Below are 72089 nucleotides of genomic sequence, written 5' to 3'. Positions count from 1 at the left end.
TTTGGATGCGCTGTGAGCGGCAGCTCGTGGGCTAACGAAATGGGCGTCTTGGGGGCTGGTTTTGCAGCTGCAAGGAGAAGAATTTCCCACTAGCAGGTGGCAGCCAAGGGGCCGGGCCGAGAGCACTTTTTCCCTGCCATTGCCGCTGAGGGGCTCTTTCTTGTTCACAGACAGATTGGCGTGGGACTGTGCATTGACCTGCTGCCCTCATCCCGTTAGTACAGCTTCCTTTTTGCTCCGGTGAAGCGATACCTCCTCCCGCAAAAGATCCGTGCCAACCGATCTGCGGTGGGATGGAGCTTGGAGGGGCGGCTCTTCTGCGATTTAAGGGCGTGTGCCTGTTGCTGTTGGAGGCAGTGGAAGTTTTGCTGTTGTCTTCAATAGGACAGGATCAAGCTCTTAACTGTCAGGACCCTGGATGTCTGTACTGGATCTAGCTGCACTGTCAACTCTCAGTAAATTTACTCTTATTAAAAACCCTACAAGGAAAAAACATAGCAAGATATGTTGGGGAAGATGTTTACTTTACTCTAGTTAATTCCCAGGCATTACGGGAAATTCTGTTCTTGGACCTGGTGACAGGTGTTCAACTCACCACTGCAGCAACCCCTGCTGGCCATCCTGGGAATTAGTTCCGGGTTGCCAGTGTGCCCTTCTCAGGTGGTGTCTCACCCATCCTCACTCCTGTCTCTGCATCTAGGAACTGCATCGCTCCCTGGGCCCTGTAATCCTTTTCTGGACACAGGCCTCCAGCTGTGCCCCACTCAGTTCTTTCCTCCCTTCCAGGGGGCCACCAGTCCTCAGTCCAGCCACTTGCCTTACTGGCAGACTGCACTCCAGGTTTTAGCTGCTCCTCTCAGTAGCAAACTTCACTTCATACAGTGGCTATGCCCCTCACTGGCAAATGGAGACAAAAGGAGGAAGAGAGAAGATTTATTATGGCCTCTATTAGGAATTTATATCTTGTAAGGGGTGGGGTGGGAGGGGGATGGTAGACCTGATGGTTTAACTAGTTTGTTCCCTTTCTAAGTTTTGTGAGATTTAATGGAGTCAGAATTGTTTTCAAAACAGTTGTATCATTATTATTTTCACCTCTTGATGCTTGTTTTATTTGTCAATAGAAAAAGTTTGACTACCAGAGAAAATTTTGTTCTTAGAAATTTTCTTTTGTGGGGTGGGTGTATGGGCAGCCTAACCCTTCAATAAAAGACTCACAAATTCCCATGCCTGGTGATGTTAACAGTCAGTGCCCTAAGAAAGTTGTGTGGATTTTTTGCTGATGGATTTGTGCGGAGTGTAAGGGGATATGAGACAAGTATGCACACTCCAAATGTGAAAATGACACCAAGGGTTCAACACTGTAGTCCTGTGTATGTAAAACTCTTGCTAAAGGCTGGGATTGTTTTGCCTCCATCAGAACTTGGCCCCAACTGGGCAAGAGTTTACATGCATATTTCCATGCAAAATTCAAAATCCATATCTTTTAAAAAAAATACTCTATCGTGGCACCATGGAAAAGATTTTGCTCCCCTTGCAGCCCTGTCTAATCTACATGCAACATTTTGAACAAAACACACAGGCCTGCATTGGCATGTCACAGTCACATCTGCAAATTCTTCTGAATACGCTCCTACACTCGAAAGACAGTAAGTATTACTGATGCACCTCCAACTGAGTTAGGAGCAGACTGATGCAATGTAGAGTTTTCCACTTGTAAGTTACAGATTCAAATCTGTTTCAAAGTCAGGCACGACTGAAAGTTGCTTTTCATAAGCACCAAAATCATCTTAGAAAGAATTATAATTGCATATTGCAGTTTTATAATTTTACCCAAAATCATCTATATTGTTTTCAAGATGGGCTGGGGGAAAGCATAATTATTTACAGGAGTTATAAACAGCCTAGTAATCAGAATTAACTTGAAATTAATTTTTCTTAACATTTAGGCTTTGCTTACAATGGCTAGGACAGCCATATCAGCACGACTCTAGCAAGTAATGTTTAAGTAGAGTTCACTAATGTGATTTCCCTGGCCAGATTTATCCAGCACTGAAATGGGAGATGTTTTGTGCCTGAGCTGTTGCTTTGTAAGAAAAAGCATTGTGCCTTGTTCTGAATATCAATTAAGGAAGGAAAATAAGGAAAATCTCTCCAGAGGTCTTGAGATATAAATATGGTATCCTCCAAATACTGGCATCACAGAAAGGTGTCATAGTACCAGTAATCCGTTCTTTGTGTATTTAGAGATTAAAGTTGTGCAATCTTATGCTTTGAAAGGTAATCATAGGTCAGAATCCATATCACAATGATGCTTCACGTAGCAATAAAATGCAATAGACTGAACTGTAAACTGCTTTTAGTAATGACGACTCAAATGCAATGAATAACACTGATTATGCACCTCATAGTGAAATGTACGTATCAGTTAAGTGATGAACTTATTTGGATGGAGGAGGAAATACCATTTCACACAATGCTCAATTAACTTGTGGTACTTTTTGCCACAAAATATGTGGCCAAGAGTTAAATATGATATTTATGTGGACAAGAACATCCAGAATTACAGTAGCACATTAAAAACTAGAACAAGGAGTTTTGAAAGGGATACACCCTACCCCGTATTTCCAGGCATGAGCCACCTACTCATTAATAGGGTTTAGAAAGAAACTTTCTCTCTGGACAGACTTCCATAACTGCAGTTTTTCTTGCATCTTCCTCTAATGAAACTAGTGTTGGCCACTGTTAGAGACAGGATACTGGGCTAGATGAACCACAAGTCTGATTCAGTATGGCAAATCCTCTTTCCCATTTTGTTGGAGAAAGCAGGGGGATTTTCACGCCCACTTTAAATTCATTTTTGATATTTGTAACGTATTACATACAGCAGCTATTCCTTAATGAGATTTCAAAAGGTAAGGTTTGTGTCAGTGAGTAGTTCTGAAAATGCTGATGTTCTTCTGAGCTCCTACTTGACTGTTCTACCATGGATAAATACTGAAGTAGTCATTAGGCCAGAGAGAGGGAGAAAGGGAACCCATCTGGGAAGTGCAAGACTGAGGGACCTGTCCAATTACACTTTCATTATTTAGCTGGTGTGCCACTGTTTCAAAACAGGAGACCAAGGAAACCCTACAGCACAATGTCCCACAGCATAGTGATTAGAGAGCTCTGAGACCTCTGTTCAAATCCTCTCCCCACCCTCTGGAAAAGGGAATTGAACCTGAGTTTCCCACATCTCAGGCAAACTGTACTTGTACTTGTCGCATTTCATATTGTCAAAGGAATATAATCAATAGTGATATTAACAAATACTATGTAATAGTTCCAATATGGGTCTTTGAGGTCTACAAAACAAGTGTTTAGGCTTCCAATTGTGTATCACCAAAATGTTTCTTCAAAGGTGAACTCATTTAGTAAGATACTTATAATAGGGGCAGAACTAGTTAATATATTTGCATAGTTTCATGCAAAGATCTCAAAAAAAATTAAAAATATTAAGGAAGTTTCTTAACAGCCTGTACTTATGGTTGTATGCTGTGTTGTAGACATGTCCATCCCAGGATGTTAGCGAGACAAGGTGGGTGAGGTAATATCTTTTATCGGACCAACTTCTGTTTGTGAGAGAGACAAACTTTTGCTCTTACACAGAACTTGGTCCGATAAAAGATATTACCTCACCCACCTTGTCTCTGTACTTATCCTCATTTTACAGATGGGAGACCAAAGCACATAGAGGCTTTGGACCTGTCCAGAGCCACAAGTCAATGGCAAAACTGGAAATAGAACTATTGTGATTAAGCTGTAGTTCTTCACTCCCAATCCTATGCTCAAGATGCTAGACTATGTTTACTACCCATGGTTCTCTATAAAACAAGTACACATTAATTAATCAGTAGTATGTAAAGTTCTTTAAATGATGCCAGTTTCAAGTGGATTTTTTTGGTATTGCAATAATTCCATGTTTCTTTCTTTCATTCTTGTAGTCTGAGAAGGATCATCATCATGAGCTCCATGGAAGAAGTGGAAACTGAAGAGACAGTAACTTGTCTCCATATAACTTTGTACCATCCTTGCCAAGAAGAAAAGCAGGTGTTTCGCAGCTTAAAATTCCACAAGCGAGAACGGTGCAGGGTAGATGACATGGCAAAGTTTGGCCGAGATTCTAACATCTGCCATTATAATTTAATGGATACCCGTGTTTCCCGGGTTCAGTTTACCCTGCAGTTTTTCAGACAACTCAACAGCTCAGAACTTGGTTTTGAGATAAAGAACATGAGCAAAAAGACCAAGCTAATTGTGGACAATGTGGAACTGGACTATCTAAACAAAATTGACCTGCCATGGAAATGCATCATTCGCTTTGGAGACTACCAACTCTTAATGCAAAGACAAGATGGGGAATCACTGGATTATTTTGAGACTTGCTTTGAGTTGGCCCAAGCTTCACTTTTGCAAGAGAGACACCTGCCTTTACTGCAGCCCATACCCGAGTGTGGCATTTCTCCTTCTTTGGTCTATTCCCAGGGAGTAAGACCAGTAGAAATGGATGAAAATGATTTGTGATAGAAGGGAGAAGGTTGCTTTCAACAGTGTGCAATACCTAATTCAGTATAACTTCAGGGGACCAAATCTTATCTCCTCAGTACACTGCATTTATGTTGCTTTCCATAGTTTTCACTGCTGTGTTATGTATTCTTCCTCTTGCACACTGTTTAAACATATCAGAACTTACTCATTTACAAATGTCATTAGACCTGCATCATCTTTATTTAGTGTCCATCCTGTCTCCTCCCCTCCACTGTCTTATCACCTTCTATGTTTGTCTGTGGTAACCCCCAATCAGAGTTAGTGGATCTTTGCATGGGCCTAAAGGATCATGGTAGCAGATCCAACTGTAGGACTGGGGCCATACAGGATAAGCTCTTTCAGACAGGGTCTACCTGCCCTATAGTGCTGCTATTTGGCCAGCTGTCCTGTCAATGCTCCCTGCCTCACTTTCCCCAAGTGGGATATCGGTAAGTTAAGAGGCGTTATTTAGGGAATAGCATCCCTCTGAGGGGTCTAGTTTATTGACCAGAGCCTAAATGAGCATGCATCCAAAACTTCACTCCAGTGTCTTAGCTGGGAGACAGTCAATCTTAATTTATCCATCCCACCTGAGTTCACCAGTCCACTCCAGCAGCTCTCTCTGTCTAGGCTTCTTGCCACTATCTGGTAAGAATTCTTTCCCCAGACTCAGATCTGTCACCCGTAGCTCTTCTCTGTAGCTGCATGTAGTTTCTGACAGATACAGGGAATGGCCAGGCTAAGAGTGCACCTTCTAGGCTCCTGTCTCTGGTAAGGTCTCCTCAGGGGGCTTCCTGTCTCCAGGAACCCCTTCCTGGACTTGTTGCTCTGGTGAACTTCCTGGCTCTAGAAACCATCTCAGCTGATGACTGGTGACCCTTTGGCAGGGTCATTAGCTAATCAGTTGTCAGCTAGGTGCATACGGATTTCATTACCTCCAGGTGGCTTTGAGTTGGCTTGTTCTCCCTTTCAGGAGCTTGTCCTGGGTAGGCTGGTCTCTGACTCTCCTGAAAGGGCCAGCCCCGGTAACACAGGGTGAGTCGATGTCTGTCTGTCTCTCTCTCTCATACATATGTATGTATATATTTAATTATCTCTGTCAAACATGGTGCAAAATCCTGGCTTTATAAATAAACCACAAGTGGCCAGGATTAATATACAAATTTGTTATATTGCATTATTAACTTTGATACTGAAGTGCAATCTGTATTCAGACTGAGATCCATTTTCAACCCTAACATTAAAACTTTTTTTATTTATATTTTGTGAAAATGGAGCTATTTAATTGGTAAATTGTTTGAGGTTAAATATTTCTTCTAATCCTAAAGTGAGCAGAATGTGCTATAATAAAAATGCTGTTATCTTCAAAGATGTGAGTGTAAATAAAACAATGTGAATGTCCAGTTGAGATTTTATTAAAAATGTTTGCTCGCCTTATTTTGTCCTCATGTGTGGTTTATAGCTTGTAAGCACAGCTATATGAGGGCATATTATTCTGAGATCTCAAGCTTTATTGCCAATTGTTCAGCATCAAAAGAACTGATTTACACTTGGTGATGAGCATTGTTTCAAGATCATGCTATCAGAGAAATAGAGTACCTGCAATAATTCCATCTGGAGACCTACAACAACATTAGCCACATAGATATGCATTTTTAAATTTTAATTCACGCAGAGTGTGTAATCCCCTGTGCAACAGCTGCTTATCCCACAAACTTCAGGGCTCTGGCTCTACTTACTTCAATTCAGTTCTGGCCCTGAGGGCTGCCTCAAGTTGCTCCCCTGCTGTCACAAACTCTGGGTCTCCTTAGGAGCACAGAACTGCCAAAGCACAGGTCTCCCCCAGCCACATCCCAGTCCCCTCCCTCTGTATCCTCAGCATATCCTCTGTGCCTGGAGATCCTCTGGAGGGCATACAGAAGTTCCCTGCATTGGGTGGCTTTCATGCCTATCCTGTTCGCCTTCTACACCAGCTTAGCTGGCACAATGGGACTGCAGGATAATGTTGAATAGGGCCCAGATAGTTGAGCACTGAATAAAATGAGGAGTGGGTTTATCTAAGAGTGCATGCTCTCACTTCAGATGGAAATTTCAGGTAAAAGAATGTTTGGGGAAACAGCAAAGGAAATGCTTAAACAATTACAAATTGGCACTATAGATCATTGTGGCAAAGAGTTTCTAGCTGTGATTTCTAAGCAGGTACATGTTGATTTCAAACCTCTTTTGCCTACACAATGCAACCACAGAGCATGCAATGTCTATGCTAGAAATTGAGCCATGTTTGAAACTTGGGGCCAAACTCTATACTTCCATCTCATTTGGACCTCAGTATCTAACATGGCTCCTCCAGGATTTCCCATCAAATATGGTTGTCTGCTAAGGTGGAGAGGGTCAGACGGCTCCATTTTTGTTAGAACTGAGCCTCGACCACCATCTTGATTCCATTTTTATTCAATTATGGATAACGTTGAAATACATTCCTAAATTTTAAAGGGGATTAAATGAACCAGCTAAAAGGATTTAGGTAGAGAGGATGCTGGAAATCATAGTTAGCATTGCTATGTTACAAGAAAAGCTCAGAGATGCTTTTAAGATTACACTGGATTGGGTGGGTAGGGAGTATCACTCAACACTAAGCTGAAGATAAAGAGACACCTAACAGCTTTGTTTCAGTTTTTTTAAAAGTCTCTGTGTGACACACAAGGGCATTGTAATTTAGTAGAGGGACTTATTAAGTCATAAACATTTGGTTTTGAAAATTGTATATACCTTGATATAACACCAGCTGATATAACATGAATTTGGATATAACAAGGTAAAGCAGTGCTCTGATTGGGGGTTACCACAGACAAACATAGAAGGTGATAAGACAGTGGAGGGGAGGAGACAGGATGGACACTAAATAAAGATGATGCAGGTCTAATGACATTTGTAAATGAGTAAGTTCTGATATGTTTAAACAGTGTGCAAGAGGAAGAATACATAACACAGCAGTGGCAACTATGGAAAGCAACATAAATGCAGTGTACTGAGGAGATAAGATTTGGTCCCCTGAAGTTATACTGAATTAGGTATTACACACTGTTGAAAGCAACCTTCTCCCTTCTATCACAAATCATTTTCATCCATTTCTACTGGTCTTACTCCCTGGGAATAGACCAAAGAAGGAGAAATGCCACACTCGGGTATGGGCTGCAGTAAAGGCAGGTGTCTCTCTTGCAAAAGTGAAGCTTGGGCCAACTCAAAGCAAGTCTCAAAATAATCCAGTGATTCCCCATCTTGTCTTTGCATTAAGAGTTGGTAGTCTCCAAAGCGAATGATGCATTTCCATGGCAGGTCAATTTTGTTTAGATAGTCCAGTTCCACATTGTCCACAATTAGCTTGGTCTTTTTGCTCATGTTCTTTATCTCAAAACCAAGTTCTGAGCTGTTGAGTTGTCTGAAAAACTGCAGGGTAAACTGAACCCGGGAAACATGGGTATCCATTAAATTATAATGGCAGATGTTAGAATCTCGGCCAAACTTTGCCATGTCATCTACCCTGCACCGTTCTCGCTTGTGGAATTTTAAGCTGCGAAACACCTGCTTTTCTTCTTGGCAAGGATGGTACAAAGTTATATGGAGACAAGTTACTGTCTCTTCAGTTTCCACTTCTTCCATGGAGCTCATGATGATGATCCTTCTCAGACTACAAGAATGAAAGAAAGAAACATGGAATTATTGCAATACCAAAAAAATCCACTTGAAACTGGCATCATTTAAAGAACTTTACATACTACTGATTAATTAATGTGTACTTGTTTTATAGAGAACCATGGGTAGTAAACATAGTCTAGCATCTTGAGCATAGGATTGGGAGTGAAGAACTACAGCTTAATCACAATAGTTCTATTTCCAGTTTTGCCATTGACTTGTGGCTCTGGACAGGTCCAAAGCCTCTATGTGCTTTGGTCTCCCATCTGTAAAATGAGGATAAGTACAGAGACAAGGTGGGTGAGGTAATATCTTTTATCGGACCAAGTTCTGTGTAAGAGCAAAAGTTTGTCTCTCTCACAAACAGAAGTTGGTCCGATAAAAGATATTACCTCACCCACCTTGTCTCGCTAACATCCTGGGATGGACATGTCTACAACACAGCATACAACCATAAGTACAGGCTGTTAAGAAACTTCCTTAATATTTTTAATTTTTTTTGAGATCTTTGCATGAAACTATGCAAATATATTAACTAGTTCTGCCCCTATTATAAGTATCTTACTAAATGAGTTCACCTTTGAAGAAACATTTTGGTGATACACAATTGGAAGCCTAAACACTTGTTTTGTAGACCTCAAAGACCCATATTGGAACTATTACATAGTATTTGTTAATATCACTATTGATTATATTCCTTTGACAATATGAAATGCGACAAGTACAAGTACAGTTTGCCTGAGATGTGGGAAACTCAGGTTCAATTCCCTTTTCCAGAGGGTGGGGAGAGGATTTGAACAGAGGTCTCAGAGCTCTCTAATCACTATGCTGTGGGACATTGTGCTGTAGGGTTTCCTTGGTCTCCTGTTTTGAAACAGTGGCACACCAGCTAAATAATGAAAGTGTAATTGGACAGGTCCCTCAGTCTTGCACTTCCCAGATGGGTTCCCTTTCTCCCTCTCTCTGGCCTAATGACTACTTCAGTATTTATCCATGGTAGAACAGTCAAGTAGGAGCTCAGAAGAACATCAGCATTTTCAGAACTACTCACTGACACAAACCTTACCTTTTGAAATCTCATTAAGGAATAGCTGCTGTATGTAATACGTTACAAATATCAAAAATGAATTTAAAGTGGGCGTGAAAATCCCCCTGCTTTCTCCAACAAAAATGGGAAAGAGGATTTGCCATACTGAATCAGACTTGTGGTTCATCTAGCCCAGTATCCTGTCTCTAACAGTGGCCAACACTAGTTTCATTAGAGGAAGATGCAAGAAAAACTGCAGTTATGGAAGTCTGTCCAGAGAGAAAGTTTCTTTCTAAACCCTATTAATGAGTAGGTGGCTCATGCCTGGAAATACGGGGTAGGGTATATCCCTTTCAAAACTCCTTGTTCTAGTTTTTAATGTGCTACTGTAATTCTGGATGTTCTTGTCCACATAAATATCATATTTAACTCTTGGCCACATATTTTGTGGCAAAAAGTACCACAAGTTAATTGAGCATTGTGTGAAATGGTATTTCCTCCTCCATCCAAATAAGTTCATCACTTAACTGATACGTACATTTCACTATGAGGTGCATAATCAGTGTTATTCATTGCATTTGAGTCGTCATTACTAAAAGCAGTTTACAGTTCAGTCTATTGCATTTTATTGCTACGTGAAGCATCATTGTGATATGGATTCTGACCTATGATTACCTTTCAAAGCATAAGATTGCACAACTTTAATCTCTAAATACACAAAGAACGGATTACTGGTACTATGACACCTTTCTGTGATGCCAGTATTTGGAGGATACCATATTTATATCTCAAGACCTCTGGAGAGATTTTCCTTATTTTCCTTCCTTAATTGATATTCAGAACAAGGCACAATGCTTTTTCTTACAAAGCAACAGCTCAGGCACAAAACATCTCCCATTTCAGTGCTGGATAAATCTGGCCAGGGAAATCACATTAGTGAACTCTACTTAAACATTACTTGCTAGAGTCGTGCTGATATGGCTGTCCTAGCCATTGTAAGCAAAGCCTAAATGTTAAGAAAAATTAATTTCAAGTTAATTCTGATTACTAGGCTGTTTATAACTCCTGTAAATAATTATGCTTTCCCCCAGCCCATCTTGAAAACAATATAGATGATTTTGGGTAAAATTATAAAACTGCAATATGCAATTATAATTCTTTCTAAGATGATTTTGGTGCTTATGAAAAGCAACTTTCAGTCGTGCCTGACTTTGAAACAGATTTGAATCTGTAACTTACAAGTGGAAAACTCTACATTGCATCAGTCTGCTCCTAACTCAGTTGGAGGTGCATCAGTAATACTTACTGTCTTTCGAGTGTAGGAGCGTATTCAGAAGAATTTGCAGATGTGACTGTGACATGCCAATGCAGGCCTGTGTGTTTGTTCAAAATGTTGCATGTAGATTAGACAGGGCTGCAAGGGGAGCAAAATCTTTTCCATGGTGCCACGATAGAGTATTTTTTAAAAAGATATGGATTTTGAATTTTGCATGGAAATATGCATGTAAACTCTTGCCCAGTTGGGGCCAAGTTCTGATGGAGGCAAAACAATCCCAGCCTTTAGCAAGAGTTTTACATACACAGGACTACAGTGTTGAACCCTTGGTGTCATTTTCACATTTGGAGTGTGCATACTTGTCTCATATCCCCTTACACTCCGCACAAATCCATCAGCAAAAAATCCACACAACTTTCTTAGGGCACTGACTGTTAACATCACCAGGCATGGGAATTTGTGAGTCTTTTATTGAAGGGTTATGCTGCCCATACACCCACCCCACAAAAGAAAATTTCTAAGAACAAAATTTTCTCTGGTAGTCAAACTTTTTCTATTGACAAATAAAACAAGCATCAAGAGGTGAAAATAATAATGATACAACTGTTTTGAAAACAATTCTGACTCCATTAAATCTCACAAAACTTAGAAAGGGAACAAACTAGTTAAACCATCAGGTCTACCATCCCCCTCCCACCCCACCCCTTACAAGATATAAATTCCTAATAGAGGCCATAATAAATCTTCTCTCTTCCTCCTTTTGTCTCCATTTGCCAGTGAGGGGCATAGCCACTGTATGAAGTGAAGTTTGCTACTGAGAGGAGCAGCTAAAACCTGGAGTGCAGTCTGCCAGTAAGGCAAGTGGCTGGACTGAGGACTGGTGGCCCCCTGGAAGGGAGGAAAGAACTGAGTGGGGCACAGCTGGAGGCCTGTGTCCAGAAAAGGATTACAGGGCCCAGGGAGCGATGCAGTTCCTAGATGCAGAGACAGGAGTGAGGATGGGTGAGACACCACCTGAGAAGGGCACACTGGCAACCCGGAACTAATTCCCAGGATGGCCAGCAGGGGTTGCTGCAGTGGTGAGTTGAACACCTGTCACCAGGTCCAAGAACAGAATTTCCCGTAATGCCTGGGAATTAACTAGAGTAAAGTAAACATCTTCCCCAACATATCTTGCTATGTTTTTTCCTTTGTAGGGTTTTTTAATAAGAGTAAATTTACTGAGAGTTGACAGTGCAGCTAGATCCAGTACAGACATCCAGGGTCCTGACAGTTAAGAGCTTGATCCTGTCCTATTGAAGACAACAGCAAAACTTCCACTGCCTCCAACAGCAACAGGCACACGCCCTTAAATCGCAGAAGAGCCGCCCCTCCAAGCTCCATCCCACCGCAGATCGGTTGGCACGGATCTTTTGCGGGAGGAGGTATCGCTTCACCGGAGCAAAAAGGAAGCTGTACTAACGGGATGAGGGCAGCAGGTCAATGCACAGTCCCACGCCAATCTGTCTGTGAACAAGAAAGTGCCCCTCAGCGGCAATGGCAGGGAAAAAGTGCTCTCGGCCCGGCCCCTTGGCTGCCACCTGCTAGTGGGAAATTCTTCTCCTTGCAGCTGCAAAACCAGCCCCCAAGACGCCCATTTCGTTAGCCCACGAGCTGCCGCTCACAGCGCATCCAAATGTAAACGCGCCTCCGCCTGGCTTTGCCGCTTGCGCGTCTGGCTTGCACAGCGCAGCGGGGTCCTGAAGGCGCAGAGCTGCGCTACGCCATGTGCTGCCAGTGGGAAGTCCCCTGCCGCGCCGTGTCACCAGCTGCCCTCCGCCCCGCTCCAAGGAGCGGCGGCAACTCCCGCTGCCTTCCACGGGCGCAGGTCATTGCACGCCCCCTTTGCACCCCCAAACCAGCCCATCCCCACTGATTCTCCCCGCCCCCAGACACACACACACTCTGCTTGTGGCGCAGCCCCCGCCGCTGTCTGTCCCCCTATTCCCACCGCTCCCAGCCACCCTGCTCAAACTGCCCCCGGGAAAGAGCTAGCGGCAATAGGCATCCGCCAGCTCGGGGCGCTCACCTCTGCCGGGGGACCCAAAGCGCAGCGCGGTGTCGGGGGAGCTAAACAAGAGCCCGCGCCCGCAGCTTGCTCGGCGCAAGCACTCGAGTCTTTTAGTGCAGAGCTGCCACAGGACAGGTTTCCCCCGCACTCTCCTCCCATTGCTTGTCGGGGGGGGGGGGGGGGAAGCAGCTGCACCATGGGACTTGTAGTTCGCAGCGCCAGGGCTTCCCGCTTCACTTGTAGCAGCCACCAACACAGCTCCCCCAGACTGACGGCTTCTCTTCGGCGAGTATAATGTAAGTGCCCAGCCCAGCGGTCAGCAATTCGGATAATTAAAGGGAGGGAAGGCAGCAACTTTAAAACAGGCTATGGTCTGACCCTCTGATCGCTGTGAATAACTCCTGTTGATGGCCGGCTCTGAAAGGCATTACACCAATGTATTTCCCTGTTATTGTGTCGCTGTGTTTTCTTTGCGCCTTTAGCATTTGTGTGTGGCTGATTCTGCCGTTTGTTTTGTCCACTCGTACAGTCGGTCAGTTTTCTTTGCTGGGGTTGTGGCGTTTCACACAGCAACGGACTGAGAAACATTTTAATAAAAACGAAAATGAGTGGAAAAGCTCCCAGAAACTGCCAGGGAGGAGTCAGGGCAGGTATAGTGCCTGAGACTACATTCCCACAATGGCAATGACCACATAATCATAGTAATTAAAATTGATCCATCTTGTAGAAAATTGTAAAGTTATATTTCTAATAGCAAAACAGACTGAGTCAAATGATCAGTTAATTGCTTTTGAACACCCTTTTGCATGTAAGCCGCTGAAAGACACTTCACTAGTTCTCAAGTGTATTTTTCCCCAGTTATTAACCACCCTTCACCACTAGACTTTATTTGGAAACAAACAAAATATCTGCTTATAATGTGGTATGCAGAATAAATGTCATTGTTAATAAGCTATCCATTTACATTTTAAAATCGGAAGTAAATTGAAAACTGGGCAGGTTACTTCAAATGAACTACCCAACTAAATTAACCAAAGACCTGTACATTTAGCAATGCAATGTGAGACAGGACACTGCTCCACAGGACTGTTCACTGAGGAGGAGGAGAAGGAGGAATCTTTGTTAATGAAACTTTATGGTTAAGATCATAAACCCATTGTGACACTGCACCCCTTATTCTTCATAGTGATATTACTATGATATGACTGTAGTATAATGATGCATTTTATGCAAGATGGGTAATGTAAGATGTCACTGGAAAAGTTATGGTCTGCTGAATATGATTATCCTATATGTATGCTTGTATCATATTTGTATCTGACTGTAGCGAGGCAGTGCGGCTCCCCTCCTCCCCAGAGAGGGTCGAGCCCCGTCAGATGGCAAAAGGGGCAGGGCCACTGAGCAGTAGTCCCGCCCCTCAGAGGGTCAGGAGGCACCCCGAAAGTATAAAAGCAGGCCTTCAGCCCTCAGTGGGAGCCCTGCTGCCATCGGGAGTGGACCTGCTAGAGAGTGCTCCTGACTGGGGAGCTGTGGAGGCCCAGGGCTGTTGCCCTGACTGGCCAGAACTCCCCCGCTGTGCTGAGGAGCTGCCAGAGCTGCCCCACGCCTGCTACGATGAGGAGCTGCCGGAGCTGCCCCGTCCCTGCTACTACCCCGAGGAACCCCCGGACCAGGCCTGGCCGGACTTTCCTGAGGTACTACCGGATCTATCGCCCAGCCCTGGCTGGGAGGAGCCCATGCTACTAAGCTTCCCAGGGACTGATGGCCCCGATCAGGTAGGACCAGAGGGGGAAATAGGAAGTAGCCCGGGGGCAGCTGACCCCAGTCAGACTGCAAGTATGCTGGAACCCATGTCAGTGTGTTTCGGTCAGGATTCCTCACTGACCGTTAACGGCGTTAACCGCTGATAGGGCCCCGGGCTGGAACACAGTGGAGTGGGAGGGCCTGCGTTCCCCCTGCCACCCCTTCAAGGGTGGCAGACTCCCCCTTCCCTGGCCTGAGGAGGCCATCCACGGTGGTTGTCGCTCAGCCCCTGAGTCACAAGGGTCTGAGCTAGGGTACCTGTGGGTTTGGTGCCCCGCCCAAACCAAGAGCTGGGCCCCCTTTGACTGTGCCCGTGTTCGGTCCTACCTACAGGGTCCGAGCTGCCCGAACTGTTGACCGCTCAACCTCGAGGGCAGAGGCCCTCCGGCGACGCATAGTGAGGCAGTGCGGCTCCCCTCCTCCCCAGGGAGGGTCCAGCCCCGGCCGCGCACCGTCACACTGACGTTATGAATATTGGCTATGCATCTGTATTTCAAATGTAGTTATACCTGGGTGATGCCCACTAGGCATGATGCTTTCAGTCTAGATAGTGGGTGAAGAAGGGCCTGTTCAGGGTAATAATCCATTAGGGAAAACAGTAGGCCTCAGGAGAAGCTTATCCATCACCTGGTGAGCCATCCTGTGAACGCTGCAGTCTGTAAGTAATGGCTGCCATGGACTCAGCAAGGTATGCAAAGGTATGTAACCAGGCCATATGATCCATCTTGGGATGTCAGTGTTTTTCCATAAGCTGAGTTTCGCATACGGAGGGAACCCTTTTCCCTCCGTATGCTAAAGCTATCTAAGGCAGAGAATGACATCATCTGTTGGTCTTCACTCCCAACACAAGAAGATTCCTGGAAACACCTATGGAACAAAGACTGAACTGAGGGAAGTGCTGGACCCAGGCTAAAGGGATTTCTAGCCTGTGTATGAAAGACCTGGGGATTCCAAGCTGTAAAGCAAGTGTAGCTTGTCCCTCAAGAATCTGTTTTCTGCTTGTACCATCTCTCAGGGTGAGAGACTGGATATGAATTAGCAGTTTATCTAGTATGATCAGCTTAGTTTGCGTTTTTGTTTACTTACTAAGTAATCTGCTTTGATCTGTTTGCTACCACTTATAATCACTTAAAATCTATATTTTGTAGTTAATACATTTATTTTATGTTTTAATCTAAACGAGTGTGTTTGCAGTGAAGTGCTCAGGAATCCTAGCTCAGAGGGGCTGTTGAATTTCCTCCGCACATTGAGGGGAAGACAAACTGGATAATAAATTCATACTGGTTGGGATTTAGACCAGGGCAGGACAGTACAGCTCTGGGGACTTAGGCTGGGAAACCGGTTATTTTGGCTGTAGCCTCTCTACTGTTGGTTCATGCAGTAGCTGGTCAGAGCCTGCAGGTAACTACGGTTGGGTGTGTCCCTGCTTGTGAATGCTGGTGGAAGTATAAGCCCGGGAGCAGGTCTGCAGCTTGTCACAGCAGCACAGTGTGAGAGGGAGCCCAGGCTGGTGGGTCAGAGGGCTCAGTGGCGCCCCAGTTCCAGGTGGCACCCAGGGGGAACCCATCACACCCATAAAAGTCAGTAAAAACCAAAATTATATTTCCACAACAATCATTGCATATCCTCTTTCATAAGTAAAGCCTTTTGTATTACTCATTATGGTGGTAGCTTTGATTTTATAGTAAATACCACATGTTCAGCATGACTGAATAATATTTATTGCAACAAATATCCGAATTCCTTGACATCTGTAGGTTCAGAATCGCAGTCTACTGTTGCATTAAACACTGTTCTGACTTTAAGGCCCTGTGGGGGTGGAAGTTAAAAAAATGAGAGCATCTGTAAACACACATGTGCATATGTCTGAGTGTAGGGCGCATGATGAAGGCAGAATTAGGCTCTCTGTACAGTTTTCAATCTTCCCACGTTCATTTTGTAGTATCTAGTCTTCAATCAGTATCACTTAGTAAAGCACACAAGCTACTTTGGACTACATCCATTTCAAGTTTAAAACAAAACTAATGTTGATCTCCAGTCACAAAGGAATTACTGAACAAGTCTTTAAAAATGTGGAAATCACATCTTCAAATCCTGGGATAATTCAAAAACAGACAAACAAAATTGTACTAAACTTTACAGTGAGTGGGGGAAACAACCCACTTTGGGACTGGAAGTGAGTGTGCAGAAATTAATTTCAAATGGCAATTTTTCTAAAGCATTTTCATTTACAGGTGCTTAGTGTCTCTTCATTCATAATACTAGCAAGCAGTTTTGCTGGAACCCTGGTAACCACTAGATTTGAGCTTAGAACCTGAAATATGTATAGAGTCTTATCCAGTTTTCTTTATATGTATTTGTAGGATTGTCTCAAACTTCTCCCTCAAGGACTGGATTTGTCCATAATTCGTGAGGTTAGAAGGATTTCTACATTCAATTTGTTGTTTTACCATAACTGACAACTACTTTGGTTGTCTGCTTAGGGCACTGAATTTTTTAGTTGTACCACTTTCTTTAATAGCTTGTCTCAAAGACAGACAAAATTGGACTATGCAAGCAATACTCCCAGCTGATTGTGTAAAACAGGGGTCGGCAACCTTTCAGAAGTGATGTGCCGAGTCTTCATTTATTCACTCTAATTTAAGATTTTGGTGCCAGTAACATATTTTAACATTTTTAGAAGGTCTCTTTCTATAAGTCTATAGTATATAACTAAACTATTGTTATGTAAAGTAAATAAGGTTTGAAAAATGTTTAAGAAGCTTCATTTAAAATTAAATTAAATTAAAATGCAGAGCTCTCCGGACCGGTGGCCAGGACCCAGGCAGTGTGAGTGCCACAGAAAATCAGCTCGCGTGCCGCCTTCGGCACACATGCTATAGGTTGCCTACCCTTTGTGTAAAACATAAAGTAGATGTATTTATACCAGTACATATTAGAATCATATGAATTAATGTGATAAGTAAAATTTGTAAATGTTACCCTAATATGATCTAACACAGAAAAGGGAAACTCTCTTCAGTTCTTAGCTTACAAATAGATATTTGTGTCCTTAATTATGTGCAACTTTCAGCAATCACACCATGCTCAGACCTTCACGTGAGGTTTTCTCCAATGTGCTTTCACTTCACTGAGGTTCCAGACAAGATCTAGAACATATTGCTGTCCTTTAGAGTTCAATCTATGAGCCAAAGACTAAGCCCAGTCTTCTTGTGCTCAGGTCACCTCCAACTGCGCTCCTAACAGTGTATCCTAGTCACTGGCCCACATGCCCAGTATTGAATCCCTGCTGTCAAAAGTATTCAGAACTGGCCCGTTCTTTGACACTCCAGTGTCACCTCTGCAATGATTTGGACACAGAGAAATGCTCCATCGTAAAGTTATTACATCAAGGAAAACATATTTGTTTTGTAATTCTTCTATACAGAAAGACCCGCCACCCTTCAGAGTGTTTATATTGTAACGATTCTGCTTGTTAGGGAAACATTTAGGTTTGTTTGGCTGGTTGGGTTGTTTGGTTTTATACTTACAGCTTAATTAAGTTATTTGCCAACAGAGAATAAAAATAATTTTTCTTATGTTTTAAGAAGCAAATGCTGAGTCTGATCAAAGTTCACTGACTATTAGAGAAGAAAAATCCTTTCTTGGCTGGCAATCCATGTTCAGTCGAAAATAATATGTTTATTTCGAGTCCTGATGCAAACTTACTTGCATAATAAAAGTTCAGTTATAGCATCTTTCATCCAATGGTTTCCAAGCTTATTACAAAAATGAGTAGGTATTAATTACAGATACTTCTCTGTACCTTGGTTACTGTAAGTTACTTTCACAAGATCACACAGTGAGTGAGTTGCAGAGTAGGGAATAAATTCCAGCCTTAACTACTAGACAACCCTGCATCTCTCATACTATGTATGTGACAATATGATATCTGTGTGCCAAATCTTGTAATCTATACCTTTGTAATATTCCTGTTGAAATCAATGGATGTTATGCCTGAGTAAACTTTGCAGGATTTGACTCCATCTGAATAAATACTACAATATTATAAAACATATACTTAGATTAATATAAATAAACAAATTCCATACCATGGATGTTAAATATATTACTTCCTGTGGTGTACAGAAGTGTTTCATTGCTTTAGGTACATTTGGCTAGGTATGCAGCTTGTGCTCATTTAAAACAATTCTTGTGATGTAACTATTTGCTGTATGCAGTTTTTTGCTTGTATTTTTTTTAAAGCCTTACTTCAGAGAGAATTTTAGATCTTAGTGCTGTTGCTTTAATGTGATAATCCTGAAAAGGATATACTGGAAACAAAGTGAAAAGAAATCATCTCTCAGTCATACATATCCCAGAATGCCTTTTTAGTGCAGCAGTCTTATATGGGTGTGTTCTTCTTTCAAAAAGTATCTTGTTACAGACTGACGCTGAGGCTGCTGTGGTTGGAAAAACCCCACAGTTGTGCAACTTTTATGTGTGCTGTTATCGTCTATGCTGTTTTTTCATGTCTCTTGCCTGCCTCTCATTTCCTGAAACAGAACTAACTTACAAGAACTCTGATGTTTGGTAATAATAAGGAATGATCATCTTCTGGAATCACATTACGTGCTATCATTAAGATACTGGTATCTATAGTCAGGTGAGTATCAGTCCGGTAACCTGTTTTATCTTCCCATCATTCATCTGTTTATTATTTGATAAGCACTTGGGTGTAGGAGGATTTTTCTAGGAAAGGGTAGTTAATGTGAGGTTAAAGAATCTTTATTGACCAGGTAGTGGCTTTTAAAGTGTCTAAGGAATGGGTTCCACACACAATAGCAACTGGGTCTAATTCTCCTCTCCTCCACACCAATTTTACACTGGTGGAACTCTATTGCCTCCAGTGAAGTTACTCCTGATTTACACTGTAAGTGAGAGGAGAGTCAGGCCCAGAGTTCATGCTTTTAGGATAGTGTCAATAATATAACGAAGAGTCCTGTGACACCTTATAGACTAACGGATGTATTGGAGTATAAGTTTTCATGGGTGAATACCCACTTCGTCAGATGTGAATATTCAGTGCGTCTGAGGAAGTGGGCATTCACTCACGAAAGCTCATGCTCCAATACGTCTGTTAGTCTAGAAGGTGCCACAGGACTCTTTTTTTGTCGCTTTTTATAGATCCAGGCTAACACGGCTACCCCTCTGATACTTGCAATAATACAGTTGTTTGGATTGTTAGAGTGCATTTCTTTCGCATATTAACTTTGCTGTTGGATCGCTGTAGCTTCCGACTTTCCTTAGCTGAAAAGTGGGACTGCAAATAAATGCTGAATGGCAAAATTTTGGATAGCTAGACACTGTAGCCCAGTGGGTACTGGACTGGGAGTCAGATGATCTGACCAGCATGGCGACTGACCAGCTGTGTGACCTTGGACAAGTATTGAATAAAATGAGGAGTGGGTTTATCTAAGAGTGCATGCTCTCACTTCAGATGGAAATTTCAGGTAAAAGAATGTTTGGGGAAACAGCAAAGGAAATGCTTAAACAATTACAAATTGGCACTATAGATCATTGTGGCAAAGAGTTTCTAGCTGTGATTTCTAAGCAGGTACATGTTGATTTCAAACCTCTTTTGCCTACACAATGCAACCACAGAGCATGCAATGTCTATGCTAGAAATTGAGCCATGTTTGAAACTTGGGGCCAAACTCTATACTTCCATCTCATTTGGACCTCAGTATCTAACATGGCTCCTCCAGGATTTCCCATCAAATATGGTTGTCTGCTAAGGTGGAGAGGGTCAGACGGCTCCATTTTTGTTAGAACTGAGCCTCGACCACCATCTTGATTCCATTTTTATTCAATTATGGATAACGTTGAAATACATTCCTAAATTTTAAAGGGGATTAAATGAACCAGCTAAAAGGATTTAGGTAGAGAGGATGCTGGAAATCATAGTTAGCATTGCTATGTTACAAGAAAAGCTCAGAGATGCTTTTAAGATTACACTGGATTGGGTGGGTAGGGAGTATCACTCAACACTAAGCTGAAGATAAAGAGACACCTAACAGCTTTGTTTCAGTTTTTTTAAAAGTCTCTGTGTGACACACAAGGGCATTGTAATTTAGTAGAGGGACTTATTAAGTCATAAACATTTGGTTTTGAAAATTGTATATACCTTGATATAACACCAGCTGATATAACATGAATTTGGATATAACAAGGTAAAGCAGTGCTCTGGGGGGGAGCGGGGCTGCGCACTCTGGTGGATCAAAGCAAGTTCAATATAACACGGTAAGATTTGTTGGCTCCCAAGGACGGTGTATCAAGGTAGAGGTGTATAATCTATCTGGATATAAATTTGCCTTTACAGCTATTATACAGATACTGTCTACAGTACTAGAGGAAATTTACTCTTCATATCAGGAGAAGAGTGGGATGTACCTTTAGATGCACATTAAGGGGCAGAATTTTAAAACCTGAACCCTGATTTAAAAAAATGGGTGCCAACAGTTTGGCTCCTAAAACCATCTACAGCCATCTAAATAAGTCACCTGATTTTCATCTGTACTGTGCACCTAGCAACTTCCATAAATACGGATTTCTGAGCCTAACTGCACGATCTCACCTTTGAAAATTATGGCACAAGTCTTGCTTTATTTGTCTTTATCTTGTAGGAACAACTGCTATCAGTTTAAACATTAAGTATTTTATATATGGGAACAGTCATGCAATACAGACATCCAAATGCACTTGCAAATAACTACACAGGTATTTGTACTTGGGTGCAAAAAGGGAGAGTAGTGAAGCTCCTGTTCAAAATCAGGCCCTTAGTAAATCATGTGTATTTTATGACTAGATCTATGTTTATTTGCTGGCTTGCTGCCTGAAAGTGTTGTTTTGTACTTACTTACATAAAGTAATTGTATTCCTATTAGTTTTTTCTACACATTTAATTTACAATATTGACACTTGTTTGGTGCTATCTTAGACCTAACTTCAAAACAGGTTGCCAAAATTTGCATTGTACAATGACATTACTTTCTTCACTATTTACTGGTCCCGTCACATAGAAAGCTACAACTCCGTTGCATTGTTCCTGACCATTTATTACATTTCCAAGTTAATATTCTCAACAAAATGGCAGTTCTATTCTGGTCTCTACCATTCAAACAGATTATATAAGGAGAAAAGAGTGGCCCCTCCTCCACAAAAAAACCTGCTGGTTCAATAAAAATTATCCTTTCCAATCCACACAGCAGACCGACAGCACAGAGCTTCATTGGATATTCTACACTCATTCTGCAATGGAAGTCCCATTGATTTCTGTGGAATAGAGGCAAAATATTCAATAATGATCCAGCTCTATGGACTAGTACAGGGGTGGGCAAACTTTTTGGCCTGCGGGCCACATCAGGGTTCTGAAACTGTATGGAGTGCTGGGTTGGGAAGGCTGTGCCTCCCCAAACAGCTTAGACCCTGCCCCCATCCGCCTCCTCCCACTTCCCACCCCCTAACTGCCCCCCTCAGAATCCCTGACCCATCCAACCCCCCCTGCTCCCTGTCCCCTGACTGCCCCGACCCCTATCCACACCCTCGCCTTCTGACAGGCCCCCTGGGACTCCCACGCCAGTCCAAGCGCCCCCTGCTTCCTGTCCCGACTGCTCCCAGGGCCCCCTGCCTCTTATCCAACTCCTCCACCATGTCACTCAGAGCACCAGGACTGGCAGCCATGCCACCTGGCCGGAGCCAGCCACGCCACCAAGCAGTCTAGAGCACCGGGACAGGCTGGCAGCTCTCGCAGCAGCATTGCCCAGCAGGAGCTCGCAGCCCTGCCACCCAGATCGCTGGCAGCACAGAGAGCTGAGGCTGCAGGGGACAGTGGGGGAAGGGCCGGGGGCTGGCCTCCATGGCCAGGAGCTTAAGGGCCATGCAGAACAGTCCTGCGGGCCAGATGTGGACTACGGGCCATAGTTTGCCCACCTCTGGACTAGTAGGAGAATTCAGCCTTGGAAATAGGCAAAACAGTTTAGGAGAAACAGAATTCCCAAATCCGAATAATTTGTAAGGTTTTGGTTAGTTCAGACCCAACAGACACGCATCCCTTCATGGCTACATTTGGTCAGTGCTATCTGTGTCTTGACTCAAAATGGAAATATGTCCTAAATACCAATTGACTTTTTCACTAGAAAAATGTTCCATTTAAAGATCACTTTGTGGCCAGTGAAGACTCCTTTCAAAGAGGATGCCAATACATCTCTAAAACTACAAGTGCTGTGTAAATATTGAAGCACAAACATTCCAAAGTTATATTTACTTATGACAATTCAATTTAAACGCTTCCATGCCAAGGAATGCACAGTGAAACCCCAGGTGCTGTGCAAAGATTGCTTAAAGCCATCTTTTTGCTCCTTTGATCATATGCCAGTTCTGTACCAGTCCAGTGCTCTGGCATAAATTAGAGAACAGCCTGAGGTTTACACTAATTTACACTGGTTGCCATTGTAGCTCTGCTACTGTAGAATCTTTCTGTACCAGGGTGATCCATTTGTGGTTGGATACCCTGCACCACTGCTGAAGAGCAGGGATAAAATGTCTTACAGCTTGATCCTAGGTCAATAGAAAGACTCCCATAGACTGCCTTTGGATCAGGCCTTTAATGAAAATATAGGAAAATAATAAACAGGGGTCCGAACCCTTCTCTTACATCCACTGGTGTAGGTCTGCAGTGGACTTCATCAGTCTCATTCTAGCCTCATGTAAGCATCAGTGTGAGCAGAATTTGGTTCAGTAGTTATCTAACTGTAAAATCTAAAGGGACATTCAAATTAAAAAACATTAGAGATCACAAAAGTCATCATTCTTTCTTATCTACTTTTAACTGTGTGGGTGCCCCTTTGAGCTACTCTGTTGAAAGCTAGCATACTTGGTCATAATGGGACTGCAGATCACAGGGGAAAATGACATTTTCTATTTCTATTATGGATCACCAAAGAATCTAAGAATTATATGCACTTCTGTGAGGCAAACCTGATGGACGTGAAGCCCCCAGTGTAGAGAAACTGCAGTAATCGAAGATCATCAGTTCTATCTAACAGATTTTAGCCAAGAAAGTTTCAAACAGGAGGAAGTGCAGCTCAGGCAACCAACACTGACAGTTACATCTGCAGACTACTAGTTGACAGCTGTCAGCTAATACACACAAAATCTGTGGCATACCCTAACTAGAGCCAGGCACTTTTCATGAACAATCCTCAATGCTCATAGACTTCATTGTGAGCTATGTGGAAAAAGCCAAAGATATGATGTGAACAGATTTTGAGAGATATAGAAGAGTGAAAGAGAGGGAGTTCTATCAGGGAAAATGTCTTTCCTTCTTTGTCTTAGGTTCTGGTGTCCTTTCCTCAGTGCACAATATTCGCATGCTGTTTCTGTGAATTTTCAAAGTCTGCCCACATTAAAGGTAAGGAAACCACTTCAGATAATATAAATATTCAGTGGAGAAGATTCATTTATGTGGTCTGGGAAATGTTTGAGCTAGTTTGAATTACTGTGCAAGATCTGAGAAAAGACATGATTTTTATTTTAAGTCTAGGTTTATGACATTTGTTTTACATAACGTATCCAGTTCAATAAAAGTTTTCTGTGGTGCATGAGAAAGATTGTAAATCACCCTAGCACATTTTGCATGAAACTTACTGCAAGAAGAGACTGCATGAACAAATTTGATGAAAAATGTCTGCAAGAAAACAAATGGCTTCACTTTGATAGTTTAGCCATAGCCCGGAGATACTGGTATTAAATCATGAAATATCATAAACAAACTTGTCTATTCATTAGCAGAATACAAAATGGTATGTGTAACATGGAACCATTTTGAAAGTGAGCAGGTTTTAGACCATGACTTAGCTTCAACAATACGGCACATACTTAGAAAATAGCTGATTTTTGCACTGCCAAATGAATAAGAAAAAGGTTATTTACCTGTAATTCTTCACCAAGGTTCATAGCAGTATCCACATTCTTGGGTGCACACAGTGTATGTAAGTGCAGAAATTCTCATAATGAAATCCAGGATCATCTCTGGCATGTTCCTTTGCCTGCTAGATGCCCTAGTGATCTTTAATATCATTACTAGTTTTCTAATAGCTAAAGATGTAAAAGGTAAGTCGATATCCTCCATCTCTATAGGTAAGATGGGTGCCCAGCAGAGTGTGGATGTTTAGCAAGTACTCTGTCTTAGGGTATGTCTACACTGCAGCTGGGAGCGAGCCTCTCAGCCTAGGTAGAAAAACTCATGCTAGCTCGACTTGAGCTAATGCTCTAACTACAACAGAGTAGATGTTGTTGCTTGGGCTGCATCTCAGGCTCTCATGCCCACTAAGCTCCCTGCATCTGCGAAAGCTACTGTCAGCTTGGGTACCCCAAGCTACCCCACAACTTCCACACTGCTATTTTTAGTGTGCTAGCTTGAGCTGAGCTAGCATGAATCTATCTCACTGAACTGAGAGGCTCACTCCCAGCTGAAGTGGAGACATGCCCATAAGGTTAGATCCAGAGACTCTGAGTCTTTCCTTTGACTTCATTTGTTCTTGGATCAGGATATTAAAGAACAAGAATTAGCTGAAAGTAATTTTCTTATTGGGTGTCATGGCAAAACCCTGTAGAGACCAAGGCTCTGATTCTTCTTGGACACTGGTTTTACACTAGCGTAACTCTATTGACTTCAATAGAGTTACACCTGAGTTTCACCAATTTAAGTAAGGAAAACCAGAGCCATGGTCAAAACACCTGCACAAATGTCTCTAGATCACTCAAAAAATGGTTTGTTCTTAACTTGAGTTAGCTAAGTCAAATTCACTAGAATCTTAACTCAAAGAAGGATCGTCAAGCAGTTAGACCACTAGCCTGAGGCACTGAATAATTGTGTTCAGTTCCCTGTTCTACAACAGGTCTACAGCGTGACCTTAGGCAAGTCACTTCGTCTCTCTGTGCCCCTCTGTTCCACAGAGTTTAAGGCCAGAAGAGACCACTAGATCTAGTCTGTCCTCCTGTATGGCACAGGCCACCAACACCACTCAGCACCCACACACTAATCCAACATCTGAAATGAGACCAAAGTACCACAACCCACAGGAGACTAGCCTTATGTGCCATAGGCAAAGAAAAAAAGGTTTCATATCTTTTCATAACTGTTGTTCTTTGAGATGTGTTGCATACATCCATTCCACTGTAGGCGTGAGCATGCCTCATGCACAGTTGTCAGAGAACTTTTTTTCTTCAGTGGTACCCATCGCGGCACCTTGAGCGCTGGCACACTGCCATGCACCATTGTGTGCCAGTGCAAGAAGGCGGAGCCACTCCCAAACCCTCTCAGTTCCTTCTTACCAGATAGACTCTGATGGAGAGGGGAAAGAGCGAAGGTCATGGAATGGACACATGCAACATCTCTCAAACAACAGTTACAGAAAGGTAGGTAACTGTGATTGCATGTGTCCAATCCACTGAGGGTGACTCACAAGCAGAGTAACATGGAAGCGGGCTCTGAATCTGATTTTTATGGCATCACAGAGTGCTCTAATAAACTCTATTCTTTGCACAGGTTTTAGAATTGATTTATCTAGATTGACAAAAGCCCTAGTGCACTGAAGATGAAGTGAATGACAGCCATGCTGGATAGCACTTGAAACTGAGACTGGCCTCTCACCAGCTAGTTGTCCTGACTTCACTGTTGCCCTGGAATCTTTCAGGCTATGCAGCCTATCATCTGTCTTTTCCAAAAAGAAGAATGGGACCCTCAAATGGCAAGTCCTGACGGGTCTGCTGTACTTCAGGAGGAAGATGCAGCCATGAATACCTCCCTCGGAGACACAGCAGACGCCATGGCTCAAACTTCTGAGTCGCCGCATCCAAGCTGCCCTGAAGAGCTGTCCTTGCCACCAGCTTGCCTTCCTCTACCATGAGAGCAAACTCCTGTCTGGAGTCCTCTAGTAGCCTGTCTTTAAATGTTTTCCCAGAGGATGAAGACGTAGCAATTTAGGAGAGCTTGCTGGGTAGCAATTCTTAGCTGTAGGTCACCGGTCAAATTTGCAGCCAAACAAGTTGAACCTCTTTGGTTCTTTACTCTTTGGCATCAATGTTTAATGTCCCTGCCTCTTTTGCTCATTAGCTGCTGCCAACACCAAAGAGCCTGGAGGTGGGTGAAGCCCTTAGAAGGGACATAGTATCGTGCTTCTGCCCATTTAACTGTAGGCAGGAGGGAAGAAGGAGTCTACCATAGTGTTTAAAGTTGGCTCCAGAATTGATTTGTTAATTGGAAATGCCACTCTGGAGGGACCAGCAGATGCTAAAATGTCCACTAGCTTGTGGGATTTCTTGCCAGGTCTCTTCTGCTTGAATGTCTAAAACCAAGGCCACCCTTTCAGCCAGTTCTTGGTGAATCTTGTAATCCTCTGGTGATGGAGAATCACTCACCATCTCTACAGCATTATCTGGTGATGAGGAAGATGCACTAGGACACTGAAGCAATGACTGGTCTGCCTCTTGCTCTGGAAAAGCTCTCTGGACAACTTCCAGTTGCTTAGTCCTGATCAACGAAGAACATTGTGTGCAGTGCCAATGATCTCAGTATGCCCTCGAGGAGGTCAACTCAGGCATTTGAGGTATCCTAGAGGGGGGAGGGACACCCCACACTGACCAGAAAAGCCACTGGTGTGGTGATGGGCCCATTGCCCTTTCCAGTGTGCCCACTGCTGTGACACCCATGGACAGCACAGCTCTGATGGAGGGTAAGCTTCCCATCTGGTATAGGTCACAAAGACCACATTTTAAAATCCCTGTAGATAATAGAGTCCTGCGATAGCGGTGGAGCAGAACCCAAGTGAATGGAGATAGGTAAGGCAAACCCAGAGATAGTAGTACCTGGGATATTCATGGTGGCTTGCACCTGGAACATACTGGCCTCCTATGTACTGCAAGCTGCATTGGTACTGCATGCTCTTGCGGATCTGCAATAGGGACCACAGTTGTCAGCACCGGTTGTGACCCTTCCTGCATCACCAGGGACACCAGTATCAAGAGGTTAAGCAATTCTCTGGCATCAGAGTACACGCCTGGTGGTGTCGGTCCCAGAATTGAGTCTTGGGTATAGGAACTTCAGGGATCAGCCTCAACAGACCTACCACAGGTTCTGGAGTTGATGACCCCTCCCCCTTTGTAACAAGAGAGCACTCTGGAAAATGCTTCCCCTCAGAGATCTTGCTTTTAGCAGGCCTGGATACTGAAGATCTTGCTGGATGATGTACCGTGTCCTTGGTAAAGTTGCATCTCTTCTTTGGTATCAGAGATACAGAAATTGGAGCCAAAGACAATCTTGGGAAATGTACCCTGTACCTATGATGCCACACTCGGAGTAAACTCTGAACCTGACAGCTCCGATGGAAGTTGATGTGCCACTTCCATAAAGAAACACTGAAGTCTCGCTGCTCTATCCATTTTAGAGCAAGGCTTAAACCCTCTACAAATGTGACATGTCTCTGATGTGGAACTCCCACAAACATTTTGGGCAGCTGGAGTGTGAATCACTGATTGGCATCAATCTGGCACACAACTGACAGGATTTGAACCCCAGAGAGAAAGGCATGGCTCTGGTCCCAGTCCAAAGAATCAAATATGGCCCAAATGGGACTTAAAACCTAACACTAATTATACACTGTATCTAACAATTAAATGAGAAGCAGACTATACACAAAGAGTGAGGGAAATAAACTTGTGATAGCAAGACTGAAAAGCGCTCCAACAACTGTCACTGGTGGTAAGAAGAACTAACAGGGGCGTGGGGAGGGCAAGAATGGGTCCACCCTCTAAAACCAGCACACAATTATGCATGACAACAGAAAATGCTTGAGCTGCCAACAGATACTGCTGAGGGGAAAAAGTTCTCCAACAAGCGTGCATGAGGCATACACGCCCCTACAGTGGAACGGACATGTGCAATCACTCAAAGAATAGGAGGGATCAGGGTGCATCAGTGCCTGAGGCCCCAACAAGAGCAGGGAAATGATCAAGTGGAATATACCCAGATAATCCTGACAAATTAATTTGCACCCATATGTTACAGAGGAAGGCAAAAAACCTCTGTGGTCATTGGCAATCTGAATCAGAAGAAAATTCCTTCCTGATCCCACATACAATCATCAGTTAGCTCTTGAGCAAGAACCAGTCAGCCAAGCACCTGAGAGAGAACGCTCAATGTCACTTCAGAGCCCTGGCCCACCTCCACAATGTTCCTCTAGCCATCCCACCTCCAGCCATGACCATCTCCTGATGCTTCAGATTAAAAACAAAACAAAACAAAATGGTAAAATACTCCCAGAATACACTGGGGGGCGGGGAGGAATTCCTTCCTGACGCCTGCCAGTGGCTGGCTGAAACCCTGAAGCAAGAGCTTTCAGAACAGGGCATAAACTAGGTATCAGCCCCAGGGGTATTGTGCTCTGCCCCCTACCATCACAAACAACTCAGTCAGACAACAGCACTCAAAAATTTGTTCAGCTTCTGCTTAAAACTAATTGTTTATCCCCACAATTCCTATTGGGAGGCTGTTCCGGAACTTTGCTCCTCCCTCGGAAGATGTTGTGCTCCCTGTCAGTACCCAACCCAGGCAGATAATGATCCAACAAGTGGATCAAATTCGGTGAGGAATCCGGGTCACGTGCCACCCGAGGAACGTTGCACATACGCTAAGACTCATCCCTCTGATGGTTAGAAACAGTTTTCTAATTTCCAGCCTGAATTTGTTCATGGCCAGTTAATGTCCCTTTGTTCTTGTGCCAACACTGTCTGAGTTTAAATTGCTCTTCACTCTTCCCAGTATTTACTCTCTCCCCCACCTCAAGTTTTTCTAAAGAGCAATTGTCTCTCTCGTCAGCCTTCTTTTTGATAGACTAAACAAGCTAAGCCAGGGTTGGCAACTTTTCAGAAGTGCTGTGCCGAGTCTTCATTTATTCACTCTAATTTAAGGTTTGGTGTGCCAGTAATACTTTCTATAAGTATAATATATGACTAAACTATTGTTGTACGTAAAGTAAATAAGGTTTTTAAAATGTTTAAGAAACTTCATTTAGAATTAAATTAAAATGCAGAGCCCCCCGGACTGGTGGCCAGGACCTGGGCAGTGTAAGTGCCACTGAAAATCAGCTCGCGTGCCACCTTCAGCATGCATGCCATAGGTTGGCTACTCCTGAGCTAAGCTCTTCCTGTCTGCTCTCATAAGATAGGCCCTCCATTCTGCTGGTCATCCTAGTAGTTCTTCTCTGCACCAATTCCAGTTTAAATTCATGGGGCCCATCTGTAAAGAGAGCATCGCTACCTTCATTTACCTCATAAGGGTCTTGTGAAGCTAAATACTTTAAAGATTGTGACAGGGCCCATAAAAGTACCTTAACTATGGTTAAGAACTTATTTATAGCAAAAACAGTGCTTAAAGCAAGAAAAGATATTGAGGCTAAGGGACCAAGAAAGCATACAGTTAACAAGTTCAATCTTTTCTTTGCTCCCAAGGGTCTTTGCAATCGTCTGTCCTGGAGGAGTATGTGTGGCAGTTTTAAAGATACTCTTCTATTGTTTTAGAAATATACTAAGTTTTTTTTTCCACAGAGCAAAATAGTGAACGTAAAACAGTAACAATGGACATTACAAAAGCTTTGTTAGAGATCTGAAAGACTAATGGAACCTCCCTCTCCTTGTCCCTAAAGACTGCCATAAACCCCTTGAAAGAAAGCTTTACCCTAAATTTTTGGCTTAGTTATGCACAAACATAGGGGGCCCAGAAGACAGTTTCTTCAGTCTTGTCGTGGTTTGGCTACACTGGTGATTGCAACATTAATGCCACCAATACTAAACACTTTTGAGTGCTTAGCAGCCTTTTAAAAATCACTTCATCAAACAACTTTGCTCACATGAAGTTTAGTTGACAGTGCTGAATATGTTCTGCCCACATGACAAGTGGTTTAATGGTATCTGTGGGATTTTATTAAAGCACATAGCACAAACCTTCTGAATGGAAACTGGTTTACTCGTGGAATTGCTTGCATCATTCTGTGCAGCAACTTGACCATAAAGTGACAACTGATCCTCTGCCCTTATGAGGCTGCCTGAGTGGTTCTACAGTAAAAAGCTACCACCTTTGAACAACCAGCTAAAAATTATCTTCAAAAGATGGTAGTGATCATTTGCAATCACCTCTCCACTAATAACTTTATTGAAAACAAAACTCCTCCAACTAAAACACTAATCTCCAACATAAATTCTCTCAGGCAGTCACCCACGTCAGTGAACCCGATATCCTATGGAGGAAAAACATAAGGACAATGTAATATTTGCATCATGAGATCAGGATTATCCACACATTTTGGCTACTTAGTTAAATTGGAAAAGATGGGGATCAATATGAAAATTGAAAGGTGGATAAGGAATTGGTTAAAGGGGAGACTACAATGGGTCGTACTGAAAGAAACTGTCAGGAGGTTACTATTGGAATTCTTCAGGGATAGGTTTTGGGACCAATCTTTTTATTACTGATCTTGGCACAAAAAGTGGGAATGTGCTAATAAAGTTTGCGGATGACACAAAGCTGGGAGGTATTGCTAACACAGAGAAGGACCAGGATATCATACATACTGGGATCTGGATGACCTTGTAAACTGGAGTAATAGTAATAGGATGAAATTTAATAGTGAAAAGTGCAAGGTCATGCATTTAGGGATTAATAACAAGAATTTTAGTTATAAATTGGGGACACATCAGTTGGAAGTAACAGAGAAGAAGGACCTCGGAGTATTGGTTGATCACAGGATGACTATGAGCCTCCAATGTGATATGGCCATTGAAAAAGCTAATGCAGTTTTAGGATGCATCAGGTGAGGTATTTCCAGTAAAGATAAGGAGGTGTTAGTACCATTATACAAGGCACAGGTGAGACCTCATCTGGAATACTGTGTGCAGTTCTGGTCTCCCATGTTTAAGAAGGATGAATTCAAACTGGAACAGGTTCAGAGAAGGGCTACTAGGATGATCCGAGGAATGGAAAACCTGTCTTATGAAAGGAGACTCAAAGAGCTTGGCTTGTTTAGTCTAACTAAAAGAGGGCTGAGGGGAGATATGATTGCTCTCCATAAATATATCAGAGGAAAGATACCAGGGAGTGAGAGGACTTATTTAAACTCAGTACCAATGTGGACACAAGAACAAATGGATATAAACTGGCTATCCAGAAGTTTAGACTTGAAATTAGAAGGTTTCTAACCATCAGAGGAATGAATTTCTGGAACAGCCTTCCAAGGGGAGTAGTGGGGGCAAAAGACATATCTGGCTTTAAGACTAAGCTTGATAATTTTATGGAGGGAATGGTATGATGGGATAGCCTAATTTTGGCAATTAATTTGGCAACTGATCTTTGATTATCAGCAGGTAAGTTTGCCCAGTGGTCTATGATGGGATGTTAGATGGGGTGTGATCTGAGTTACTACAGAGAATTCTTTCCTGGGTGCTGGCTGGTGACTCTTGCCCACAGGCTCAGGGTTTAACTGATCGCCATGCTTGGGGTCAGGAAGGAATTTTCCTCCAGGGCAGATTGGCAGAAGCCCTGGAGGTTTTTCACCTTCCTATGCAGCATGGGGAATGGGTCACTTGCTAGAGAATTCTCTGCAACTTGAGGTCTTCAAACCACAATTTGAGGACTTCAATAACTCAGATATAGGTTAGGGGTTTGTTACAGGAGTGGATGAGTGAGATTCTGTGGCCTGCATTGTGCAGGAGGTCAGACTAGATCAGGGGTTGGCCACCTTTCAGAAGTGGTGTGCTGAGTCTTCATTTATTCACTCTAAGGTTTCACGTGCCGGTAATACATTTTAATGTTTTTTAGAAGGTCTCTCTCTACAAGTCTATATATAATGTAACAAACTAGTGTTGTATAGTAAAATAAACAAGGTTTTCAAAATGTTTAAGAAGCTTCATTTAAAATTAAATTAAAATATTGATCTTACGCCACCGGCCCGCTCAGCCCGCTGCTGGTCTGGGGTTCTGTTCACCTAGGCCAGCAGTGGGCTGAGTGGGGCCTGCGGCCGGGACCCCAGCTAGGAAGGGTCTGGCAGCCAGAACCCCAGACAGGCAGCAGGCTGTGTGGGGCCAGCAGCAGGGACCCCAGACCGGCTGTGGGCTGAGCAGCTCAGCCCACTGCTGCTCAGGGGTTCCACCTTCCGGCTCCTTCCAGCCGGGATCCCAGCTGCCGGACCTGCTCAGCCCAGTGCCGGTCTGGGGTCCCAGCCCTGCCCACATACAGTGGGTACCTACCTTCTCCCTGGTTCTGGCCCATTCTCTTCCTCTCTCTGCATAGAGCTGAGGGTGGGAGTGCACTGAGCACAGGGCTGGGGGTGAAGGGTCTGGCCAGCAGCTAAAATGAGGGAGGGGGCTCAGGGTTGAGGCAGGAGGTTTGGGTGTGGGGGCACTTACCTGGGCAGCTCCCATTTGGTGTGAGGGGTGTAGGTGGGAATATGACTCAAACTTGATGTGAGGGGTGGGGGTGGGGCTGCGAGGGGTGCATGGGATGTGGGGGGGCTGGGGATGTGGAGGGTGCAAGAGTCAGGGCTGGGGGCATGTGAGGGGGTGCAGGTGTCAGGATAGGGGGGCTGGGTATGTGAGGGGGTGCAGGTGTCAGGATAGGGGGGCTGGGTATGTGTGGGGGTGCCAGAGTCAGGGTTGGGGTCATGGGGGTGTGTGAAGGAGTCAGAGGGCTGGGTGGTACAGGGCTCAGGGCAGGAGCCTGGGGAGGGCCGGGGGGGGCATGGGAGGGCAGGACTCAGGGCAGAGGACTGGGTGACTGCCCCCCCAAACCCCCAGGCCCCCCACTGCTCCGTGTCATGACTACCCCCTCCTGGGACCCCATCCCCTATCTAAGCCTCCCTGCCCCTTGTCCCCACTGCCCCCCTAGGACCCTACCCCCTTCCTGTCCCCTGACTGCCCCAACCCTTATCCACACCCCCGCACCCAGACAGAACCCCCCGGACTCCCCTGCCTATCTAACCGCTCCCTGGCCCTTGACAGGATTCCCAGAACTCTGGACCCATACAACCCCCACCCTGCTCCCTGCCTGCCCCAACCCCTCTCCACACCCCTGCCTCCTGACAGCCCCCCCAGAACTCCCGACTCATCCAACCCCCCTAGCTCCTTGTCTCTGACCACCCCCTCCAGAAACTCCCCACCTCAACTGCTCCCCCAGTACCCTCCTTGCTCCGTCCCCTGACTGCCCTGACCCCTATCCACCCCCCAAACAGATCCCGGGACTCCCATGCCCCATCCAACTCCCCCCTGCTCCCTGACTTCCCTCTCCAGAGACCCCCCGCCCCTAACCACCCCCCAAGGATCCCCACCCCCGCAATCCAACCTACTCTACTCCTTGTCCCTTGACTGCCCATCCCCAGCTGCCTTACCACGAGGCTCCCCGCTCATCTGGAGCCCTGCAGCCACCATGCACGCAGCTCAGCCCTGCCCTGCCCCTCAGAACGCTGTGCGCGTGGCAGCAGGGCTCTGGATGAGTGGGGAGCGTCTTTCCTTCCCTACGGAGCCAAACGCTGCCCAGCAGGAGCACGCAGCCCCAGTCCCCAGGGCTCTGGGGTAAGGCGGGGAAGGGGCCTACGGCTTGCTGCACTCAGCCGGCACTCCGGCCCGGGACCGTGGACCCCGCGGCTTGCCGCATCGGCAGGATTTTTAATGGCACGCTGAGTCCCAGCAGGAAGCAGCGTGCCATTAAAAATTGGCTCGCGTGCCATAGGTTGCCGACCCCTGGACTAGATGATCATAATGGTCCCTTCTGACCTTAAAAGTCTATGAGTCTACTTCTATTCCCCTGTAACAGCAGAGATGACAGCTTTTGGCAGAACTTAGTAGACCAAACAAATGGGAAGGGGTCAATTATGAGACCTGTACTAAGAGTGTCTAGAACAAAGGAACACTGAAATCTAAGACTCTGCATGTTCCCTCTTATTGCTCTACTACTGCATCTTGTTAAACTTTCCTTTCAGAAATAGCTCTCTCACTATGAGGGACAGTATTGCCCAATAGGTACATAAGGAAACTGCAAGTCAAGGTGATTGTGTATCATCGTCGCTCTACCGCTGTGCAATTTTGGATGACAGACTAAAATCCCTCTGCTTTCCTAATCTGTTGTGGCTAATTTACCTACAATGCTTCCTGCAGGAAGAAGGGTGAATCTTGGACACATATACTAGTTCAAATTTGACTCCAAGTTCAAGACTTCTATTAGAAATGTTCCCATTACAATAAAAATCCTTGGACACTTTTAAAAAACAAACAATTAATTGCAACCTTAAGTTTATAATATTTACTGTACAACTGAAAGACTAGTCAACAGTGCAAGTTGACTTGAAATAAAGAAAAAAGTGAAAAGCTATCTTAATTTTCCAAATTGAGTGTAAACCTCTTCCCCCATTTTCTACCCAAAGCCGTATATAAAGGTCACTCTGGTAACTTAAACAAAAAGTGAACTTCTCAAAAAAAGCAGAAATACGTCAACATTTGATCAGCTTCTCTCTTAAAACAGAGACAAAAAGAGGAAGATGGTAACTGAGCACGACGAAGTAAAGCTATTTCCATCCTTCAAAAATCATAATTTTAATTATACTCGTGTACATTTATACAGTTTCAAGGGTGTGAGCATATATACTGCAGAACTGTTTCAATGGCTGTTTAAAAGCAGTTTCTCTCATTCAGCCATTTTTCTTAAATTATTTTAAGAATTTAAGAAAAATACTGACTCCATTGTCATTTTTAAGTCAAAATGATTGCGACTCTTAACTGTGAAAATGGAATGCTAGTAATAACCATGTGTGTCACTATAATAAAATAATTTGCAGTCCAAGTTATATCTTTCCCCTTCTTGCTCAACAATCAAGATCCTGTGTCATCAACAGTAGTTCACTTGTGACCGTGGTTTGCAGAACGTGTTTTTTTAAACAGAAAAAAGTGACAAAGGTTGTGTGGGTTAGTTTTCAAGTAAAAAAAAGTTTATTTACAGATTGAGGAAGTTGCCTTTCCTTAGAATATGAATATGTCAAGAAAAAAAATTACACAGTAGTTGCTTACACCAAAACAAAAATATACATTTGATGTGTACAAATTTTAAAAAAACATTACAGGCATTGCAAATGTAGATATTACGTTAAAATATTTCCAACATAGTTATAACTTAAATTAAGAAATGGAATGTTAAATACATTAAAAGATTTAGCGGTTTCCTAAAGTGTCACTGTATGTGCATATTTAGTCAAAGTGTCTGGTGTTTTAATTTTAGATAAAAGTCATGAGGAAGATCAAACTACCATGACCCTACCACATTATAGGGACTCATATCTAAATGGGTTACACACTTTAGATAATATATAGTTATTTCTGATGATGTAGCTTTTTGTAACTTGGAGGAAGTGCATTGCCTTTATTCTAAAAATAAAGAGCCACACATGAAAATCCTTATTCAGAAAGATGCTAGAGAGGAACACACAATTTACATGAGGAGAGTAAAGCTTTACTGCAAGCTTGGGAAAAAACACATTTATTACAGTTGTGTTTTACACAGTCTCTCCAGTTAGTTTTTGTTTTACATAATTCATAATCAAAACGTAAGGGAAGAATATGCATCAGATTCCACAAGGTCAGCAGTAATTGCTGCTTAAGTTTCAGCCCATATCAGTGATGGTAACTATCCAGTTACAGAGCACAGGAAAGCTTGAAAAGTTCAATGTACTGTTTTGTGTTAATATAGCCACAGGAACTCTGTTTTAGGATCTCTTTCTTCCAAACCTAGAAGAGAAGTAATTTTTTTCCATATACTGCAAGTCTGTTCAAATAATGCTGCCTTTAAGAATGATTCATACAAGGTGAAGAAATTATAAGTATTCCACAAGTTAAGTCTCTCTAAACACTTTTGTACTAGCAGCATTTGATGAGTCGTAAGTGAAAAAAACTGAACCTTTAGTCCTCTAAATTTTCCTTTAACTTTCAAAATTTCCTGCTGAAGTACAGAAAAGCAGCTATAAAAAAAATCTTTAGGTAGCATACTTTCACTAAACATAATACATCATGTTACATGACAAATCTGGTCTAATTTTGTTTCTATGCCATTGGTATCATCATGCTTGGTACAAGAAAATTCAAATTTAAAAAAAAAGGTAAGAAATACGGTGAGGTAATAAACCAATTGCAAATAGACAATTTCACATGTGATAAACTATTGACTTGGCCTCTGTATGTTAAAGAACAAATCAAACAGATAATGGAAAAAGGCAATTTATAAAAGTAATCTCTCACTGCTTTCACATTCTCAGACTTTAAGGTCAGAAAGGACCATCGTGATAATCTAGTCTGAGCTCCTGCACATTGCAGGCCACAGATCCTTACCCACCACTTAATACATTCAAGTATTAAGATAACTTATGTAGGATATTTATTTTCAAGATAAATATTAGGCCAATGACATGTAAAACAAATCAGGAGAAATACCTATATCTTAACTAGCCACTTCGTTTCAGTGTATGTCAAGCTGTGAATCTTAAATTAGTGCAGATAATTTTATACGAATCCCAAATTTCCAGAAATATACAAGATAGAATCACCCCAGTATTTTCATAAACATTTATAAGGTAGATGATAAAATTGCACTTAATTCTGAAGTAACTCAGATAACAAATCATTCTCATTCCTTGCTAATGAGTATTACAATATGGTTTCCTTCCTTTTCTTACACAAGCCTCACATTTCTGTACACTCTATTTAACTTTAAACATTTTGCCATTAATAACAGCCACACAATTTCACTACCTGTCTTGTTGATCAGCATCGAGTTTATTTATGTCTGACACAGACAGTTCTATTACAGGATTCACAAATCCAGCATACTCTGAATTGCCATTATCATCCATCTCAGCACTAACAAAATCATTCTCCCACTCCAAACCATTTGAATCATCAGAAGCTGAGGTTGGATTACTTCCTGTCTTCTTGCTGCTAAATTTTAGCGCTGCTTGGAGTATATCTTCTTCTGTTTTAGAGCGCTCTCTTATTGGAATCATTCTGTTTATGCCTGCAATTTAAGATTAAAAAAAAAGTTGTGGCTTTTTAAAAGTTTTTTTTTTGGGGGGGGGGGGAAGCCAAGAACAGGGGGGATGGGACAGACACCACGAGAAGAGGAGAATGTGTCATCACATTTTTGCTAAAATATTCAATGCTAACAAGAACACATTTAGAGCCAGATTCTGATACTTTTGCTCTTACTGACTAGTACCTCAGTCTGCAAGCAGTCTTGTTCATGTCAATGCAAGTAAGGGCATCAATACCTTTTTCAGCCGTTAATTGGCCACAAGGAAACTGATTACCTGTTTGATAACAAAACTAGTTTCTATTTTTTTTTTTTTTTTTTATTAAAGAAGGCAAGAAGCATGGCTAAATAGGATCAGGTCTGTTGATAGTCTCTCTCACTAACCCATCTGCTGCCCTTTCTACTTGATAGGAATGTATGTATTCTGAACACATACAGACATATTAAAACCTTCTGGTTCCATGAAATTTCTATGAAAGCTACTAACTCCTGTTAAATCATATGATCTGTAGTAATGTATCTGCTTGTAGCTTCCTGACACAGTGATATCAGAAATCTTCACTGAGTGAAACGGATTCTGAAGTTCAAAAATTGTGTTTCCCTAGACACTGATACCATTTTGCTTTATACAAAGAGGACAAATTCAAGATACATACACAAAGTAAGCCAAGTTGATCAGAAATGTGCATAACAGGTTAGAGATTTTTCAAAAAAGAGAGATGTTAGCAATGCAGAGGATGCTGCGTTATCTCCAGAGCTGTATAAACTGTCTCCTCTGCCAATGGAAAGAAGTGAAAGCTTGCAGAGGCAATAAAAGATTTACTGTGCCTCTGTTCTCATTATGGTCAGGTTTACTCCACCCTCCTAATTAAATCCCTCTCATTTTAAACTTGGATTACTCCAGTGATTCTGCTTCACTTGTAGTATGCTATTCATCAAATAAACATCCTTCATTACTTGAGATTCCAGGAAAAAGTTTACATCCATTCACTGGGTACTTGTGAAGTTTAGCAATATTTCAATCTCTTTGTTCCTTTGCTACTGACACTTCACTGAAGGTGTCATCAATAAAGATACACAGTACCCTTTAACAAGTTATACCGTTAACTGGGTGAAATGATAGTGTAACTTTATTGCAGTTCCATGTTAACTGTATCTGACAACTTATTTATCATAAAGATATTCAGAGCAAGAATAGAAAATATCAGTAAATTTATAGATTCCAATGCCAGAAGGGACCACTGTGATAATTTAGCCTATCCTCCTGTATAACACAGGCAGTAGAACTTCCCCAAAATAATTCCTACAGCAAATCTTTTAGAAAAAGATCAAATTTTGATTTAAAAAAATACCAGTGATGGTAAATTGTTTCAATGGTTACTCTCACTGTTAAAAGTTTACACCTTGTTTACAGTCTGAATTTGTCTAGCTTCAACTTCTAGCCGACTCATGTTATACCTTTCCCTGCTAGATTGAAGACCTCATTATTAAATGTGTATTCCTCATGTAGGTACTTACAGACTGTAATCAAGTCACCCCTTACTTAACCTTCTCTTTGTTAAGCTAAATATATTGAGCTTCTTGAGTCTATCACTATAAGGCACGTTTTCCAATCCTTTAATCATTATCATGGCTCTTCTCTGAACCCTCTCCAATGTATCAATATTCTCCTTTAATTATGGACACCAGAACTGGACACAGTATTTCAGAAGTGGTTGTACCAGTGCCAAATACAGAAGTTATTTTACATCTATACCCCTACTTGAGATTTCCGTTTATGCAACCCAGAATTGCGTTGGCTCTTTTGGCCCCAGCATCACATTGGGAGTTCATGTTCAGCAGATTACCCACCACAACCCCCAAATTTTTGTTCCCACATGATTGTAACATGGCTACATGTTAGTTTGCTTAGTAAACTGGCCTCCAGCAATCTAGATCACTCCTAATCAGTGACCTGCCCTCTTTGTTATTTACCACTTCCCCAATCTGTGTCATCTGCAAACTTTATCAGTGATGATTTTATGTTTTCTCCCAGGTCATTGATAAAGATGTTAAATAGCATAGGGCCAAGAACCAATTCCCACAGGATCCCACTGGAGACACACACACTTGATGACCCCTCCTTTTACACTTACATTTTGAGACCTATCATTTAGCCAGTTTATAAGCCATTTAATATGTGCCATATTAATTTTATATCATTCTAGTTTTTTAATCAAAATGTTGTGCAGTACCAAGTAAAATGCCTTAGAGAAGTCTAAGTATATTACATGAACACTATTACTTTTAATCAAACTTTGTAATCTCATCAAAAATAGATGTCAAGTTAGTTTGATAGGATCTATTTTTCCATAAACTTATACTGATTCACATTAATTACATTATCCTCCTTTAGTTCTTTATTAACTGAGTCCCATATCAGCTACTCTGTTTTGCCTGGGATTGACCTCAGGCTGATAGGCCTATGAATACTTAGGTCATCCCATTTACCCTTTTTAAAAATTAGCTTTCTTCTGGTCTCCTGGAACTTACCCAGTATTCAAAGACCCACTGAAAATCAACATTAACAGTTTAATGAACTCTTCAGCAAGTTCTTTTAAAACTCTTGGATGCAAGTTATCTAGACCTACTGATTTAAAAATGTCCAACTTTAGTAGCTTCTGTTTAACAACTTACAGGGATACTAGTGAAATGGAAAGAGTGTTACCATCACTGTATACACCTGGGAGAATTCTGCAACACTGTATACACGCAGAATTCATGTCCCCTGCAGATTCCCCCGGCCGAAAATACATTTTATCAGACAGACACTGCAGTTACACCTTTTGACTATCAGGGCTGCTGTGGCACCAGAACAAAGGGCAGCCAGCTCACTCGATGTAGCAGGCAGTGGTGGATAGGAAGGTGGAGAGGCTCCTCACAGGGCCCTGCCTGTGGGGCCAGGTGAGGAGGCATGGAATATAGGGGGGTGAGGGAAACAGAGTAGCGTGGGACCTAAATGGGAGTGGGTGTGCAAGTACACATGGGGATGGAGCAGATGTGCTTGACTGAATGGGAGAGACTAGGGGTCAGCCAGGGTCTGCATAGAAAAGGATCCCCCACTCCCTACCAATCCCCTCCACCTCTCTCCCCCCAAAAAACCCTGTACCATACTTCTCCCACCCACATCCCAGGTTCACTCCAGGCTCCTTCCCAGAAATTACTTCTATTTCCATCGGCTCCTCCGTTACCCGACTCCCCCTAAGCCTTTACACTGCTTCTGAAGGGTCCAGGAAATAAGTGTCTGTATTGTAATTTAAATGAATTACTCAAAGTTCTGTATTAATATGCCCAGTAAATCTATTTGTCCAAAAACATTTCCTGAATCTTTTTTGTTGTCTATATTGTTAGAGACATACTTGCTGACAGGTATTTTGAAATAAATTACCAAAATAATTGAAACTAGTATAATTATATTGTGTTATTTTGACAAATAAAATATGCAGAATTTTAAAATATTGTGGACAGACTTCTTATTTTTTTGGCACAGAATTCCCCCAGGAGTAACTTTAAGATGAGACTGCATCATCTGTTTCCTCCTCCAAATTCAGAACAGAAATATTTCTTGACTACTCTGTTTTTTTTGCATTATTACTGATAATGCTACCATTTCCCTCTGGTAATGGACTAATACCTTTGTCAGGATTCGTTATATATTTAAAAAACTCCTTATTGTCCTTAACTCTGCTGGCCATGGATACTAGGAGAAATCTCTTACCTTTCCTTATCAATTTTCTACAATTCCTAATTTATATCCATTACTTTGAACAACTCCTTTCTCCCATTTGTTTTAAAGCTGCCTTCACTTCTGCATTAAACCACGCTGGTTTTTTAACCATCACAGCCTTCTTCCTCGATTGTGGATTTTTGAGCATCTAATAAGGTTCTTAAAATTACTCCCAATCATCATTCACATTTTTCTGATTAAGTTCTTCCTCTCAGCAGATTTGACTCACAATTGTTTTCAACTTTGTGAAACTGGCCCTATTGAAGTATGTGTGTGTGTGTGCGCACATGTGTTTCTTATTTTTTTACTAGCCTGGACTTTCTTCTGTATGCACATTATAAATGTGATCAAGTCATGATAACTTGTACCTAAGCTATCAACTTTTACTTCTGAGATCAGTTTCCCTTTATCTGTTAGGACAAGGACTAATCTAGAATTCTCCTGCCTTGGCTGCAACACTTTATCAAATTACTGTATCAAACAGGATTAAATATGCTGCAAATATATACGATACCACAATATTACTATTATTGCCTATTCTTCATAATGCTCATCTTATTTATGATGTATCCTCATCTCCTTCCCTTGGTCTACTCTTGGTCTTTAGGGCAGGGATTCTCTCTTTTGTGTTCATACAGCACCCAGCACAAAGCTGCCCCAATCCCAATGGGGGGTCTTTGGGCACTATCATAATATAAATATTTACTACCACTACTAGTCATCTAATTTGAAGATGAAGTAAAAGGTATACAGACAAACTTAGACATTTCCAGAAGCCTTAGTTCCGAGCGCCCTAACTTGGAAAAGTCTTTCAGTCACGCAAAGTGTAATTCCCTCACAAGATTTATTCTAGTTAGGTTGCCATTAGGCAGAGACCCATTTTAAAAATTGGTATACTTTTGGTCTACAATCAAACAATCCCCTGTTCATTAACAGCAAAAGAGTATAACCAGATCATATATAAGAATTTGAGCACGCAAAGCTTTCTCCATACCCTTCTAACCTTTCTCGCTTTTTGTGGTATGAGTGTGGGGCAGGGCCAGGCCAAGGAGAGCATATAACACCTACTCTCTGCACTAGCTGCCTATCCACTAATGGATAAAGCTCAAGGTACTTAACACTATATATTCCCCCCCCCCCCCAAAAAAAAAAAATCACTGTCTAGCCTCAGGTTACTTCAGCAGAAATTCACCCAATATAGAAATATGCTCAAATATGAGCCTGGATATTTTTAGAGAACTAAAAGAAAATTCTGCCTTTCAAAAGTGAATTTAAGACCAAGTGGTAGGTTTTCTCCAGATCACTACATTTTTGGGTTGCGTGTGAAGAATGGAAACCCCACTTAAATTGTAAGGAATATATTTACCTTTAAACAGTTTGTGCATATCCATTAAATTAATTATTTTTACATCCTAGATAGTGAAACAATAAAAGCAAGCAGTAGTAATCAATTTCTGATGTTACTTGCTCACAAGGGGGCAGTATTTCTTTACTGTTATATTTTGTTGCAGGTTGACTACTAGTGAGGTTACCATGCAATGTTGAAACCTGAAGCAAATTTGCTAAAGACTCTAAGGAACTTAGTTTTCATTGCTCAGACAGGTGAAAATATTAGAGTTATTCTAATAAACTTATTTAATCTAATATTCCTATGACAAAATCATCACCGTCACCAACAGTGTGATCTTAAAAGAGAATAAAACACACGTTTAAAAAAGCAGGCTCAAAATGTTAAGTCATTTTCTTCTTTAGAAGAAACAGCATTTTTTGGTGTTGTCAAACTACATACAAGTCATTGAAATGGTGAATATTTTTGACCCATACAAGGTTTGTATGACAAACAGCACACTATGACAGAGTAAGTACCTTCTTCATCTTCCCACTCTAGATCTAGTGAAGTGCTGTCATCATTTCCACTTGTTGATTTTGTTTTGGTCATTAAGTCACAGCTGCTCTCCGTGTTTGGTGTCAGAATGGTAGCATCAGATGAAAGTCCTACATCAAGAAGGTGTTTTTAATTCACATACATATTTGGGTTCAAGATTTAATAGCCAAAACTATCACATATCCACAGCAACTTTTACTTAGAATCTAAGCATCTTGCAAACCAATGAAAATTAACATCACTATTTGATGAATCACTTCCATCCACCAATTTAATGAAATGTATCCTCCTTTGGGAGAGCATATAGCAGCTTTTTAACAGTTCACAACATTAAACAATTAAGGTAGGACAGTGAAGAAAACTGTATCCAATTAAAATCACACAGGGATTTAGACATAGAATGCAATTATCCAAGTTGGAATCTGGCCAGGGTTAACAAGGATTTCTAGAGTTCTACAGGATCCTTAATTACAAGAAGCCAGACACTCTTTAAACACTTCAGAGACTGCGCTTCCAACAATACAAAGTCCATTAATAAGATAATGGGGTACTGGGTCAGAACTGATGTAAGGGTGAGAGTACCATATTCAGCAATGGCTTTCAACCTTTTCTCATTTGCAGAACCCTAAAAAATTTGGAGTGGAAATCTTAAGATAGTCTGCGGACCCTCAGGAATCTACGGACTGCAGGTTGAAAACCACTGATAAACAGGACCTTCTCCTGCAACTCCTAGGTGTTCTCTGGGATGTCTGTGTGGGACACTGCCAATTCAGTGCTGGAGAACTCTGGAAAGCCAGAAGTCAGCCTGAAGAGCTCAGTTTGGGTGCTAGTTCAAAACTCGTTTTATTAGGATAAACGACTTTGAGTGCTGGATACAATAAAGGTACCTGTCTAAAGGGTATATGAAGTACCTCTCCAGACGCCTCCACAGCTCAAAAATCCAAGAGGAACAGAAGTATAAACCCAAAAGTGGGAAAACAAGGAGATTTTTCTTCAGAGAAGGATATTCAAAACACAATTTGCTCCACAGTTATTTAAAGAACATCTAATTTCAAAATGTATGTTGAAAATCACTTACTGCTACTTCGAAAAGCTTCATAGTGGAGCTTTATATTTCTCAAAGAACAATCAAACTCCTCCTCTGCCACTGAGCTGTAAAATCAACATTTTGCTTATTACATCCAGAGGTATCAGTGATCAAGCCTAGCATTTATGGTTTTCTGGCACATTTATAGGTCTACCATTTTAAAAAGTCCATATGAATTAGCATCTTTAAATAGGTGCTCATCTCTCACTTTTCCTGGGGATCTCACAGAGCATTCATTGTAAATGGCATCCTCTTGTTAACCTTAGGAAATCATGTCTGCTCACGTGGTTTCAGCTACCATCTTTATGCAGATGACTTGCAAAATTACATTCCACTCCATATTTGTCTCCTTCCTTCCAATCCTACATCCCTGCTCTCTAACATCTCCTTTGATAACTTGCAGGTAATTTAACATGGCTAAAACTGGACTCCCTGAACCTTCCTCCCAAATCCACTCCTCCTCCCTCATTCTCTGTCTCCACTAACACCACCTTCATCTCGGGTCACTCAGACCCATGACCTGGCAGTTTATCTTTGACTCCTCTCTCTCTCTCATTTACCCTATGCATCCAGTATCCAAATCCTCATTTTCTTCCTCCATGGTATTTCAAAAATCGCCCCCCCCCCTTGCACCCCATGCACACAGCTAAAACTAGTTCAGGCCTTCTTCATCTCTCATTGTAATTACCGCAACCATCTTCTCTCTGGTCTCCTTAACAAGTATATAATTCCCCTCTGATCCATTCAAAATGTGGCTGCTTGGCTCATTTTTTTTGCCCATTTGGATCCCAATATTGTTTCTTTAATTCCCTCCACTGCCACCTCTACCCATCCTAGTACTAATAAAAATCATGAGTTTATTTTCACTAACAAAATGTTTTGTGACAGCAGAGAGCACAAAGCTCTGACACCATTCTATTATAGGTTTGATTAACTTACAGTTATAATGCAGATTTGAATCATGAAAGACATCAGATAAAGAGATAACTCGGGTAACTGTAGACTGGAATAGCATTTTGCATGTATTATTCCAGAAACTCCAGAGGATGGCAGTAGGAATGCAATATGGTGTCTAAGTATGATGATGACATGCAAGAATGACTACTTTTTAGTGGCGAGGGGAAAATAGCATTTTCATAATAAAAATATCCCTTATTTGAAACAGCCAGATGGGGAAGATGGGAAAGAACACATCTTCTGTTATTGAAAACTCCCCCACTACTAGTCATTAATAAAAAAATAGTATTTTGTTTCACATCTTACCTTTGATATTCTCCATTATTAGCTGCTGGTGCTGGCTGCATAATCCTCTGTAGTCTATATGGCTACCAAACAAAGTGTAAGTTGTCATATATCAGGAAGTTTTCAAAACTCACTGAAGAAACAGACTTAATGCCCTTCAAATTATAGTTAAAAATATTAAAACAAGTTTCAACCTCCTGGGATCGATTACCTCCCTGTTGCATGGCCTAAAAATATTATCCCAGTTCCCCCAATTCAGCTGGGAAAGAGACAGGACTTTGATTATATTAATACAGATTCTTAAGTAGGTGAAGTATTTGTCAGATAAAAATAACTTTTTCTTCTTAATCTCAGAGGACGAGTATATTCTCTCCACGGCAGTACCAGTCCCTTCTAACTTGAAGGGCAAGAGCCTTCTTCATTTTAACCCATTTTGCACACAAGAAATGTGATCATGAGGCACCATCCTACTTGCAAGCATGAAAATAAGAGTGGTTATTCACCATGGCATCTTTTCATCTCAGTTATTCTTATCTCAGCATAGTACTTTCTAAAAGCAGTTGAGATATGACGATTTGAATGTTTTGTTCTGTCTATAGTACATGTTCAATAGAAAACATCTTTAATCTGACAAAGAAAATCTGCTTTTAAAGAAGCAAATTTTATTTCCTTACATTACCTCAGCACAAGGAATATTGCCACATGTATTTCTATTTTTATATATCATAATAAAGTATTTGATTTGCATGAACAAAAACTTTAAACTGTAGAATTTAAAGGAACGAACAGATAGTAAAGCCTTCTTTGTATCCTTATGTGTAAACAGATTGAAAATATGAGATACAGCCTAGTAATAGGATTCCTTTTATGGCCTCAAGATATATATGTTATGGGCAAAGGGTTTCACTCATTTTTTAAGTTTTTGATTTTAAGATGACTAACATCTCCACCCCCACAATCCCAGAGAGAAAAATTTGGGATAAAAATGTAAGGCCAGTCAAGTACCTGCTGGTCAGTTCATAACTGATTTAATTTAATTTAACTCACTTTGATTACACTGGTCTACAATTTTTGAGAAGTCGTCTGCTTCAGAGATAAAATGTGCTATTTATTATGTACTTTGATGTGCTGAATTCAAATATGACAATTAAAACAACTGATTGGCTACTGTTTCTAAGATATTTAAGTTTTTACATTTTATGTCTATGTATATTGTGTAACATGGCTGTAGCAGAGCTCTTTCTCAAGGGCTGAATGGGTCTAGTGAAAATTTTTATTTAATACAAAACTCCCAATATGACAATACCTTTTCTTGGCACAAAAGCATTTTCCCACTGTGGAGTACGTGGCAGGTAATGTATTAGCACAACTAGATTCTGAATGTAATGAGTAACTGGGAAGTTATGGAGAAAGTGCATTTCTTATTGATACTTGGTGAATGAGAGAATGTGGATAAGAGGAAGGAAAGGATCACATATTAAGCAAAGTTGGATGTTTGGTTTCTACTGGATGAAGTAGATCCATCTTTAAACTTGTTCTATAAATTGGAAGGTAAGTCCCAGGGTACGCAAGTACTTCAAAACTATTGTTTTGCTTTGCAGAACTTGATTATGTCACCTGTACTCACATTTAGTATCTTAACCTGCATTTCTATTGGAAACAAATGAACTAAACAATATGTATTTAACAAACAACAGTGGTCAAATTAGGTTCATATGTTGTCATATTTCCAACGATTCACTTGTTTGTTGAATTAACAGACTGATGCCTGAGCCAAGCAAGGAGTTTCAGGCAGACATAAGAGTTGGATTGTGAATTTTCTATAACTGAATTCTAGCTTATTTGGACCATGTCAGAACTTAAGCGCATATCCCGGAAATGTGCTTTTAAAGATGGTTTTAACAAGATTAGAACTCTTTTCTTTTAATTGTAGCCACGACTATATTTTTAACTAAAAAACAAAAATAAGATTTAGAGACTTTGTGAAAAGTAACTAATTTCCTCCTCATCTCCACTCCATGTTGAATGACATTAATCAACCTTTTTCAACAAGGTAGTCTGTTTAAAAACAAAAACGGTGCATTACAGATGTCCTAGGATCTGGGTAAGAAAGACCAGTTTTCAGAACAGGGCATTTGGTAGGGTTTCTCCCGAAGAACTTTTACAGTCCTATGCATAAAACAAATTACTGATGGAGATCTTAAAGAGACCAAAGACAGAAGAATAAAAAGAAAAGCAGAAGGTGAGAAAAACCCATTGAGAAAGAATAGAGAACACAGTAATAGCAAAAAAGGGGAAAAAATGCAGAATGGAAAGGCATCTCGAAACTATTTGGGAACATTTGATATCGGAAGAAAACTAGATCTCATCTTTGCCCTACAGTGTCCCATGAACTGTGAGCTGGCCATGATCATCATGTCAGACTCTTGCTGGTGAGAAACTGCAGAACTGGAATTAATTTGCAAACTTGACACCATCAAATTAGTCCTGAATAAAGATTGGGAGTGGCTGGGTCACTAGAAAAAATAATTTCCCCTCTGTAGATACTTACACTTTCTTGTCAACTGCTGGGAATGGGTCACATCTATTTTGATTGAACTGGCCTCGTTAGCACTGACCCCCAGCTTGGTAAGGCAACTCTCATCTTTTCATGTGCTGTATATTCATACCTGCCTACTGTATTTTCCACTCTATGCGGCTGATGAAGTGGATATATCCCATGAAAGCTTATGCTGAAATAAATTTGTTAGTTTCTAAGGTGCCACAAGTACTCCTGTTCTTTTTGACTGTTCATTTTGTGAACTACTGCATTAACTTTTCAATAAGAAAAGGCTGAATGATAGTTAGTCCTAAAATGGGCTCTCACCTAACGTCTTGTTGACTACAGGGATTCATTTTTCACGAGTTTAACTTTCTTCAGCGAGTCTACCCACCGGCTTTTAAAACTGTCTGTAATTAACATGTAAACTGTGTTTGGGAAGTTTTGTTCTCTTAGGCATACTGTAACGACTGTCACAAACAGCATTTAAATGGATGTTGAAAAAAGTCAGATGTACAGTTCCAAGTGTTCTTTTAAATTTGCAGATGCTTCTTATAGTTAGACAATTTATACTCGTTATCTTTTAGTTAATGAATTGAGATGAAAAAATGTATGTACTAACAATTATGGGCTAAAATACAGTAGGATTTTTATTATTCATATAACCACACTTGCATGAAGAAGTCAAAGTATCACAGAAGACAGACCAGCAACTGTCTACTGGATTAACAGAAAACAAAAAGCCTTTTTTTTTTTTTAAAAAGACATCCAGGCTAAGTGTTATCAGCTGACTCCAATCTCAATAGCAACAGGCACTACGCATTTAACACTACTACTATTCATAGGCACAGATGTTTTATGCAACACAAGCGCTACTCTGCTATAAAAATACTTGATAGTAGACTTCAGGGACTATGCATGAAAATAGACACTACTACAAACCAAGCTGCATCTCAGAAATTACTTCTGAGAAAATAAATGAAGCTATGATAGTCTGTGTACACAAAAATATAGAACAGAAGCTCTGATATGTATTGGGGTCTTTTTCCCCTCACCTCCAAGAGCTTTTTCTGCTTTGCTGCCCTGGCTGCTTCACGTTGTGCAGCATATAAAGCCTCTTCTTCTATTCTTAACTTCTCCTCTTGTAAGGCTAACTGTATATGAACAAAATAATAAGGGTTAACAAAAGCAGAACCTATCTATCTTCCTATGAATAAAAACATAAGTTTACTAAATTAAAAGAAAAAAGTTACCCATAAAAAGACAAACAAAAAGCAAACTACCAGAATGTATAGTCAGAAACCATTTTCTTGATCATCATTATATGCAAAGTATTGCAAGTCTGCTAGTTTCTTCTTTCAAACAACTAATGAAATTGAGTCAGATATATATTACCCTGTTAAAACAAAGACACCTACTGGGAAAATAGTGAGCTGTTTTAAATACATAAGGGCGTTTTACAGAGGACCATATATATTATAAAACTAGTTTTAAACATAAGATGAATTTGTATTACATTTAAAGAGGTGTTCATCTGGAAGTGATCACTAATTTCCGTATCATATCCCATTAACAAGTAATGGGATATGATGTTAAAAGCAGACATGATGAATTAGGTTCTTTCATTTAAATTTTTTTCGCCCCTCCCCACTAAATAAGCTGAATAAAATACATAGCAATTTTTTTCTTTCCAAAGGAAGAAGGCTGATATATTTTGAATTCAAACAGCTCTCTACAGAGGAATATCTATCTTATTTATTATATTTTCCTTTTAATTAAGCAATAAATGAATTAAGTGATCATCTTTAATACAAATTTAATTGCACAGCTACAGTACCCGGCCAACTAAAAATCCTGTTAACCGATAAATGCAAGAACAATGATTTGCCACAATTTAAAACCTGTTTTGCTTGTTTAGGCCATTATTTGTAATCATAAAATTATCCAAGTCACACAATCACCACAATTATCTACCTCTGACTGAAGTTTCATATCAAATGCTCTCTGTTTTTCAGCAATGGAATCATAATGTCTCTCTCTCAGATGAGCAATTTCTTCCTCCGTCAGAGGTCTGAAGAGGGAGAAAATACAGTGGCACTCTTTAGTAAATGATTAGTTAGACTTGGAACTAATAAGACAAGCCTAATAAATGGAAGCATACTAATGAGGGAAAAAAGGAAGCAGGTAATTTAGAAATCTGAATTGTTCAGCCAGCCTTCTGATCTGAAGTTCTAATTTGATTGGCCCCTTAATCCAAACATAGGAGCAGACTGAAAGTACAGTTCATATCTAAAACAAGGTTTAAAGTTCTAGGGCTTACCTAAACGAACAGTTAATGCACAGCAAATTGGGGTGTAAATCTATCTAATACTAGTATGCCATACACTAACTCATGTGGACCCTGTCACTGTGCATTAAATCTTCCCTATGGAATGGAAGTAGATCAAAGTAAACTCTAGGGAACTTTTAGAGTGTGGTCCACACAGACAGTTAATGCACAGCAAGGTAGATTTACACCCCAGTTTGTTGTGCATTACTATTTCTCTCTACATACGCAGGTATATTCCCCATGAAAACACATGTTATTAAAGGTAATGTGATATTAAAGTGTATTAAATGAAATTGCATTCCCCCAAAAAGGAATTAACTCTTTACAAAAGTTATGCCCCTTTTAAGAGAAGGATAAAAGCCTCAAAATTAAGATTGAAAGATTCCAACTAATTTCTCAGTGCTGTATGACCTCTTACTAACAGCTGTCCCACCCTATTTAATTGTGTCCCCTTTTTCTAATCTCTACTAGAAATAAATATTGGACATATTTTTGATTACATATTATTTAATATATAGTAAAGATTTCAAAAGGAAAGTAGTCCCAAGGTAACTGAAGTTATATCAGAGCTCAAAATATTCTCTCAGATCAAAGTGTAGGAGGAGCAGAACAATGTGTTTATTAAAAGAACTGGAATGGAGGATCTGTTTCATGTTGATTATACAGTGTCCTAAAATTATGTAACCATATGTGCACTTTGTATTATGTAACAACTAAGCAACGAGCACAGTGTTTCACAGGGAGCAAGGCCCCGCTCTTGAAGGCAAGTTGTTTTGCCAACACAGCGCCCGTTGAAGTTGCAGCATCAAGTGATAACATTGCAGGATATATTAAATGTTATAGCATGTTGGATATGAATTCATGGAATAGAAAGATTTTATCATTTTAGTAATGTTCTTGTAACATTTGTATATATTTTTGCAAATATTAGGGGACCAAGTTAAGATTGAGTGAGTGGTATATAAGCCTGTAGTATTACAGAGCAGTGGAGAATTCACTGGAACCTTTTTCGTGTCCAGATTTCCCCCCACAACTAGCGGAATGTTTGTGAAAGTATTTTTTGTGGGATGTTAGAAGGGGATTTTTTTTTTTTAAACTGACTTACAGTACAAAAACCAAAGCCACAGGCTTAAAAAGGCAAGATATTTAAGTAAGTCAGGTAAAGGAAATGCAGACAAAGATTCTGCATTGTTTTATCTTTGTATGCCTGAATAAAGGCTGCTTATTTTTAACTTTGCACCAGTAGTTTAAATACAGTAAATGTTTAATAAACTCAAACATCAGCAATCTTGCTGTATATTATACAGATCTACCTTCAATTAATTTATTAACATGCAATTGAGTTTAAAAATATTTTTATGCATAATCACTGAAATATACTTTTAGAAAATATCTACATTGTGAACAAAGTTGAATACCTGTGAGGAAAACAAAAAGGCAAGTGCCGTAGCCTTTTAAAGAAATTGAAACCTTTAAAAATTAGAAGGATACTTCAAGATATTTAAGATTTTTCTGTTCTAGACTACTGAAAAAAATTGTTGTTTTATACTGATTTATTTGAAGTCCTTCTATTGATTCAGATGCCAACCTGCTTTTAGATTTTTAGGGGTGTTTACGAAAAAAATTAAGGATGTTGCTTGAATCAGCCACTAGTACCAAAGATGTAAAGCTAAATACAGTTGGGGGGAGGGGGTGTCTAGCCTAGCACTGCGAATGCTTGTGGTGAATTTTAGATTCACAGAAGTGTATGTTAGAGCAATAGGGATCCCCCACCCCACCCAGAAACTGGGACCTTTCCCTCTCCCCACCTCCAGAACCAGTCCACGACCTCTATCCCTGCCTTCCCATCTGCATGAAACCAGGACCTCTCTACCACCGTCCTTATTGTATTTCTGGCCCCCACTCTCAAGCATGGAGAAGGGGAAGATCAGTCTTGGGAAAGCTACCAAGGTCCTTAATTACCTTGGTCAGACCTGGGCCTGGACCTCCTTCCGGGGATGATCTTCCTCCATTGCATTCCCTCTCTGGCTTTTCCTCCCTTGCAGGCTGTGCAGTGAGGGCCTGATAGTAGGCAAACTCCAGTGACTGACTGCGGAGTCTGGGGTGCTAGATTCAATACTGAAGCCACAGGCTGCCACAACTGCACAGAGCACTCTAAGGGTACACTACTCAGGGATAAAAGACCCAGGTCAGTTGATTTGGGCTTGCAGGTCTAAAAACAATTGCTGTGTAGATGTTTGGGCTGGGACCGGAGCCCCAGGTTTGGGACCCTCCATCCTTGCCCCTTCAGGATCACTGCGGCTTGCTTCCTATCATTCTCACCACACAGTCTACGCATGTGCCCCAAAGGCAGTGGAGAAGAACATCTCCCTGCGGTTGTGGTGCTATTTGCTGCGTTAGTCAGATCCAAGTGGTTGTGAATGCCACATAAATGTAAGCTTTGCAAAACTAGTAGATTTAAGGTGTGGGTTCATCATTTCAGAAATAAATATAAAAATCAGGTGGGTTACAAAAGATTATGGATTTACTGTTGACTAAACTCCATTTAAAAGTATTTTAAACTATATTAAAATAAATTACCACTGCAAATATTAATATCTTGTAAGTGAACAGTTATCCACTGAAGTTGGGTAACTGTCTGGCATTAGAATTTTCAAGCATCAGTTAAGTGAAAAGTCAGCATGAATTTTGCTGGTCATATGTAACTTGACTGACATGATGGAAGAGGACATAAGCTAGTAAAAAAAAAAAGCTCTTGAAACAATGTCTTACCTATGACTACTTCCTGGGCTTTCTCCCTGTTAAATTATAAATACAATCAATGTAATTAAGATAATCCATTATCTACATCTAAATGTATAAACTAACCAATCTAACATTTATTTTAAAAAACCACCAAACGTTCACAGACAAAAGTTTAAGATCAGAAGCAACACCCATATGTAATTAGAGATCCAACAGAATGAGCTACAAGCATCCTCTTTTTCCATCTTCACCTTTCTAAGTAATAGGCAGCTAGTCTGAGCTTGTCTGCATTGTGATAGAATGCTGGCACCCTGAGAAAAGAGGGTCTTTCTTGTATAGGTAGACCACAAGGCAGGTCCTCTCTTATGGTCTCCAGCTTATTTTGGCCATTAAAGAGCCTGAGGGATCAGGCTTCTCCCCGCAATCCTCTTCTCCCTTGCAACATGCGGGAACTACATGGAACATCCAGAGCAGGCTGATGGGCCATTTGTTAAATAGCGCAACTTATCACCACCCTTTGCGGTTTATCCAGGAGTAGAACCTGGGCAACTTTGGTACTGTCCATGGATGAAGAGACCTCCATGGCTGCTGCCTGAAAAACTTCAGATTCCTGAAGACCTCATGGTGAAGATTCCACTCTTCCTAGTCTGTCCACTTAGCTAGTCTCCCCTTACATCACCCTTCTCCCAGATGAGAAGCACTCTTGCTGGAAAAAGGTGTTGTTCCGCCCACGGGACAAATATATTAGGTTCCCTCTGAAGCGTTTTGGACTTAGGGACCTCTGTTTCTTGACATGACTTGGCAACATATTGTCCATCATTATCAGCATGTGCTTGTTTGGAAGTGAAGTTGTGAGGCCTATTTTGATCCTTTTGAATGGCTTGTTGCCTGAGCCAATTTATGCACAAGCAGAGTGAGAGAACTGCATAAAACTTGAATTGGCATTCCCACAGTGCGCTGCCCAGATAGGCAACTTTCATGTTTTCATATTCTGGTCTGGCTCAGATACAGTACCACTGGGTGAATCTTCTACTCTTTACTAACCAGATCAGTGATATGTTTACCTCATTCTATGTTAGCCTGGGAGGAGGCAACCTATGCAACTTGGGTCTTTGTTTCAGGTTACTCTACACCAGTGGTTCCCAAACTGGGGATCTTGAAATGTTACAGGAGGTTCTCAGGAAAAAAATCCCTAACGGAGACACAGCTGTCCCTAGGGACTCTGGGCAGCACAGGTCCAGCAGTCCAGAGCCCCTGGACTTCCAAGAGCTAAGCAGATCAAAGCAAGCATATCTATCAACTGAGGAGATTTAAACTTCAAGACTCCTTATAAGAAATGGAAAGGGAGGTGGCTATTTTTAAAATTAAATAGGCAGCTAGTATTGTTTTTAAAATTATGAAAAACAAGTTTAAACTTTGTTGTAATGTGCACTGTTTGCCTGGACTGCTCAAGACCTGAATGCTTGTGTAGGAGGAACTCTTCGAGTTGGCTTAAATAACTTCAAGCTGTTTCACATCTGATACTCCTTGATGAAACATAGGAGCCTTGTCTTATGACAGGCTTATTCAGAGTGATATAAGCTATGAAAGTGAGATCTTGGGAGAATTTTGCCATTTTCATAATGTAATCAAAACACTGTAATTATAAATAATAATAAATAGTGTGCAATAAACATGTCATAAAAATGAATTTTATATTTCCAAGATCACTGCTTTTTATAAATTATACTCAGGAAAAGGAGAAAATCCCTGGAAATATTCATTTTTAGGACAGGGTTTGTGAGACCTGACATTTTAGTGAAAGGGGTTCACAGGTTGTTAGAGTTTGGGAACCACTGGCCTACACTATACACTTAACTTGGTATAACTACGTCGTTCAGGGGGTGAAAAATCCACACTCTTGAGTGACGCAGTTATATTAACTTAACCTCCAGCGTAGACAGTGCTATGTTAGTGGGAGAGCTTCTTACATCAATATAGCTACTGCCTTTCACAGAGGTGGATTAACTATGTTGACGGAAGAAGCTCTTCGCTAAAGAAATGCAGCAGCGCAGCTGAAACTTTTTAAGTGTAGACTTGCCCTCAGTCACTGAAAGGCACAGATTTCTGCCTAGGAATTTCACTAGGGAAGAATTACATCAGAAGCAAATTTTCTTCTTTAGGCTTTTTCCTTTGCTGTTTGTCCACCATAACCCCTTTACTGAGGCTGGGCAGTGAAATGAACCACTATAGTATCCCAGGAGAGAGATTTGCTCCAGATAAAATGGTGTACACGTTTTGCCAAGTTCTAGGGTCACTAGCCTTCAAGAGGCCATTAAGAACCTATTAGATTAACTTTAGAAAGATTTATAATTTTTTCTAAAAAACTTGACAAGAAAATCACTAAGCTATGCCAGAAGCAGTCCATTTTCCATTTGAGAAAACTGATGAACTGTTCAGGAGAAACCAGTGACTGACCCGTGCCACCATTTATTTTTTATTTCTTTTTAAGGAAGTTTTTTAAAGCTGTTGTGCAAGGACACTCCTAAGCAGCAGTCACAGAACTATTTGCACTTCACAGATGGTTGAAAATGCCACTTTTGACCTAGTGCCTCAGCATACTTGAACTGTGCTGGTATCCATTATAAACCCACACCTTGTAGATTACTGCTTATGTACAGACATTGGAACCACAAAGGATGCCAATCCTGTTTATTGAAGGTGCAAAAGAGACCAGTAAGGGTCACTGTTTAAATTTTGCAGTACCAACATTTAAACAAGTTCATTCTTAGATAGCAAAAACTGGCAGAGCAAGTCTAGTATGTATACCCTATGTGCAGTAATTTCACTCTTGTGCCAGGTGACAGCATGTCTTTGAATTCATTGGGTCATGTGGACAGAGTCCAACTGCCTCCAGGTCTCTGAGAAGTTCTAACTGTACCTCCTGAATGGTATTTGTTTTGTCTTTTTTTTTTTTTTTTTTTTTTGGAGTTGCCAGGGAGTTGGGAAAAGAGGCTTGTTGACACAGAAATCCCCCCTTTACTACTTTCCTTTAAAAACTAAGTTGCAGTGAAGGATGGACTGAAAGCAACTCCCAGTAGCATGAGTGAACTACTTCCTTGTGTTAGGCTTCAGAAATGAAGTGGGGCATTACCAAAGAGTAACTCCAACGCACACATTCCTAGATGGAGCTAAAGACACTGATTCCAGTGCTTCTACCAGTTCAAGTTAGTGCTTATAATAGTTCAGGTGCCAAACTCAGATTCTCTGTATAGAAGCATGCTGTACTGCCACTACTCAAATGATATGGGGAATGTTTGTGTTTTACCAAAAGATTACAGTTAGCCAAGTATTCCTACTCTTATGTAGGATACCCCTACACACTGAATCTTTATCAGGTATAATTTTTTTTTCCACAAGTCCCATTATAATAATCCTGCACTTCCCTTTGCAGTCCCACTTCTCTCCATTCCCCGTAACCAGAGAAATATTATTTACTACTATCCAAGAGGAAGAAAATCAAGCCCTGATAGCGTCAAAGAAATACCAGCAACTCCTCTATGAAGAGACCAATGCAGAAGTTAGCTGCAGCCAAAAGGGTTAGCAAGATGTAGATCTTGGGACTACAAATACATTTTTTTACCAGTGTGAAAGTGTGTTGAATTACTGAGTGCTGTACTGTGAAACCCAAGTACTTACCTCATCACTTTCCACTAGATTCTCAAACTGCAAAGAAAAACAATATAGAGTATACAAGGTTACTGACAAGCAGTCATTGCGATACAAACACCACACTTTAATGAACACAAATAAAAATCAGCATAATTACAACGTTTACCTATTAGGCATATTTTGTGGAAATGCTGCTCCAATTAAAGCTGAAGACAAGAATATTCAATTATCAAATCTTCTACTTTGTGAAGAGCTATTGCTTTTGGAGTGTGACCAGCTTCCCTACAAACATAGCTTGTAAGTTGTTTTCTTCTACACAGAATGTAATAATTAAGAGGTTAAGAATTAGAATTAAGAGTTTTGTTGCATTTCATTGCATTTGGTATTATACAGTGCCCCGAGCAACTCCGCTGGGAGGGTAATTTATGGTTTTATTAGTTAACGACTGATGAATTCTCTCAAGCTCATGTATTCTGATATGAATAAGAGCCGTAAAATTATCAGTTATAGGCACTAGAGACACAGAAGTTCTGTATATTAGTGTAAAAGTGCACCAAAGCCAAAAGCTGTATTGCAAGCTAACACTAAAATATTAAAATAAATAAAATTCATGACATGTTTTCTGAAAAGTATTCATAGGGCAAAAATAATTAACTTATAAAAAACAAATAAATTGCCTATACAAAAGCTCCAGGCACCATTGACATCTCTGAAGAAATAAATACAGGCTTTCCTAAGCAAAAGATGGAAAACTCTCTCTTCCAGCTATGGATCCTAACCTCCTAAAACGGTCCCAGTCTCCCATCCCCGAATCTGCCTCCTGGAAAGCTGCAGCATAGATATACCTCTTCCACAGAGACGCCTCAGTTTATCCCTTTCCACTTTGGAGATATACAACAACAAATTCAGGCAGAAAAATTAGTTACTTGAAACAGAAATGAGGATTCTAAGCAGGATGACAACTTTGCGTATCAGGGAGTAAAAGTCAATGAAAACATTAGGATGCTTTATCTAAGCACAGAAGGCTGAATCCAAAATATATGCAGCCTTATAAGTTGCACAAGCCACTGCAGTAGGTTGACCTATCACAAAGATCAAAATAAAACCAACAGAAGCCATCCAGTGCTGCTTCCTACGTCTATAGTAGAGTCAATCTACAAGCATCGGTCGGCAGCACAGCCCACAGGAGTTCCTATAAGGCACAGAAGTAGTGGAAGCTGTAATATAGACAGGACTTGAGAATTTTTGCTTCTGTCTCATCTGCTGCTGGATAGGACACAGAAAACCAATACTTTGATTCCTATATGCATTACAATTTAGAACACTGACATGCCTAAGTCTTTTTACTTGATCAAGAGAAGTGGCATGACAATTACTATTTCATAATTCACTTAGTGCTTTAGTCTGATATACTGTTAAGAGGTTCCATTCTATGCAAACAATGACAAGTGCCAGAAAGTCTGGTGGGGGTGCAACTTTTAAAAAAAGGTTTCAAGGCTTAGGGGAAAAAAGTACTTACCTCAATAGTGAAGTGTTCTCCAGTTGAACATGTTCTAAAATACTTTGATCTAGAAAATAAACCCATAATTTCATGGCAGGTTAGCAGTTCTAGAGTTCAAATAGCTTCTAAAAATATTTTTAAAAAGTTATTTATGACAGAATGAAGTCAGGTCTAATAGTTACACCACTACCATTTTAATCGCAAAATTAGAAGCAGCTCAGGAGCAAAATACTTCAAAAGCCATTGTGAATTCATTTTAATGTTTAGGCTTAAGCTAATTTATTATTGTCAATTAATAGAGTTATATTAACTGATGCATAATATTACAGGGGAGACAAACTGGAGTATGAAAAATACTTGTCTGAGGATGTAAAAATGTTTTTTTTTCAAACTGGAAGGAAGGTGTAAAAAGAATAAACTCCTTTCCCAGTGAAGGAGTAATGTATCAGGATGATGATCGCTTTGCATTTGCTGCCATTGTGCATTTCTATTTTTAAACTGTGTTAACCAGTTTTAGTACATTTTACCTATTTCCTTCAAGACACATCATTCTGGCCAGCCTCTGAAAAACTCATTGATCATTATGCCTGCTAGCAGTGTTCTATGTAACAAATGCCAACTTGTAGAGTGTCATTCTTTGACTGTTTACTCATGTAGCTAGGGGGCTAGCCTTTTATATCCTTTGTTTCTTCAGAAAGATTACTGATTTATCCAAAAAAGCATCAAGAAACAAGGTAGTAAACCAGCACCATTTGACTTGCCAGTTCTCCATGGATCACAATTTGGGAATCAAATTACATTTTTTGCAGAGGGTGGTTGCGCATAGCAACTACAGAGATCCAAGCCTTTCTTTGAGTCACTGACAGACATAAGTATATCTTAAGGAGTCAGGCGAGCATAATAAGGAATTTATCCAAGACTTTCAACCAAGACTTTTTTATTTTCAAGCTATCACCTCTTAGAATATTGGCTCTCAAATAGCAGACCACTGCTGCTTTAGGTATGGTTGTATTTATACATTATAAATTCTAGCACAGGCATAAATAAAAACTACTGTTCTTTCCAGAAATAACTTCCAGGGTAACCCAACCGTGACTGCTCTTACTCACTGTTAGAGGAGCTTTTCTAGATGTTCAGCTCCCAAAATGTTTTGTAGCACAGAGAAAGAGCACATGTGCACACCCACCACCCACTTAAAAAAGAAAGGGTGAAATTAAGGAAAGAAAAATTTAGGTTGACACTAGGAAAACTTCCAGACTGGTGAGACGTACTAGGCTATGGAATGGTCTCCCAGAGTTTTGAGAAAACAGCTATGTTACAGCAAGCCCAATGGATTGTAACAAGTCTAGGAGGGCTCAAATAAAGCCCAGTTCCTTGACTGATGTAACTGGGTTGGAAAGAACAGACAATATGCTGAAGCCCAGAACTCCACATAACCATGTAACGCCACTCTTGAGAGGCAGAATCCTCAGCCAAGTATCAGCAACATAACTGTCATTTTGACTACACTGAAGGCAAAATATTGAAGAAAAACAAGTTAATGAGGCTACATGCCTTCATCAGGGTTTGCAGTTAGAAATCAATGGGTCCAAAGTTACTTCAGTGACTTTGAATATCCTTATATGCCTATCTTTAGCCTTCTGTTTTTGAAATTTTCAGCTTATGTTTTTTAAAAAGTTCACATTAAGTTTAACATTAAAGTCTAAATAACTTTTCATAGTTAACATGGAAGCAATTTTGTTTTGAAGTAAAAGATTTGATGCCATTAAAAGTTCTTTCTTTTTTTTTAAAATAAAAGTAAATGTTTTGCCCTGATGCTAAAAACACTCAGGCACAAGCTTAACACTAAACACACGCAGGCCGACTTATGTCAGTGGGACTATTCATAAGCATAGTTATGTACCTGAAGTGTTTCCAAAATCAAGGCCTTAATTTTCAATTTTGATTTCTGCCGATACCAATGTTGCAAAATTCAATAAATATACTCTACCCGTAGTGGCATTTTAAAAATTGCATTTATGATTCCATTCATTATTATTAAGTTTGTTGAATTTTAATCTAAAGTTGCAATAGCACAAATTTCCAAATGAGTTTTAAAAAGCCTCAGATTTAAATTAATGATTGTTTTTAACCAAAAAAACAGAAACAAAAGAAAACAATCCCCCCAAGCCATTTACATTGCTTCCCCATGTTGCTTTTGTTTTCAGCTCACAATAGCATCATGTTTAAAAATGGTGTCCAGAATGCATACCTCCTGTTTTAAACTGAATAATTGTCTAAAGGGATGGATAAAAAGCAACAGAAGAGGCATTTTGTGTCCCTTGGCTCTGTTGTTCCCTGTTATGTACAGAAATGATAAGCGTGGGCCTTTCAGGAACTCAGTGCCCTGACATCTCACTAAGGTTATGGACGACATGAGGGCACTGGGCATCTCTCAGGGTAGGGCCTTGAGTGAACAAGGAAGGAGTGGGGAAAATGTTGCTTTCATCATCACTTACCATTTGTCTCAGTACATCATTAATGTGCATATGTATATTATGTTCTGATATTCTATATTTAAATACTGATACATTTGATTATTTTCTTGAAGGAACTTTTAAGGGAGAAGGCTACAGTATTGCTTCACTTCTCCATCTCTTGCAGCTCATACAAAATCATGACCTTTTTGACATTACAGGTTAGCCAATTAAACCTTTAAAGTTGATATATCTAGAGAAGAATGACAAAATATTGTATGGGAAAAAGAGACATACAGGGTTCACATTTACACCTCCATGGAAGAAGTAAATAAGCTAAATACAACCCTGTTTAAGTAGTCATGGGGGGAGGAGGGGTTATATTACAATCTTGTAATAAAATTAGATATGCAAGAACATGGACATATGGAAAGTTATTAAAATATTAAACTGATTTTGTTTTTTACTTAAGTGATAAAAATGTTTATGCTTTAATCTTATTAGGGAAATTATAGCAAAAGAATGCCAGGAGCTCCAATTATATTTATTTCCCACAGCTGCCTTTTATGAATGATGTGATCTCTCTGGGAGCAAAGAGAAAAAGCTTATGATTGAAGACAGGGACAAACTAGACCTGACCTACTTTTTAATACGACTGGAGGCCAGAAACATTAAGTTTTATTTGAAGAGCAACATTAACATAAATTTGTTTCAGGACACAATTAAAAATGATCATTTTAAAACAGACCAAATTCTGTAGCTTAGCAGGCAGCTTAGGCAACCTTTCTTCTTCCCCTAAGAACTCAATTATTACAGTAATTCATATAGCGGACATTTTAAAATAATTTCTGCAATTTCATACAAATATAAATTCAATTTAGATTAGTGTTTGTGAAGTGCTTTGCAAGCCTCATATATAAATGCACTACAGTGCAAAGTAAACAGTAAAGAATTCTTAGCCTTAGCATTTACAAGAGATCTCTCCAATTTTATAGTTTGAGACTTCAATGCATACAACAATGAAGGTGAAGCACTAATTTCCTCAGCGAGGCTGAACTCTCTCCCATAAGTGATTACCATTACCTTCAGTGGGAGCAGCATCAGATCCCATAAGTATGGATCTGTATACATCCACAATATGGGTTGGAACCAGGGATTTCTGCCAATTTTATCAGTAAAATTCACTTTACATAGCATTTACTACAGAGGTCTTCAGAATTTCTAAACTCTCTCAACTAATACCATAATATTCTCTCTCCCATCCCACAGTTCCATGAAACATCTACAAGATTCACAACTTTCTAAAGTCCAACTTTCCCTTTCTCAGTCGCTCATAACTTATTGGAAACAAACAAATCTTTCTAGACTGAAAGCTTTCATGTTGGCAATCAGCAGAGGTGATTATTTTTAATCTTTGGGCAAAATATTTGTTCAGTATATACTTAAGTCAAATATTTATTAACTATCTATAGAAATATATTAAAGACCTTCCTCAAAGACTACGCTTAGATTTTTACAGATGCTAATTGATTCATATTTGGCTTACATCGCAGATATCAAGACCCCCCCAAAAGAACACACATTTGAACAGTTTACTAATTTATCAACTTTTTTCTAAATAAAAGCATAGCAGAATTTTGGGAGTTTTTTGATCAACCAAAAGCCACAGTTGTTCAGAATGTTGATAAAAACATGAAATGTTTTAATTTTTCATCAAGCTAAACTCCAAGTCATTTCAAAGCTACTGAATTTGGGGGAGTGTGCACGCACAGGCACAGGTATGCATGTCCAACCTGTTCTTAAAAAAAAAAAAAATCCAAGGATGGAGATTCCACAACCTCCCTTGGAAGCCTATTCCAAGCCTTAACTATTCTTATAGTTAGAACATTTTTCTTAATATCTAATCTAAATTCCCTGACTGCAGATTAATCCCATTATTTCTAGTGGCCATGGAAACAAATTATTACTGTGCTCTTTACAACAGCCCTTAACATACCTGAAGACTTATCAGGTCTCCCTTCAGTCTTCTTTTCTCAAGACTAAACATGTCAAGTTTGTTTGTTTGTTTTAAAACCTTTCCTCATAGGTCAGGTTTTCTTTAGCACTTTTGTTACTCTTCTTTCAACTCTCTCCAATTTATTCTTATCTTTCTTAAAGTGTAGCACCCAGAATTGGACACAGTACTCCAGTTGAAGCCTCACCAGTGCAAAGTGCAGTGGGACAATTACTTTCATGGGTAACATACAACACTTGTTAACATGCCCCAAAATGATATTAGCCCTTTCCACAACTGCATCACACTGCTGACTCATTCAATTTGTGATCCACTACAATCCCTCTGGATCCTTTTTGGCAGTACTATCACCTAGCGAGTATTCATTTCGTAGTTATGCATTTTATTTTTCCTTCCTAAGTATAGCACTTTGCACTTGTCTTTACTAAATTTCACCTGGTTTAATTCATATCAAGTCTCCAATTTGTCAAGGTCATTTTGAATTCTAATCCTGTTCTCTGAAGTGCTTGTAACACCTCTAAACTTGGTGTCATCTGCAAATTTTATAAGCATGCTCTCCCCTCCATTATTCAAGTCATTGATGAAAATATTGAACAGTACTGAACTCAGGACTAACCCCTAGGGAGCCCCACTAGAAACATCCTCCCGCTTTGACAGCGAAACATTGATAACTACTCTATGAGTATGTATGGTCTTTCAATCAGTTGTGCACCCACTTCATAGTAATTTCATTTAGACTTCTTTTCCCTAGTTTGCTTATAAGAACATCATGTGGGAACTATGTCAAAAGCCTTACTAAAAAGATTAACATAGCTCATAATTACTCTTTCCTCTGTCCACTAGGCCAGTAACCCCGTTGAAGGAGGAGATTAGGTTGGTTTTGCATGATTTGTTCTTGATGACTGGCTATTCCTCATAACCCTATTAGCCTCTAGGTGCTTACAAAGTGAGTGTTTAATAATTTGTTCCAATATCTTTCCAGGTACCAAAATTAGCCTGACTGGTCTATAATTACTCAGGTCCTCATTATTCCCCTTTTAAAAGTTAGGTTTGCCCTTCTCCAGTCTTCTGGAAACTCACCCATCCTCAATGAGTTCTCAAAGATAATTGCTAATTGTTCTGAGACTGCTTCAGTTAGTTCTGTAACTACTCTAATATGAATTTAATCAGGTCTCAGCAACTTGAGTACATTTAACTTACCTAGACATTCTTTAACCTGTTTTTTCCTATATTGGCTTGCATAAATGTTAATTGTATTTAGCATCTCTTCATCATTAACCTTTTTCACAAAATCTGAAGCAAAACAGGCATTAAGCACCTCAGCATTCTTGATGTCATCTTGTATTAGGTCTACTTCTGGCCCTAAGTGGAGGACCTAGACTTTCCCTTGCTCCTAATGTATGCAAAGAAGCTCCTTATTGCCTTTTATGATCCCTGCTAGGTATAACTTAGGATATGTTGACACTGGCAAGTTTCTACACAATGAGTTATGCCACTATTATTAAAGCGCTGGAATTAAACAGCTGTTGCATGTCCACACTGGGCTCCTTGTGATGGTGGAGTGCATCCACATTAGCAGCTACTGCAACCGCAAAGAGAGCAGTGCACTGTGGTAGCTATCTGCCACTGTGCAACTGCGCTCAGGGTGCTTTGGGAAGGGTTTTCAATGTCTCATGGGGCAGGCACAGCACCACATGATGCAGGTTTCCCAATGCCATTATTTCATGGGCCTCCTGCTACATTGTCAGCTGCTTTTCAACTGGGAGGGGAGAGGGAAGAGTGTGGGACAGGAAGTGTGTGTGTATATATGTATGTCGGGGGAGGAAGGACAGGGTGTTTTGGGGGGAGAGAGTGTGTCAGCATACTGTCTTGCAAGTTCAGCCAGCGGCAGGAAGCAACCAGTCCTGAGGCAGGGAGAAAACCCCAACATCAGCCCCCTGCATCCCTCTCCAGCTCTCTCGCATACACTTGCCTCTGTGTTCAACAGGAGGAGCATTCCACATTAATGGTTTGCTGTGTGTCCCAGAGCAGATCAGCACAGCATGCAATGGCTGTCAGAAAGGGAGCTTGGTGCAGCAAAGTTCAAACAATGAGCAAAGCAGCCACTCGAGGGATTATGGGACACTTCTGGAGGCCAACTGATTTCCTTCTGCACTGTAATGTTTACACTGCCAATACAGCGCTGGAGCTAGGGTGACCAGACAGCAAATGTGAAAAATGGGGATGGGAGTAGGGAGTAATAGGAGCCTATATAAGAAAGAGACCCAAAAATTGGGACATCTGATCACCCTAGCTGGAGCCTCTGCACTTTAAGGCTTACGATTCTCATCAGGGTGGTTTTTTTGCAACTGAGGAGTTTCTGCGCACTAAGTAGCTTGGTGGCGTGTACACTTCAGGAGTTACACTGCAGAAAGCTGCTTTACTGCACAGAAACTTGCCAGTGTAGACAAGGCCTTATTGGGTCTTGGTCTTTTTTTTTTTTGTTCCTAGATGCTTGTACTATTCTTTTATACATCTCCTTCACAATTCATCCATAGTTCTACTTCTTATAAGATTCCTTTTTGATTTTTCAGTCCATTAAAGAGCTCCTGATATGAAATATACTAAAAAGCCAATATGGATTTTTCATTCACACTGGGATAGTTTGCAGTTGTTGTGCCTTTAATCCTGTTTCCTGGGGAAACTCACAGTCCTCCTAAACTCCTTTATCACCTGGGATTTTCTTCCAATGGGATCTTACCTAGCAGGTCTTTGAGTTTGTTAAAGTCTGCTTTTTTGAAGTGCACTGTCCTTATTTTGCTGCTCTCGCCTTAACTTCCTTTGAATCATGAAATCTATCAATTCATGATCACTTCGACCCAAACTACCTTCAACCTTCAGATTCACCAGTTCCTCCCTGCTGGTCAGAATTATGTCTAAAATGGCTGTCCCCCCAGTTACTTCCTCCACTTTCTGAAACAAAAAGCTGTCCCCAATGCATTCTAAGAATTTACTGAAAACTAATTGTAGTTGTGCAGTCAAAGGGGCTCGAGGAAACTATACATCAGAATCCTAAGTTTACACCCTCTCTGGACACTGCTAAAGTACCTTTACCAGAGATTACTTTTATCCCTGGAGTCATAATTACTGTTGGAGAACAAAGGATCTACCTTGTGAAAGTACCAGGAGGCACTAACTCCCAGCAGCAAGTTTTCAATGTAATTTCCTACGTAGCATTAGAGTCCTAGGGCTAATTTACATTAGAAAATAAGATCAACCAACCTACATTTGCTCAAGGGCATAAAGAATATACACCCCTGAGTGGCACAATTAAGCTGATCTAAGTCCCTGTGTTGACTGGGCTAGGTTGATGGAAAAATTATTTCAGCAACCTATCGCCTATTGGGCAGGTAGATTACCTACTCTGCTGGGAGAACCCTCCCATTGGTCTAGGTAACCTCTACAACGACGTGCTACAGTGGCACAACTGCAGCATTTCAAATGTAGAGAAGCCCCTGAAGTCTTCCACAAGGTTTTGCAAAGACCTCAAGCTGAAACCGTGGTTCTCAAGTTCTCCCATTACCTCTTTAGGGGGAACTAGACAGTTCCAACAAGCAAGAACCTAGGCTCGCACAAGGTCGGTGAGTCTGAGCACCCCTAGTATGACAGAGACGTAACAGATCAGCCAGCTGCTGGCCATAAGAAATGGTTTCACTCAGTGGATTCTGTCCACGCTGGAGGCCCGAGCCATGGGGGGGAGGGGTCACCTCCCCGAGCTTCCTCCAGGCCACAGCGCCACCCCCTGGCCGCCTCCATCTACCCCTCCCAGGTACACCCTGCCGGGCCCGATCCCGAGCCAGCCCCGACCAACTCCCGCTCCCGCCCGTGCCAGGCCCCGCTTGCTGCCCTGCCAGCGGCACATATACCCCCGCCCCCGGCTCACCCGGGGGTCGGTCCCATCCCAGCGAGGGGACAGCCTAGCCTAGCCCAGCCCCCCCTCTCTTTGCTGCCGCCGCCGCCGCCGCCAGGCCCTTCCGCCCCGCCGGGGTCCGGCCGTGGGAGGGCGGGACAAAGACCGCGCAGGACCCCGCTGAATCCGCCCCCACCCGACCCGGCGCAGGGCGGAGCCAGCCCGGGCCGGCACCTCCCCGCCCCAGGGGGCTGCTCCTTCCGCCTTACCCTCCGCCTCGCTGGGTCCGCCCCGCTTCTCTCCGCAGGAAGAGGCCGCAGCACCACTGCGCCCAGCAGTTCCCCATCGCATACTGGGGGCAGCCCCAGGCCTCGGCCCGGAATCAAACGGCCCCTCTGCGGCGCGCGCCACCGCCGCCCAACGGCAGCGGCATCAATGGCCGCGGAGGGGGAAGGGACGGCTCTGCTACGCTCGCTGCGGAGGGGGAAGGAGCGCCCGGCCGAAGCGCCCCTCCGCCAGCCTCATGGCCCCGCAGCTACCGCTCACCCGGCCGCTGAGTGCCGCATGCGGCCGACGGCGCGAGGAGGTGGCAGGTACGAGCATGCGTAGTAGGGCGAGCCACCTGCTCCGCCCCTCGCCGCCTCCTATGCAAGGCTGTTCCCTAGCGCCTACCCAGCCGCTTCAACGCTGCTCCTGCCCGGAGCCATGCGCCAGAGCTCTCCCAGCCTGTCCCTTAGACCCTCTCGGGCTCCTTCCCGAGGCAGCACTGTCACCCCGAGCTCGCGTTGGTAACTCCAGGAGTGTCCTGGAATCTCCAGGCATTAAAGAATCTTTAGTTAGAGATTGGGTCATGTTATACATCCAACCAAAACTGGCAGCCCTATCCCAAGCCTTCAACAAATCATGAGTCAGGCCCCCAAAAGGCACGAGAAAGGCCTAAAGACACCATGAGACTTAGGAAAAAAAATGGCCTTCCTTCAGGTTTGCTGAGTCAGGGCTGCCCAGGGGATTCGTGGGGAGTGGGGTCTTCAGCGGGAGTCCTTCTGCTCCGGGGCACTTTGGTGGCGGGTCCCAGAGCGAGTGAAGGACCCGCTGCTGAACTGCCACCAGAGACCCAGAGCAGAAGGAGCCCCCGCTGCTGAATTGGTGCCAAAGACCTGGAGCAGAAGAAGCCCCTGCTGCCAAAGACCCAGAGCGGAAGAAGCTCCGGGTCTTCGGCAGCGTGTCCTTCACTTGCTTTGCATGTGTTCGGCGGCACTGAAGGACCTGCTGTTGAAGACTCACCAAAAACTCTCATGGGGGTCCCTGCAGGGCCTGGGGCAAATTGCCTTCCCCCTCCTCCCACCCCCGTGGTGGCCCTGCGCTGAGCACATGGTTTCAAGCTTTTTCTCTCTCAGGCTAGGAACAAGAACCCTTTTGAAATGAAAAAAAAGAGAAGAGTCTCAAATGCCACATTGTGAGAGATGCACGAAAACTTCGAGAATTGACAATGATGCTAAGGTGACCTTCCTAAGTTTCAAGGAAATAAAAATCCACTATGAAAAACACATCTTTAAGAGACCATACCCTGGATGCTTTATTCAAAGTACAAAATCACACATAGTGAATGAACTTTTACGTTGTTCCATTGCTGCAACTCCATGTTGAATAAAGGTCATAGGACAGCAGCCATCAAATAGGGAATGTTTCTTACATAAGGAGTGGTCACAACATTTCAGATCATCCTAATCACCAGTGGTTGGTAATCCTAGTCTAAAGGGTTCGCCTGAGGGTACCTGGGTTTCAAGATGAAGCCTCAGCTATACTGTGCCGGTCAATTGCAGATGAACGTGTGTGGGGTGGAGTGGGGAGGGTCAAATGAAGGAGAAAGGGTCTCTCTAGTAGCACGGGCCTTACCTATTGAATGTTTCTCAGATCAGGACCACTGCCTAGGACCTGATCCAAACCTGGAAGAGAATCCAACATAGGGTGCAGAGAAGCCACAAATGACACAATCAAAGGAAGTGAATGCAGGGAAGGAAGACAGCATGGCAGATAGAGGCACACATCCTGTACGTGGGAGAGAGAGAGATGTGCATTGCCCCTTTAAGTACACTGACACCATATTCTAAGTCAGAGGTCGACAACCTTTCAGAAGTGCTGTGCCGAGTCTTCATTTATTCACTCTAATTTAAGGTTTGGTGTGCCAGGCATACATTTTAACATTTTTAGAAGGTCTCTTTCTACAAGTCTATAATATATAACTAAACGATTGCTGTATGTAAAGTAAATAAGATTTTAAAAATGTTTAAGAAGCTTCATTTAAAATTAAATTAAAATGCAGAGTTCCCCAGACCGGTGGCCAGGACCTGGGCAGTGTGAGTGCCACTGAAAATCAGCTTGCGTGCTGCCTTCGGCATGTGTGCCATAGGTTGCCTACCCCTGTTCTAAGTACATTGCTTTTAAAAAGATCAGGAAGTTCAGACAGCAGCTGTGGCCAGCTCTCTGTCCTGAGCCTTCCTACTGTGTATCCCCCCTGCTCTATATGGAGAAGGGGTAAGTGGGGGGCAGGAGTAAGGGGGAATGGGATATCCTGACATTAGTCTAATTAATTAATAGACTACACCTGGTGGCTCATGCAGACCTGCCACCCAGAGCGCAGGCATAGCTGCTACCATGCCTGCCTCCATCTTCGAGAAACCGGCCATCGGCGGGCCGGCCCTCCTCTGGCCTGGCCTGGCGGTCATCCCTGAGGTGTCCAGCATGTCCATCTCCTAGGCACAGGAGTCAGGCTGCATTGCATGCTGCATGCTGCCCATGCCCATAGGCGCCACCCCTGCAGCTCCCATTAGCTGCAGTACCTGACCAATGGGAGCTGCAGGGGTGGCACTGGGGGCAGCACACAGAGATTCCCTGAACACCCCTAGCTAGGAGCCACAGGGACACATAAGCAAGGCAGCGCTCGCGGCTCCAGCCCTGGGGGCGGGGGGAAGGGAGGCGTGAGGCTCAGGGACTGGTGTATGGCCTGTGGCACACAGACATGCCGCTGGTCAGATGAAAAGAGGCAGCAGGCTAAATCCAGCCTGCAGGGCTCCCCTTAGCCTTAGGCCCTGGACTGCAGCCCTTAAAGCCCCTGCATTAATAGGGCCCTGCTTATAGGGATATAGTATTGATAGAATACTGAAACAGAGAAAGTGGAGAAAATATAATATCTGTTTCAAAAAGTCAACATCTCATCGTGACTCACATTTTGGAGGTCTCAGAGCCTCACTGCTCCATTGCCCAATGATCGCTCAGTTATACAGCCCCACATTAGCATTCAAAGTGCACACAATGCCCAGTCTCTCTCCCAATATCATTGCCCTGAGCCACTTTGCCATTCTGAATGGCAGTAAAGCAGGGCAGAGTGAGTCAGCACCGAGGAGGAGGGTTTACAGGAAGTAATCTAATCAGGCATTACATGGCGGCTACCGAGTGGGAAGTACCCTCTTAGAGCTGAGAGCAACTGTCTGGAAGATCCACAGAGTGCCTGTGAGCTAGCTCCAGTCACAGATAAGGATAGTACCAATCAGTACCTACCCAACTCCAAAAACAGCATCTCATATTTTCTGCCAGGAATTAACCTTTCCAGTGCTGCAGGACATGCCAAGTACATCCACAAAATGAGCTTTTCAAATCCAGATGGGTATATGGTCTGCCAGTTAACATATGCTCTAGCATTTCATTCATCTGAATAGTTGTTCTCTTAAGAAGCAAGTGTTTCTTAAGAAGAATTAACTGGTTGCCAAGTTAGCACTGTCAACATTTCCTAGAGTTCTGTCTTTGCTCAGCAAAGAACTTTCTACCATAATGATGAGCAGTAGAAGGTGGGAGGAATATAATAAATAATGACAACTGGGCCCTGATGCCTTTTTCCTAGATACGAGTCAGCCTTGAAGGTATATTACAGTGATTGTAATTTTTAAAAAAATGAGAAGCAGGGAAGAGAAGAGGAGTTTGAGAAATAAAAATAAACCATAAATGAATTAGAAAAGATGAAACATCAGCATGACTCAAGAGAATTGTGTGGTAGGTTTCAGAAGAGATTGTTGGAATTTACCTTCATGATGATATTTTCTATGGAATTAGCACTTTACCATAGCATAGACTGAGCCTCTAGAGAGAATTTTAGTAGTAACTCAAAACTGACAGGCATTTGTAAATTGTAAACAGTGCTAAGAAAACTAGAGAGCTAATCTCTTGCAGTATGTCAGCAACAGTCATACTGTGACAACTCCATGGCCTGTGATGACTCCAGCACTATCATTGTCCTGACATCTTGGCCATTCAGAACTTGACAGTAACATCAGGATTAGAAGTCAAAAAAAGGGGGATTAGAACCTCCTGCCATTTGAACCAAATAATAAGGCATTAGCAGTATGGGGCCTGACACACAACCAAACAGATCCAATTCCATCCAGTAGGGCAGTGATATAAATAGAGCCAATTCAATACAAATGAATGTTTTATGGCATAAAATATCATTACAGAGATGTATGCCAGTTGAGGGAGAGAGGAATTAAAAAGGTACAGGCAAAGATACATTTTCAGCTGAATTTAAGATGAGATGAAGAGCTGATTAGCAAGAGAGTTTAAAATGAATATGAGAAAGTATGAACATTGTAAAATACAGTGGATTTGACCTAAATCAGAGAGCAGGGTGGATATACATTTCAAATCTCTGCCTATTCATATAAAGGCAGAACAAGGGAATATCACCATATACAAGGTGAAGCTCTTCCAATGTCATTTCAAAATATCCCTACTCTGTTTGATGCACCACTTCAGCAGAAACAGGAATATGCTGAAGTGCACTGAGGTTCCACTTAAAGAACTGAACTGCCTCTTTAAAACTGAAACTGATGGAATGCAAGCCCCACTCCTTTATACATAATTACACTGAGCTAATGATGTGTAACTTACTAAATCCTCCTCCCTGCTGTGCTCCTACAACCTCATCAATATTCTGTTGAAAACAATGGAATATTTAGGATATCTCTGGCACACTCAGCAGCTGCTTCACAGGTACTTTCTAGTTGAATATTCCCCGAAACATTTATGCCCCATCACATTCAGTGGTAACGTTACTTAGTATTATAAGAATTCAATTCTGTTCAGAATTTACTCTTTTTATACAGATTTTTCCAGCTCCTAAAACCTACTCCTGAAGTGTGAACTTCCAGAAAAACATAAGTATGGAGCACTATTATTCAACAGGAAAATGGTCATTTAGTTAAAGACCCTGGATTGGGATGCAGGCAACTGGGGTTCAATGCCCACCTCTTGCACAGACTCCCTGTGCGATACTGGGCAAGTTACTTAACCACTCTGTGGCTTAGGTGCTGCTGGAACAAGAGAATAATAATTCTTCTTTTCTTCTACCTTTTGTCTCTCTCA

The 72089-nt window shown here is 41.6% G+C and overlaps 3 protein-coding genes and 1 long non-coding RNA gene across 8 annotated transcripts in view; 2 read left to right on the top strand and 2 right to left on the bottom strand.

The window, feature by feature from the left end:
- Positions 1–6003, top strand: part of LOC115652551 (TRAF-interacting protein with FHA domain-containing protein A-like) — a 6569-nt gene extending 566 nt beyond the window's left edge. Inside the window, exons 2-3 of one of the 3 annotated variants that reach the window (XM_030564716.1) lie at positions 1538–1646; positions 3984–6003. In XM_030564716.1, coding sequence (XP_030420576.1) covers positions 4003–4563 — 561 coding nt within the window. In that variant the 5' untranslated portion in view covers positions 1538–1646; positions 3984–4002 and the 3' untranslated portion in view covers positions 4564–6003. Of the gene's footprint in view, positions 1–170; positions 470–1537; positions 1647–3983 lie in introns of those variants that run through there. The other 2 variants (XR_004000679.1, XM_030564715.1) reach the window with 2 other exon arrangements.
- Positions 6004–6177: 174 nt separating this feature from the next.
- On the bottom strand, positions 6178–13077 carry LOC115652552 (TRAF-interacting protein with FHA domain-containing protein A-like). The gene is made up of 2 exons (XM_030564717.1): positions 12631–13077; positions 6178–8254 (listed from the first exon to the last, which is right to left on the bottom strand). The coding sequence occupies exon 2, from the start codon at positions 8233–8235 to the stop codon at positions 7675–7677; it is 561 nt and encodes a 186-aa protein (XP_030420577.1). The 5' UTR covers positions 8236–8254; positions 12631–13077; the 3' UTR covers positions 6178–7674.
- Positions 13078–35461: 22384 nt separating this feature from the next.
- AP1AR (adaptor related protein complex 1 associated regulatory protein) lies at positions 35462–67238 on the bottom strand. Of its 3 annotated transcripts, none has more exons than XM_030564712.1 (11): positions 66944–67238; positions 58334–58382; positions 56842–56868; positions 53191–53216; positions 50064–50160; positions 49145–49243; positions 45572–45633; positions 44300–44373; positions 43203–43331; positions 37294–37555; positions 35462–36276 (listed from the first exon to the last, which is right to left on the bottom strand). In XM_030564712.1, the coding sequence occupies exons 1-11, from the start codon at positions 67018–67020 to the stop codon at positions 36255–36257; spliced, it is 924 nt and encodes a 307-aa protein (XP_030420572.1). In that variant the 5' UTR covers positions 67021–67238; the 3' UTR covers positions 35462–36254. The 3 variants fall into 3 exon arrangements, with proteins under 3 accessions (XP_030420572.1, XP_030420573.1, XP_030420574.1); XM_030564713.1 differs by lacking the exon at positions 66944–67238 and adding an exon at positions 66708–66824; XM_030564714.1 differs by lacking the exon at positions 49145–49243.
- LOC115652555 lies at positions 67180–68223 on the top strand. Its single transcript, XR_004000680.1, has 2 exons — positions 67180–67267; positions 68072–68223. It is a non-coding gene; the product is annotated as an uncharacterized LOC115652555 (long non-coding RNA).
- The last annotated feature ends 3866 nt before the right edge of the window (positions 68224–72089 follow it).

Source organism: Gopherus evgoodei, chromosome 5 (assembly GCF_007399415.2).
Source record: "Gopherus evgoodei ecotype Sinaloan lineage chromosome 5, rGopEvg1_v1.p, whole genome shotgun sequence".
NCBI classification, from domain to species: domain Eukaryota; kingdom Metazoa; phylum Chordata; order Testudines; family Testudinidae; genus Gopherus; species Gopherus evgoodei.
The sequence above is the reverse complement of the archived record's forward strand: the minus strand, read 5'-3'. Positions and strand labels throughout refer to the sequence as shown.

Excerpts from the sequence above, each read along its gene's own strand:
- LOC115652552 (XM_030564717.1), bottom strand. The coding sequence starts at position 8,235 with ATGAGCTCCATGGAAGAAGTGGAAACTGAAGAGACAGTAACTTGTCTC.
- AP1AR (XM_030564712.1), bottom strand. The coding sequence starts at position 67,020 with ATGGGGAACTGCTGGGCGCAGTGGTGCTGCGGCCTCTTCCTGCGGAGA. Across the intron at positions 50,161-53,190 it reads AGCCCAGGAAGTAGTCATAG|ACCTCTGACGGAGGAAGAAA; the intron begins GTAAGACATTGT and ends CTCCCTCTTCAG. Across the intron at positions 44,374-45,571 it reads AATAATGGAGAATATCAAAG|CTCAGTGGCAGAGGAGGAGT; the intron begins GTAAGATGTGAA and ends TTGATTTTACAG.